This window comes from Octodon degus, unplaced genomic scaffold, assembly GCF_000260255.1.
Source record: "Octodon degus isolate 3935 unplaced genomic scaffold, OctDeg1.0 scaffold00233, whole genome shotgun sequence".
NCBI classification, from domain to species: Eukaryota; Metazoa; Chordata; class Mammalia; order Rodentia; family Octodontidae; genus Octodon; species Octodon degus.
The window spans coordinates 1622969-1693557 of record NW_004524809.1 but is presented as its reverse complement, the minus strand read 5'-3'; the positions used below and the strand labels follow the sequence as shown (position 1 = coordinate 1693557).

General features: G+C 52.5%; 1 protein-coding gene across 1 annotated transcript; it reads left to right on the top strand.

Moving 5' to 3' along the window:
* The first annotated feature begins 42843 nt into the window (after nucleotides 1–42843).
* Slc6a1 (solute carrier family 6 member 1) lies at nucleotides 42844–55535 on the top strand. Its single transcript, XM_004645610.1, has 14 exons — nucleotides 42844–43195; nucleotides 43906–44037; nucleotides 44477–44577; nucleotides 45517–45626; nucleotides 46677–46809; nucleotides 48260–48394; nucleotides 48550–48653; nucleotides 49021–49145; nucleotides 49863–49975; nucleotides 50288–50419; nucleotides 51386–51488; nucleotides 52497–52597; nucleotides 53098–53265; nucleotides 55209–55535. The coding sequence occupies exons 1-14, from the start codon at nucleotides 42958–42960 to the stop codon at nucleotides 55311–55313; spliced, it is 1800 nt and encodes a 599-aa protein (XP_004645667.1). The 5' UTR covers nucleotides 42844–42957; the 3' UTR covers nucleotides 55314–55535.
* Nucleotides 55536–70589: the final 15054 nt, after the last annotated feature.

Sequence of the window (70589 nt, the reverse complement as noted above, 5' to 3'; positions counted from 1 at the left end):
GCAGGTCAGTACACCACCTCTTTCCCAAGATGAAATCATGCATGGCTCCCATTGCTCCCAGGACTACATCCTGCAAGGCTCTGAGGTGATGTCCCCCGCCACCCCTTGCAGCACCCTGAGGTCACCTCAGATCCCAGCTTATCCTGTGCTGTCTGCTGAGAGCCCCTGTATTGCTTTCTTTCTGGTTAGAGCACCTCCTCTCCTCCCTCTGGTTACCTTGATGAGACAGAGCTCACATGCATGTCCAGGAACCACCCTGAGAAGGGCTGAGCTGCGCGGCGTAGGAGAGGGTAAGCTCCCTGTGCCAAGAGGGATGCAAGACACTTCTTGCTCATCTGTGTGGGAGGAGCTCATGGTGGCAATGCCTGACCTCTAGGTCTCTCTCCCTGCCTGGGACAGTCCTGGGTCCAGGAATGTGATCTTCATCCCCTGAATCCATGTGGCCTGTTTCGTGGCCCATCCTCCGTTCTCAGGGCTTCACACTCCAGCTCAGTCCTGGGGTTCTCACTGCACTTTCCCTCGGGCCCAGTGTCTAGGCAGTGGTGGGAAGGAGGATAGTGGCTCAGCAAGCACAGGTCAGCTCCACCACTCTGCTCCCATACCCTGCTCTCTCTAGCCTCCTCACCTCCCTTCTCTCCCTTTGCCCCCTCCTCTGTCTCCTCCACCTTTCTGGTCTGTGTGCACCCCTCTTCTATCTAACCACCCCTCTCTCCTGTGCTTGCTTGAGCTACAACACCTGGACTTAAACAGGCCTGGGTTCAAATACTGACTGTGACCATGGGCAAGTCTCCTTTGTGGACCATGCTGAGAACTTAGGGAGTCTTCAGGGGTGCTCAGGACCCATGACAGTCAGGACAGGCCTTGTTCTGGCCTCATACTTGGAGTACAGGGGACATCAGGGCCATAACCCTCAGTGGCAGGAGTGGGCTCAAGGCCCTCAGGACCCTCACACCAATATCTCCACAACCACCCCAGTGACAGACTGGGGTGACCCATGCTGACCATGCTGACCACTGCCCAGACCCTAGACCCAAGAACAGGCAGAGAAACCACTGCTTGGGGCAGGAGCCCAGGTCTCACCATGTTCAGCAAGGCCAGACCCAGGAAGCTTGATGACCTGGTTTTAGGTTCAACTCCAGGGACACACAGCATTGGCCCAGTGTCACCAAGGCCCATGCCCAGTGTAGAATACATAGACTCTGCCATTTGGAGTGTATAGGGTTTAGTCCCAAGGCCTCCACCAGATGCAGCCAGATGTGGTGAGACTTTCTGGTCTCTACCTGGGTCAGGAAGAGCACCATGACATTATGTACACCAGGAGAAAAGCCAGAGGCAAGCTCAGAGGAGGAAGGCATCCAGGAGTTCCTGTAAGGACTCTAGATAGGGAGGGCACTGCAATATGAAGTGTGTAAAAAAAGGTGCATGAAGGAGCACTTGCACATCCATGCACACACACGCTATATCCCTGTGAGTACGTGTGCATGTGTGCCCACACACACACATGCTGAGTCTGCTTTACCTATTTACCTGGCTGAGTATTCAATTTTTTCTCCCCTGAAGTGTTGCCAGGGTGTTCAGTTTTTATCTCAAATGGATCATTACCAACCCAGCCCAGGAGTGCAGGTGATAGCCTTGGAACTTCAGAGAGGACCGGGGACAGTGTCCAGGCCTGTGGACACCACAGCTTAGAAGAGCAGCAGGTGCCAGGAGCCACCCATAGCCAGCTCTTCAGGTTCTAAGACATGTCTAGCATGTCCAGTCAGCATGCAGGGTCCTGAGGAACCCAGGAAAATGGGTTCCTGCCTGGCCTTGGGAGCCCCTGTGCCCAGTCCCTCCCAGTGGCCTGCTTTGTCCTGCCTTTGCAGAGGGACCTTGTCACAGCCCTAGACCTCTGCTTGATGACCTTGGACATTCCCAGCAGAGCCAGGCTGGAATCCCCTTTCCACTGTGGCTGTGTCAGTCCTCTTTGATCCTCTGTTTTCAAAGGATCCAGAAGTGGCAGTGAGCCAGGAGCCGTTGTGCTGTCCCCTGAGAGAAGCAGGGCTTGCCATGGGTCCCGATCACAGCCTTGCTGTGGAGCAGTCCCCGGCACAGAATGTAACACTGGGATGGGCAGAGAAGAAAGAGCACCAGCAGTGACTGCATGACTGTGACAATGTGTGCTAGTGCTGTACATAAATCTGGAGTGTGGAAAGAAGGGCAGCAGGTTGGAGAGGTGTGCCCACCCCGGGGCAGTAGTGGCCCTGGCTAGGGCAGAATCTGGGAGGAAATAGTCATGGAGGAGAGAATTTCCTCCTGGAGTATCCAGAGTCACTCCTGCAGCTTGTTTCAGGCCTATCATGTATGGGGCCTCACTACCCCCAAGCTGTCCCTTCCCAGAAAGACACTATGACCCTGGTCCCAGGGCTGAGTCCTCTGGCCGCCTGGGGCCTCAGCTAAGTGTTCAAAGCACCAGCTGCAAAAACATTTCATCACGGTGGCTGCTCTGGCATCCCAGGCCCAGGCAGGGGTCCCCTGAGATCTTGGCAGCTTCCACGAGGCCTGGATGGGTACCCCAGGGTTCCAGGATGTCAGTGTTTAATTCTCTAACCTTTACACGGAGGCAGGGACAGATGGACCCCAGGTCCTGGCTAGCAGGAACCCCCACTCAGAACTGACCTTCCACATTCAGGCTGGGTTCCTCCTTAAAATGGGTCTCCTGATCCCACCAGAAACTTCTAAAAGAATGCCCAATTCCCAGGCTCCATCCCTGACCTGCCAGTGCAGAAACCACCAAGAAATTCTGGTGTTATAGCATGCTTCCTCTAGACTGGGACTAGAATGAGACACAAGACAGAGGGAGCCAGAGGAGGCCACTGGGAACCTAGCAGCAGAAAGCCATGGGTTTACCTCCCGGCAGATGTGCTGTGTGACCCTGAGCAAGTTTGTAGCCTTTCTGAGCCTCGTCAACTTTGTGGGGAAATTGACTGCAGCTCCAATCCCTCCATCCATCCATTACAGTGGATGGACACTGTAATGAAGTCATCAATGACAGGGTTTCCCACAGCTGTCCTCAAGGTGCACCCCTCTTCCAGAGGCTTAGACCAGTAATGGCTGTCAACAATCCCAGTGACACTGGCTCCCTGCTCCTGCCCAGATGGACACAGTGGGCTCTTAGGCAGATCTGCTGGACCGCAATGAAGGACCTGAGCCTATACTTCCTCCAGTAAGCAGGGGAAAGGGAAAAGGACCCCAGGGTGCCCAGCCCCCATGGGTGGAGGCTGAACTCACAGTCCTCCTGGAAGAGGTGGGGGCAGGCAGGTTGGGAGGCCTGTGAGAGAGGAAAGGAGCCCAAAGTGGGTCCATGTGGCCCTGCCTTCTGCCATTTCCAGCTGCTGCTGCCCACAGGGAGTCGCAGGCGCCGCACATCTGCCTCCACTTCCTGCCTGATGTGTGGGGAGGGGACCACAGACCTGCTGACCCAGCAGGGCTTGTCCCCACTTGAGCAGACTCTATTTGGAGGAGCTGGGTGACAGGGCAGCAGTGCAGTGGGGAAAGTGATGCAAGTTTCCAGCAGCACCATGTGGCTTCTATGGCCACCAGGCTCTCATACCCACCACCATTCTTAGGAGCTGATTGCAACACAATAAATTGGCTGTTGGGAAAGCAGGACAAGGTGGAAGCCATCCCTATGACCCTGCCAACCCCTAGGGGAAGCAGGGCTTGCAATGAGAGGCACCAGGAACTGGGAGTGAAAGAGCCCAGGGGACAGAGGCTGAGAGCCAGGCTTGGGTGTCAGTAGGGCCACACTGGAATCCTGGCTCTGCCTCTCCCAGCTATGACTTGACACAAGAGATTCACTTCTCCCAGACTTGGTTTCCTTACCTGGAAAAAGGTGTATCACCTCCCAGGCTTTCAGCTGCAGTGATGATCGTAGCTAGACCTCATGGGAGCAAACATGGCTGGTGCCAGGAATCAGTGATGGTGCCAGGAACAGTGATGGGGCAATGGACTCACTAGGTACTTACTGAGCATGTAACAGAGTACAGGGCACCAGGATCTAGCGAGGGAAGGACATGCAGTCTCTAGGCCCAGGGACTTCACCAAGGGATAGATGGTCAGGTACACACTCCAGGATCCCTCTGGGAGCACCTGGCTCCAGCCAGTCCCTCAGCTTAATAGGGGGCTTAAGAGGTGCTATACCCCAATTTCAGGAGGCACCTGCTGACTCAACCACTGCATCTCCCCCACTTGATTAGCCTCAGCACCACCCTCAGAATGACCTCGGCTTCCTAGAATGGGTATCAGAGGCATCCATGCACTGGAGGCTTGGCAGCTCCCCCAATCTCTGCGGCTTTGAGCTACACAGCTACTTGAAATCATGTCACCATGGCCACCTCTCCAGAGCTTCTGTGCCCATCTCCTGGGGTGAGCCTCTTTTTGTGCCAGTTCTGGGAAGGACATCAAGGTCCCACTGAGATTCAAGCCTGGGCAGGCAGTTAGAGGGGTATGCAGGGGGTGTATCCAGGAGAGGCCTGTGGGGACAGAGAAACCCCCTTCTCCCCGACACCTAGTGATGCTGTGGACATGTTCATCTCACAGACCTCCTTGGGAGTACCTGAGTTCAGACCCTTTGAACTCCTCCTAGGTTTGGAAAATGGCAGTGGTGAGCCACATGTGAGTTAACAGCCCCTTCTCTTGGAAATTGACTTTCCATGTGTGATGTCTCTAGGAACAACATAGCCTCCCACCAGGCCCCACCTCTTCCTGTCCTAGCAGCCCACAAGCCCATGGGAACACACACACACATCCAAACCAGCACAGTCCCAACCTTATAGGGCCCTGTGGAGTGCCACCAGGAGTTCATCTCTGTAAGGTGCCTAGAGTGAGTGTCACTTGCCATCAGAACCCACGCGAGCAGTCCTGCCAGGCAGGGACTCAGCCGAGCCAAACTCTCACAGTGACCTAAAAGCAGCTGTTGATGGCAGAAGTCCTGGGGCTGTACCTGACACCTCAGCCCCCTCTGTTGCCTGGCCACATTGCCAGGTCATGATCACAGGCAGGCTGGGGGTAGTTTCCACATCCCACCGGGCTCACTGAAACCTCACTATGCACATCTCAGAATCCAGCAACCTCTGGACCCCACACTTCTGCATTAGGTTTGCCCTCTCCCCAGCTCTCAACCTGGGCCTCACCTCTCACATGACACCCTCCCCTGTGAGCTCTACGTAGCTCTGAGTCTGACAGGGGCATCGACTCTGATTCTAGTCTGGGCTGTGCTATGGGTCTTTACCCTTCAATGTCTCCATAAGAAGGTGGAATTTGTTTGGCTATGGGTGGTAGAAGCTGAGTAGGGAATGGAAGGATGTAGCCTTGTGGCCATGTCCTCCTACTGTCAGTCTAGACCTCTCCCTCATCCACAAGCTTGCCCAACCCAGGGCCCAGGGCCCATGTCTCTCCACAAACCAGCTCACAGTGCTTATTCCCTGTGTGTGTTCATCCAAGACCTAAACCACGGGAGGCCACTAAGCCATGCACAGGCCAACTCTATGACCCATGGCATTCAGGTGTGGCCCAGGGGCTCTCAGCACAGCCAGGGACATGCAGGGGAATCTTAGGTACCCTTTAAGCCCTGAGGGCCTGGAACAGTGTCCCCTGGGGTAGGCAGACAGGGGCAGGGGCACTCTCAGAGGCAGAGAGCAGGGGGAGGTGCAGGAAAGGAGCTCAGTGCCTGGTCCCAGTGCCTTCTCTGCTCCTACTGTGGCCATGGGTGGAGAGTTGGAGCCCATAGTATAGAGAGGGTGAAGGGGCAAGGCAGGGAGGGCTCATGGAGACTCTGAAATTCCAATCCTGGATCCACACTCACTAACCTTGGCACAGGGGCTTGGATGTCCCTAAGTCTTAATAATCTCATCTGTTAAGCGGGGCCACTGAGTTCTCCAGGCTACAGGGGTCAAGGCAAGCGCAAGTGTTAGACTTTCAACCTGGTCCCTGGCATCTAGAACATGGATCTAGAAGGACAGGTTTATGCCAAGATAGCAAGAGGCAGTTGCCAGAGATAGCAAGCCCAGCTCCCACCTTCTCCTCCCTGGCACTGCTCAGCCCCACATCCCTGACCCCCCCCCCCAAGGTGGAAAGCCACACCCCAACACCTCACCCACACCTCCCAAGTGCACCCACTGTCCACAAGCAAAAACCGAGGAAGGTGGCTACAGCACCCCCACCCTCCCCAGCTCCCTGAGACAAAAATAGAGCATATACTAATGAGATGCATTACCGAGCTGTCAAAGGACTACGACTCACTCCCCAGGAGCCATTCACGTCATGGGCTAACTTCAGTAACAGAATGAAAACGACAAAGTGCTTATCTAGGGATAAAAGATGTAGTCCGAAGCACAAGAGAAAGAAACACTATGAGCTATGGGGATAGCCGGCTGTGAGTGTCTAAGCTAGAATCAGGAATGAAGGGAAAGAAAAGGTCCCAGGTGCCCAGTGGAGTTTCAGGACCACGGAGAGCGACATTAAGGGCCCTGGGCTCCAGCTGGGTCCTGCTCTCCCTGAGCCATGGAGGAGCAGGAGAGGATGGCTTTCCTGCCATCTCGTCCCCTCTGATGGCTACAGTGGCCACCCTCTCTGAATTGCCTATCATTGACCTCGTTTTTGTGTGTTTGATTGTTTTTTGTTTTATTACTGAGGATTGAAACTTTTGTACCCAGGGCCTTTGCGTTGAGCTAAAGTCCCAGTGCTTTTTAAAACTTTTCAATCCAAAGACAAGGTCTCACTATGTCAGTGTTGGCTAGGCTTGTCTCAAACCTGAGTTTGTCCTGCTTCAGCCTCCCAGAGTACTAGGATCACAAGCATCACCACCTCCAGTGGCCTCTCCCCTCCCCGACACTGCAACTGCCTTTGCCCATGCCGGGGTCAGGCTCTGTGACCCCACTGCCTATGGCCTCACCTCCCCAGGCTCTGTGACCCTGTCACCTCCTGTCTCTCTACTGCTGGTGGTAATTGTCTTTCTCACAGCAATCCGGGGTAACTAATCAGCCCCATGATGCTGGCAGCTGTGACTGCTAATGGAGTTCAAAACTGTCAAACTGAAGGTAATAATCATCTCCTTTTTTAACAAAAACTGGCTAATTAGCATAATCAGAGAATAAATGGGCCAAGATTCCTAACCTGACATGGAGAGAAATGAGTTATGGTGACTTTGGGGTCTCTGGTGCAGATATCAACACCCACCAAGATGTCGGGGTCACTAGGTCAGAGGGAGGAGGGAAGAGAGCAGCAAATGTGCACATCTGGGGCTGTTGCTGTGAACACCCCAGGAAACTTTTTTTAGGTAAACGAATCCCTGTTCTCAAGGCTCCGATGTTCCTCTTGGCAGTCTCCCAATCCATCCCTTTGATGTGTATTTACAGAGCACCTGCTGGGAAGACAGCCCAGATTCATTCTGGGCCAAAGACATTAAACTGAAGTTCAGAGAGCCAGCGAGCTCTGCAGCCCCCTCTGCACACCCAAAGAGGATTGCTCTCTGGCTGTCAGGTAGGAGGGGCACTTAATTGCTAAGCCACACTGTCTGGGAAGGGGACCTCAGGGCTCTTACGTCTCTCAATGTCATTGCCAAAATCACAGAAGCCAGTGACTTCCAGCTCTGTCCCCTGCAGATGAGTGCATCTAGGGCCTGGGGACAGCGTGAAGACCTGTTTTATGCTGGGGACACTGGGGTACACTTCCACCACTCCTTCCTTCTCCCCATGCCCATTGTAGAGAGGGAAATAGGGGCAGAAGAGAGTTAATTAATCTACCCAGTCACCCTGCTGGGATTTGAAGGCAGAAAGTCTAAACTCAGGATGCAATTTCTAAACCTCCATCTGCCACAGGAGGGTTGGTGGTGCTGAGCATTGTGACACCAGGCAGGGTTCAGGTGGAAGAAATGGACACTGGACACTGTTGGGCACTGTGGGGACCATGACCTGGTCCTTCCAGGCCAGCACTGGCTGGCCAGAGTCAGTGGGATGAACACATAGTGGCACTGGGTACCTGGGCAGCAACTCCATGTGAGCTGGGCCCAAACCCTGGCTTATACATTTCTAGGAGGGGTCTGTGCTCACAGAGCCAGGGTGGGGCTCCCTGGAAGCTGTCCCTGAAACAAGGGTTCAGGTTCCAGCCACTTGTATGGGGAGTGAGCCCAGGAGATGCTGAGAGTGAAGGGACAAATTTTGTCAGCCATCTGCTGTGACAAAGTACCCAAACCTGGAGCAGCTTAAAACTGAAAAAGGCTTACTACCAAGAGGTTTTTGAGAGCCAGGACCACAGGAAGGTGTGGCTGGTGCTTCTGGATTGCCAGCAATGTCTTCTGGGGCTTCTTGTGAGGTGTCACTATGGCAGCAGTCTCGGGAAGGCTGGGCTAAGGCTGGAAGACTCATCTGAAATCATGCCACTCAGCCTGGACCTCACCAGAATGCTTTTCACAGTGTGCCAGGCACTTCCCCATCACTAGAGCATAGCGCCCAGCACTGTAACTTAAAGGAGAGGTTTGGGTGGGCTCCCAGTTTTAGGAGGGTCAGTCCATGGTGAGCTGGCTCCAAGTATCATGGCAGAAGGGCCTGGCAGAGCCAAGATGCTCAGTCCACATTGGCCAGGAAGCATAGCAAGGAACAGCACCTGAGAGAAAGTGGCTAGGGACCAGGTATACAGAGCCAATGTTACTGCTCCATGACCCATGCAGACATACACAGAAGATACATAGACATACACAGATGCCCCCAGGAAGGTACCACAGCCAATCAAACTGATTCAAATAAGATGAACTGTCATACATGAAAGTAGGACCACTCTCCTTACTTCCCAGAAAGTCAGAAACAGAGACAGACATACAGAGAGACAGAGACAAAGGAGAGGCTGCTGGTGGGCTCACTTAAAGATGTAGTGGCTCAGCGGACAGAGGGACTGTGCCAACAGAATGTACCTTCCGTAGTGGTGGGATGAGGAATGTAGAATGCCCCAGCTGCTCCCTGTGGCTGGGGACAGCTCTGGGGCCTGTTCTATACTGTCTCTCCATTTCTGCCATGAAGTTAGCACATGAGCCTTAGCGGTGCCTGGCTTCTCCCAATCTCTCAGCCTAGGGGCACTGACATAGTTCCTGCCCCTCTCGCACTGCACCAGGGCTGGTCTGTGTAACAAATAGCACATGACAGAAGTGACAGGTGGTGCTCTGAGATTAATGAGCCCAACACCAGCCCTCACACAAGTAAGAGGCTATGCACTGGTGGCTCCTGGCAGAGGCTGTGTTTAGTGACACATGCAGTGACATGGCTAAGGGGGTCACAGGTTGGACAGAGTGATGGTGAGGTGGCCTCAACTCAGCCTCCTGACTCCTGGTCCTCCTCAAAGCCCAGGGGACAGGTGGGCAGGGATTTCAACCTTTGAAAGCTACTGCCAAGCCCAGATCTTACCCCTCTCCACCAACTCCCTCAAGAAGCTCGTTTCATGCAGCACAGATGCCAGAGGACCCTCGCCAGTGAGCTTGGAACAGAAGCACTCTCCAAAGGCCTCTTGTTCCCAGCCAGTGAGTTCTGAGCTGCTCCAGGTCCTCTTGGGAATTTCTCGCTCTTCCCTGCTGCTTACCCTGCACTTCTGTGTCCCTCTCACCCCCTGTTCTTCCCTCTACAGAGGCCCCTCCTGCCCCACCTTCCTGCTGTATCCCTTCAGTCTCAACCCCTCTAGGCAATGCAGCTTCTCTCTGCTCCGACAAGTCACCTCATGCCCTCTGGCCCCTTCCCCGGGCTGGCGGCAGGGAGACCTTGCCAGACCAGGGGTACTGATGGCCACTGTGCTGCAGCCTTGTTTTCTGCTGTTCTTGGACCCTGATACAGGTACAAGAAGAGCTTCCATAAAAACCTGTTGACTGAACAGGCGCATGCACAAAGGAGCACAAGAGCCTTCCGGCCCTGCCTGAATTTTAGCCTTGGTCTGTTTTTAGTTCGCTCTGCCTTCCTCACAGGGCATGGCCATGGGCACAGCAGGCTCTGTGGCAGTGCACCCTCAGTCTCACTTGGCCATTCAGCCTGGCAGGAAGAGAGTTCTGGTCCCTCACCCACCTATGCCCTGAGGAGGAAAGATGTGGGTATCCTGTTGGGAGCTGGATGAGTGCAGAAGGGGTCCCCCGGGATGGCTGCACCCCAAGGAGCTAGCTGCCTCAGGCTGGGGGCACAGACAGGAATGGCAGCCACTCACTTGGGTAGGGACTTCAAGTCTCTGGGAAGGATGTGCAGATGGAAGGAGTTTCTCTCCAATGTGGGAGAAAGTCCCAGGTGCTGGCATGGGGGCCTGAGATCCAGTGACAGTGTACAGGCCCCTGCCCAGGGTCCTGTCTCTGGCAGGCGTGAGGAGGACAGACAGGACAGTGGGGTCAGGGTGGGGTCGGCAGAGGGCAGAGAGGAGGGGATGGTATCACAGAGCACGTCCATAAGCCACCACGGTTCTTCCTACTCCCCAGTGGCTTCCGAGCAGGGCCCTGCCTCATGCTGCACGGTCACTCCCATGGCCCAGCTGGAAGGGAAGAGGGGAGGACAGGCAGAACCAGGGTCCTCACCTTGTCGCAGAGTGGTCCTCATGCTGCAATACCAGAATGGAGATCAGGCAAGGAGGCTGGAGGCTGGACTTCCACCAGGACAGGCAGCTGGGCCTGGTGGAGGGGCGCAGGCCTCAGCCCTCCAGTCCCTGTGTTCTTGCCACCTGCCAGCATAGCCCCAGGGATGAAGCGACCACAGAGATGAAAGCAGCCATGTGGCAGGAGCTCTGATCACAGCCTCAGGGGGCTGTTTTCACTCACAGGCCACCTGGACAGCAGTTGTATCTTCCTTCAAACCTCAGGCAGCTCGGGCCAACCACTCTTGCCTGAGAGACATCAAGTGCCTGAATAGTGACACCCTTAGAGGTCCCCAACTTGTAGTTACACACAGCTCCTCACATGGAGGAATGAGAGGGTGAAACAGAGCAGAGACAGGGACCTAATGACCGTCACATGTGCCTCAGCCACAGCATCAAAGCTCTCTACTTGTTCTGTCCTTCACCCCACATGACAGCACTCAGGCACCAGCCTTGACAACAGGCCAGGGTGGGGAGGAGCAGAGCCAGTCCAACTGGGGGGTGGGCTCTGTGCCTGGCCTCTTGGGAGGTAGGGTTGTAGCTGGGCCAAACTGGGAGCCAAGGAGATGCTGACAGCAGCTGGCTCTTGCAGGGCAGCCAGAGAGGGCACCATGGGCCCACCACAGCCAGAGCCTCCTTCACCTATACAGGGGCTCAGCCCACTGTGCATCCCTGAGGTTTCCCCAGCACCCTTGCAGACTTGCTCTGCATCAGACCCTGAGACTCCCTCCCTACAGTGGGGAAGGAGATGATGTCCAGCCTCCAAGGGGCTCTCACCCATGCTGGGGTAGAGCAGGCCAGTGTGAGCTCCTGAAGATCCAGGACAAGACTATCAGTGCCTCAGAGGATATCCACAGAGCTGGGTGGTACCTAGAGAGGGCTCACTAGAGAAGGTAGAGTGGGCACCAGGGGTGGGTTTTGAAGCATAGTTGAGTGTGCAAATCCGGAAGAGTGGGCTGTGCATTCCAGGTAGAGGCACAACTTTGAGGACAGTCCAGAGATCTGAAAGGCCACAGTGTGGCCAGGGATTTCTGGAAGGCCGGGGCAGAGGGAGGAGGTGGAGTGGACCCAGGATACTTCCCTTATCAACCTCTAAAAGTGCCCCCTGCTGCCACAGCAGTTTCATTCAGCCAGGATCAGCGTGGTGGTGGGCAGAGCAGCTCGACCACCAGCAGAGGCGGGGCCGGGGGCAGGACTCACACTTCCGGGCACACCCCCACGAGGCCCGCAGACCCCCCAGCAGCACAGGCAACCCTAGACCCATGCATGGCTTCATCCACAGGTATGCAGAGCACCTCGTGATCCAGGCACTTCCCCGCCTCCAAGAACATGAGACTCTGGGGGACTAGTGGGACCCAACTGTAACATGAGGGTGCTGGGACAGATGCTCAAGAAGAGATGGCTCTGTGCTTGCCAGAGGCCCCGGTCGCATTCATCCCATAGCCATTCCATGGGTGTACACATCTGCTTCCCATCTCCTCCTGCCCCTTCACCCCAGCCTGGAATGCACACGTGTGTGTGTGTGTGTGTGTGTGTGTGTGTGTGTGTGTGGTGTGCATTTGTGAACAATGTCCATGCAGGGTGTGAGGTGTGAGCCCAGCAGGAGTGGTGGCCATGACCCTTTGTCAGTGCAGGCTGAATTTTGTCACAGTAATAAGCAGCCCTGGTGTGGAACATAGATAAAACAATTCCCTGAGCCTGGGGCCGAGGGTAACCCAGAGGACACTGCTGATCACCACAGAGGAGCACAAAGGGACATGAGGCTCTTTGGTGGCCAAGACTGTGACACCTCCAAGCCTCAGCCTGGCAGGAGAGGGTACAGAATCTTCCAGGACAGGCAGATGCATCTGTGGACGGGAGGTAGCCACCGCAGCAGAGAAGCTGCCTGAGAGACATCTGTTCAGTGGCGTGACCTATCACCCATGAATGAGAGGAAATGAGGTGTGCAAATCCCCTGGGGGCCTGTGCTCTTAATGCAGTTCTGGGTGTGTGTGAGGGACAAGGAACAGGTGTGCATGTGTACACACGTGTGTGCACCCTTTCCCAGCCCCAGGGACAGCTCTGCAGATGGCAGCAAGTTCTCTGTCTCCATCTGACCATTTAGCAACTCCACATATCCCTCATTGTACCATCTGTCACCTTCCACATGGCGCTGTCCCCACCTGGCCTGTGCACAGTGACACTGAACAGATTTTCCCTGTGACCACCAGCCCTGAGATGGGGCCCTTCCTGGGCTCAGAAGCAACCTGTTGGGTCATGGCCCCAAGAGACAGGACCAGTCTCATCCACAGAGGAACTGGGGTGCTCTTGACTCCCCCAAACCTCTACAAACCTTCCCCTCCCCCATCCAGAGCAAGCCAGCCCTAGGGTCAGTGCTCCTGGGGGCCAGTTCTGTGCTCAGCAAATGACACATGTCCCACTGCATTGTCACAAAGCCCAAGAGACAGGTGAGGAAACCGAAGCATAGAGAGGAACGTGATCACTCTCAGAGCACCTGCACAGGGCACAGGGCACAGGGCACTACAGTCCCTCTGGATGGGCCAGCCACCTCCTCTGAGCCACCTGTCTTGTACTACCTGCCATCCCCGCAGACTCCTCAGTAAAGTCTGCTCTGTCCCTAAAGACACAGCAGGGCCTCTGTCCCTTGGCTCCCACAGTTCCAGTCTCACCCATCTGTGTAGTCATCCATCCCACCCCATAGGGTATCGTGTCTCCCACCAAGCTGTAGGTCTCCCTGGCTACTTCCTTAACAGAGATGGTTGCTGTTCCTCCTAACCAGGCCAGGACCTGCTCTCTAGACAAGCAACAAAGGAAAATATCGAAGGATGAGAGTAATAGGACTGGCTGGCAACCTCAGGAAAAGCAACAAGGGAAGGCAATCAGGATGCCAGGACCTGCAGGATGCTGGAGAACCAGACACGCAGAATAAAGGGAGGGGCTGCTGGCCAGGTGGCAGCAGGGCAAAGGCTCTGTGGTAGGAACAAACTGGCACATTCAGGGCTCACTGCCTGCTCATGTGGCTGGATGTGAAGACCTGGCGGAGGGCGAGGGGTTTGAGAGCGACTTTTAATCTCAACGGTGACTGCCCCAGCCTGTGGTCTCTAGGGAGCCCTTGCCGGCTGCTACTCTCATGCCTCTGCACCTCCCCAGACTCCTGCCCCTCGTACTGCAGTCCCCCCCAGTTGCTAGTAAACACAGAAGTCTCCGAAGCCCTACCTAACTTCTTTGTTGTTGTTATTGGGCTTTTTGTTTTATTCTGCTTTTGTTGTACAGTACTAGAGATTAAACCCAGGGCCTTTGAATTTAGCTACATCCTCAAGCTCTATTTTATTTTTTATTTTGGGACAGGGCCTCACTAAATCATTAAGTCACCCAGACTGGGCTTGAACTGGCAATCCTGCCTCAGTCCCCCAGAGTGCTGGGATTACAGGTACCCACTCCCAGGCTGTGATTTATTCAGAGGATGGAAAAGCATGTTGCACCTGAGCCCTCCTCTATTGCAAGGGCTCTGGATGGGACATGCACCGTCTGCTTGTCCCAGCTCCAGCTCTCATTGATGTATCTGGAGGGCACACGGATGGGGTTGCTGGGTGGGAGACTTGTTTATCAATGGATCTCCATGTCCCTGGCTCTGGTGAGCTCGGGAGCACCACAGAGACGCTGAAAAAAGATGTGTGCTGGGCCCCACAGACGGAGTCCACTGCCACGTGTGTCAAGCACCCCTAGATGAGCAGGGGCATCTACAGGGAAATGGGGTACCTACAAGGCTCCATGATACAGGTCAGAGACACTGGGTTCTGGCCTTGATGAACCTCACTTTCTTTAGGGCTCTAGTTTCTACCTTAGTAAGGCCAGGGGACAAGACCTTTCCAGTTAAAGGCCACATTGTAAATATTCAGGCTTTCAGATCTTGTGATCCTGTTACATTTACTCAGTAATGCCTTATACTGAAAACACAGCCATTGTAGGCCAGGGCAAGATGTGGCTCAGTGGGGCAGCCCCTGTCTAGCATGCACAAGGCCCTAGGCTCCATCCCCTGAACCCACAAAGAAAAAAGACAGGACAGAAGAATGGAGGAAGGGAGGAAGGGAGGGAGGGAGGGAGGAAGAGAAGGAGGAAGAGAAGGAGGTAGTGAAGGAGGGAGGAAGGGAGGGAGGAGAAAGGTGCAGAATTATTTCTGACTGGTTCATTGCATGAACCAATCACTGTTCACAGGTGATGAAGCTACCCCAAGTGGTCAAATTAGGGGTGAAGTTAACCTGATTGGCCAGACTGGGTCCTGTGCCCTCCTCTTGGGCTGGTGGAAGGTGGTTCCAGCCCCTGCTAAACCACAGAATCTGGGAGGACAGGATGATTCTCCTAGGGGTGGGGTACTATTTCTCAAGGAAGGGGTGCTGAGTAGGGCTGCACTTGCCTAGTGAGTCAGAAGGGCACCTTCCTCTGGTGGGCCCAGCCTGGGGCACACAGACCTGATCTCAGGTCCACCTGCCCGCTGCCCACCTGTCCATGTGGCCCTCCCCTCCCTTGGGGACACTCCAGGGTCTGCACATGGAGCATGGCCCCAGGGCTTTGCCATCTCGTGCATTGTACCTCTCATAGGCCTGTTAGAGACATACTCATAGCACAGAACACACTACAGAGTGAAAGTCAACAAGAAGCCATTGTGTGCAAAGAGTATGTGGCAGAAGAATGACCGAGTGTGAGGCCACTGTGTAACAGCAACGCACATAAACCGCAGTAAAACCCCATAGCTAAGAAGGCTGTGATAGTGCAAGCCATAATTGCAGCACACTAGAAGGCTGAGGCAAGAGGATCACAAATTCATTCCCAGCCTGGGCAACTTAGCAAGACTATCTCAAAATAAAAAATTATTCCTCCCAAATCTGCTTGCTCAGTCAAAAAGGACGAGCATCCCCAACAGAGGAGGGTATGCAAGTAGCCTCGCTGCTTCCCTGCTGGAGCCTCCAAACAAGCTCCCAAAATAAAACATTAAGGAAGGGCTGGGGATACAGCTCAGTGAAAAAGCCCTGGGTTCAATCTCCAACACTACCAGGAAAAAAAAAAAAAAAAAAGGAAGCAGAACAAACTAAGAAAAGAAGGGAGAGGGAATGGGAGTGGGAGGAGGCAAAGAGGTTAAGGCCAAGAGCTGTGGAGTGAAGAGAGAAAGGGGAAGAGACACAGCTGTGGAGGAAGGGGACAAGCAGATGCAGAAACCCTCAAGGTCCCTCCTCCTTGCCTGCCACCATTTCTGACCTCCCCCACCCTGTGGAAGAGTTGAAGGCTCTGGCCCCTCCCTTTCTTCCCGAACCCCAACCAGGCCTTGCTGGGCTTTAGTCCCTTATCAAGGCGAGCCAGAGAGGAGCGCAGGGCTGGCCACGCCGCCCAGCCTGATGATGGCAAATTGTTTCTAACAGAGCCAGAGCAATGGGCTTTCCCTCTTCCAGAACTATTCTCAGCATGTCAATAGCTTCTGCTTGGAATGAAAACACTGGATCCATTTTTTCTCATAACTAATGGCTTTGTGATTGGCTGCCATTCTGGTGACAAATAATGAGAGTGACATGTGTGCTGTTTGCTGCTGTCGGGCTTCCTAAGATAGAGACGGCACTGCTGTGAGCCACAAGGACTGGGCAGCACCCTGCCAGGTCTTGAATATCCTGCACTGCTTCCCAGTGCCAGGTCTGTGTGAGAAAGAACATCTGGGCCCAACAACAATGCCCAGCTAACAAGTCCTGGACTGAGTGGAGGACTTCCCACCCCAGGGTCAATTTCTTCTCCTTCCCCTCCAGGCTTCCTGCTCTTGGAAGGCAGAAACTTTGGAGAAAGAACAGTGTTGATTAGTCTCAGGACATTATGACCTAGTGTGGCTGCTATCTTGGTGGACCACTTGACACTGTGAATCTGGAGAGGCACCCAAGGGTTTGGTTACCAGGTTGGGGCACTCTGGGGAGGTGAGGCCTTTTAGAGGTGGGGTCTGGTGGGAGGAAATGAACTCCTGGGCATGGCCTAGAAGTCTACAGCCTATGCTGATCTCTCCCTACCCCTTTCTGGCCTCTCTCCCCACCTCTTTCTGGCCACCATGGGATGAGCAACTCTGCTCCCAGTCTAAGGTGCTGTTCACCACAGCTCCAAGCATTAGGACCAGCCTATCATGATGGGGAACCTCCAAAACTGTGAGCCCAAATCAACCTTTTCTCCTCAAAAATTGATGCTGGTGCTTTCTACAGTCACACAAACTGGCCAACATGCCCCCTCTACTCCAGTAGAGGGGACACAGTGTGTCATACATTACCGTGGGCATCATCCAACCTGGATACCCTGGCCATTGCCTGCTGCTGTTGCCTGGATCTGTGTGCTGCAGCTTGGCCACCCCAAGAGCTGCTGTGCCTACTGGCCAGGAAGTGATGCCCTGTGGAACTGTCCTGAGTCAGTGGCCTGCAGGGTTGGTGTCCAGCACCTGGCTCCCTCAGACCCTGGGGGGGATCCTGAGGTGTGGGTGCCATCAAGGAGTCTGGAGTCTCCCCCTGCAGGATGCTCCAATTGTCTGCTCTGGTGCCTGGCACCGTCATGGTCCCTGTGTGCTACTTTCCCTGCCCCACCGTCAGCCCACATCCTGGTACATGTGCCTGTACCCAGTTCTGTTCTCAGGGGCAGCTCTGGGGACCTGAAACAGCACTCTGCAGGTCTCTAACCAGGCACATTCGGCAGCACATATCAGGTCCCATCACATCCACTGCCAGGGGTTCCTGGGTTCTGTCAAAGACCCTTAGGTTGTAGTGTTTGGACATGTAGGCTGTACCTGGTCTTCAGCCCTTGTCCTCGATGGGCTGCAATGGGAAGGGGAACAGTTTGTGCACTGCACAACAAAGATGCCCTCACGTTTCTCTGCTGCTCCCCAGCTGGTTCCTAAATCTCTCCATACCTCTACCACAGGGGGCATAAATTGCACCCACCTTCCCATTTCCCAGAGGGAGACAGCCTCTGAGAGGCAGCTTTCGTGGCATGAGCTATCCCCACAATGCTTGGCACCAGGCTGCATGTGGTAGTCCAGCTGCCTGATGTAGACAACTGGGGTCTCCACCCACTCTCGTTTCACAGGCTGAGAAACAGAGGTCTCTGTAAACAGGGAACTTCTCCAGATGGAGCCCCAACCCCAGAAAGTGAGTAGCTCTTCAGGATTGAACCCTGGACTTCTAGCTTTGGGCCCCTGGGTAGGCGGTTTCACTCCGAGTCTTCATTGGTGATTAGGGACTCACACTACCCTCTGGGAACCACTGGAAAGGAGTTGCAATGATGTCTGTAAAGGGCTCTAGTGAGAAGCTTGTCACCACCTCTGCACAGTAGTTACTAAGTGCTGAAAGGCAGGATTCACCCAGTTGAACGCCCTATGGTGACCTGCTGGGGGTGGCATGAATCTCCCCACCCTGAAGTGCCTGATTGTCCCCAGTTCCTTCTGGTGCCCTTCCAAGCCTCTGTTCCTCCTCTAGCTCAGCCACCTCACCCCTCCTATGCTCCCAGGACTCCAGGGAAGTCTTGAGGATCTCAGTGGCCTGCACATCTGGATCAGTTGTTGGATGCCCAGAGGCAACAGGTGATACTCAGATGAACCCCAGAGAGCCACTGTGATGCCATCAGTTGGTGGGCTCTTGCAGAGCCTGGGAAGGGGAGAAAGAACTGAGGTGTCTATTATTGTGGTGGCACCTGAGCAGAGCAAAGAAGAGCCACCAGGAGGAGGAGGGGCAGGAACAGTGTCTCAGCAGAGAGAATACCACTTCTAAGGGCAGGGAGCTGAGAACACTCTGAGGGACACTCAGGCTGGGTGCAGGCAACCATGGAGAGGGATGAGGGCATGCCCACACTGGAAGGTTTTCAGGGCAACAGGTGCTGAGCCTTACAGCGTTTAGGGCTCTAAGTGACGGCAGTCCCTGGGCCACCATGGTGGGTGTGGTAAGCCCGAAAGGGAAGTGGGAACAGGATCCCTGTGGGAATTCACAGGGAGATGAATTAGATGCAGCTGGACAAAAATCAAGTGGGATTCCTGGAAGTTGGAGTGTCAAGGCTGACCTTGACCTTCAAGGAGAACTGAGTTAGACTTTCAAGAATCTTGTCTGCTGGAGATGAGGAGATGTCATGTAAGTGGCACCAAAGTGACAAATATGTGTGGAGCACATGCCATTGTGTACTAATGCACCCTTCCCATTTGATGGAAGAAGAAACAGGCCCAGAAAGGTGAGGCCACCTGCCCAAGCTTCACTGGGCTCCATGACCAGCCCAGGACCCACCACACTGGCTGGGAAGTTGTCTCTGGCCAACTCACTTGCTGAAAGGTTGGGTTATGGCTGACTGCACAAATATTTAACACTCAGCAACAAGGAGACCACAACCCACAGCCAATATTCCCCAGTGAGACTCCAGGACGGGATAGCAAAATGACCTCATGCCCTGTTCTCTCTCATGAGAGTTATCGTGGTTTTTCAAGTGGTTACACACACTAATGCAACAGCCGTTTTGGTAATAGGCAGTTCTGGGCTGAGGGTGTATGGTTCAGGAAATTATGTCCTTTCTGGAAACAAACCCTTGGGTCTGTCTCCCACAGGGGAGAATTTCTTTGGTTGCAGGGGGGTCTCACCACCTGGTTATAATTTTGGTGAAACTGGGAGATGGAATTACATGCTGTCATGGGAACAGATTTGGTTGTAGCAATGGAGAGGGGCCTGAGCAGGAGGCTGGGGGTTGGGGGTAGTAAGCAGACCAGTGCCTGGTGACAACCCTTGCAGAGGGAAAGTGCACCTTTTTAAATGTATGGAGTCAGAGAGAGCGAGGGACTTGGCAAAGTCATACAACTCCCTCAGCTGGAGCATTCCGAGTCCCTCATCAGGTCTTTGCCCACAGCAGTTCTTGCTTGGCCTGCTGAGAGGCTGGAAGCTACTGGCCCAGAGCCCTGGCTTTGGCAATGGCCAAGCCTTCCTTGGAATCTCAACCCTGCCCCTCTCCTGTGTGTCGCCAAGCTGGTAACTCAATCTCTCTCTGCCAGTTTCCCACATGCCAGTGGATGGCATGCAATAATCACTCAGAAATGTACCAGCAGTCCTGTCTTCCCGACTTTGCACCAGGTAACTAGGTGTCCTCAGGCAAGTCATTGTCCCTCCTTCTTCCTGGGAGAAAAGCAAAGAAGAGCAGTCAGGACAAGGGGAAGCAGGAACAATGTTCCAGCAGGGAGCACAGCACTTACAAGGACTGGGAGGTGAGAATGTTTGGAGGCCACTCAGGCTGGGTGCAGGTGATGATGGAGAGGGATGAGAGCATCCCAGACTCCTTCCCATAAAGGGACTCAGCTAGATAATGTGTAAGGGACACTTGTGGGCTGCTGGCCTTTGGGTCTATGATGCAATGCGCTCACCAATCAATATTAGTAAGTATGGTTTCCAACCATTTATCGAGTGCCTACTGTGCGTTGGAAGCTCATTTGGGTGCCAGACCCTCCTCACCTCACATCTACAGTAGCACAGCTTCCTCCAGATAGTCTTTTCCCTTTAAATCCATCCTACATGGCTGGCCAGGCTCAGATGTTTTAAACCATGCCTTACCCTTCAGCTCCAAAACAGTCAGTGGCTCCCCGGGGCTTCTCAAGGTCAACGCTCAATGCCTTAATGTGGCGGGTGAGCCATGCACACTCAGACCCTGACCTTCCCCATGGACTCTCCTATGGACTCTGGCATCTCTCCCTAGTCCTCCCCTGTGTCTTATACTTAGCAGGTATTCAAAAAACATGTGTTGAGTGAATGAATACAGGGAGGAAATAGTTCTCCAAATCAGGCTACTCAAACTTTAGTCATTTGCAAGCCACAAGGGTTTTGCTAAAATCTGTGTACCATGTCTATTTTTATTATTTAAATATTTTCCTATTTTAGATTAAATAAATGTATCTCAAAAGGAAACTTTACATCACACTGTAACTAGAAGACCAGTATCAGTTGCCAGAAGTAAGCCTCCATGAAAATAAATGCAAGGACAGACAGCAATATACTCGAGGTGCACTGGCTGCTGCCATGTGCCATGGCTGGAGGCCGCAGGCTGACCTGGCCTGCTCCCCTTACTGAGGGATTGATTAGTCAGTGCCCTGGGAGGTGTCAAGTCCCTGTGCACCTAGACACACTCTTTGATTGAGTCACAAGGTCAATTCAAGGAGAGGAGGAAGAGCTGTCCAGTCACAAGTGCAACTCTGCAGGAGGCACGCACCAGTGCTCAGGAAGATTTTCACCATAGTTTCACGGCAGGGCCTCGAGATCCTACGTGTAGCCATCTCAACTTTACAACACAGTGCCCTTTAGAGAAAGCCCCACTGTCCTGAAGAGTGTGCTCAGAATGCCTCCGTGCCCATCCACCTGTCTGGGGACAAGGAGGGACCACAGATGTGGGCAGCACCAGGTCAAGGGGAGGGACATGGTATGCAGATAATTCAAGCATCAGAGGGTCAGCCCAGAAAACCAACTTGACAGCTAGTGGTGGATTTCATGGGTTGGTAACACAGTTTATGGAGATGAAAGTAGGAAATTAACGTTTGATCAAGACAGGAGAAAGTGAGAGACAGACTTGTGAGTGGGGTTATCCAGCAAATATGAAAGAAGAAAAAGGGATGGAAAGGCTGTTATTATTCTTTTGTAAAGGTATTGCTTCATATTCTCAATTCAACATGGGATTTGTGAAGACTATTTCTGTTTTAAGATGAATTCAAACTTTAAAAATAAGAAAAAGGAACATGATGAATCCAATAATTAACCTGCCTTCAGGCGTGGCTCAATCCAAGGACTCCAGTGACATCCAACAGGACCTTGACTTCCTCTTCTTGGTTCTGCTTGCTCCTTCATTTTCAGGAGGGGCCTCGTGGAAGTGTGGCAAAGCCAGCAGTGTGACAGTTCCGGGCGTAGGGGCCCTGTCACAGGTGGGGTTCTCAAAACACAACATCTCTCTCCTGTCCCTGCATTGAGGTCAGGGCAATGTGCTGTGATTAGCTGAACTCAGGGATACATGTCCACTTCTGGAAGGGCGAGCCCCAACCAACCATATGAAGGAGGGTGAGGGTTTCCCCAGTGGAAGCTGGTGCGATGTCCCTGGGGAGCTTATTGGAAGTTCAGGAAGTGAACACAAACTCCTTGCTTGCTGCCCTCGTGTCCTTGTTCCCTGCAGGGTTCCATCTCGGTCCAGACAGCCCCAGTCATTCTCTGCCCTCCACCATGCTGCTTACTGGGGGGGGCCTTCCTGAACTGAAAGCTAGACTAGGACCCTGTGCTCTCTGTGTCCTGAAAGAGCTTGCAGCCCTGGCTCCAGTGGCTGCTGGTGGAATCCTGTTTCTCACACTGGACCTGACCACCTTGGGCTCTGGGCCTGGTCTTACCTACTATGGCCAGTGCCACGATTGTGTGTTGAGTGTCTCTTGAGGTCATGTACTGAAAGTTAGTACCCAAGCTGTTGGTGTTGTTGAGAGGTGGAGGAAGCCTTAGAGACAAGGCTTGGTGAGGGAAGGGAGGTCACTGAGCATGTAGTGGAAGGGAGCAGTGGTGCTCACCCTTCCCCCTCTCTCCTTGTTTTCTGGCTGCCATGAGGGAACTGTTTCCTTCACCATGCACTTCCACCATGATTGCTGTCCTGCCACAGATCCAAAGCAAAGGAGACAAACATCCATGGACTGGAACCTCTGTGACCAAGAGCCAAACAAGCATTTCCTCCTTGTAAGTTGATCACTTCAGATATTTTGTTGTAGTGATAGAAAGCTGACAGACAGTGTCCCTGAGCTTGTGAAAATGACTGGCACACAAAGGAGCCCATCAAGTATTTACTGGAAGTACTGATGGAGGTCACAGGACAGAGGACCTGGTGACCAGTTTAGAAGGGACAGGGTCAAGGAAGACCCCCAGAGTTCCATGCTCAAGGGCAAGAGGCACAAGCCAGGGCAACCTTGGGAGCACTGGGTGGTTGAAGAGGAAGGCACCAATTGGTGGGTAAATGCCAGCCTTGGGGACTGAGGTGTGGGGGAGAGTTGGTCAGGGTGGGAAGGAGGAAGCCTTTCTTCCCTGGTGACCTGGAAAGAAGGAGCCATGGTCTATGCCCAGCATGGAAGGTGCAAGATCACGACTTGGCCAGGAGCAGGAAAGGAGTCTCTGCCAGAAGGCAGTGTCTAGGGGACAGTCCATTAGACCTCGGAAATTGTCTGCACCCCTACCCATCCCTGGGAAGTTTCCTAGTTTAGTCATGCTTACCACCTTTCCCTCCATAGCTAGACACACTCCCTGGGGCTCCAGGACCAGTTGGGGAGGGGCAGCTCTCTGGCACCTCTCTGGCCTGACACCAGCTCCAGGGGGCATCAGTGTCCCCAAGGGCAGAAAGTGGGCAGAGAGTAGGACCACAGCACACCCCACCCACAGTCACCCTTGGCCACACAGAGTCATCCATGGAGAGAGAGAAGGGTGAGCCCAGAGAGGGAAAGACAGAGGGACAGAGGCGAATAAACAGAAAGGTTGATCATGACCTGGACAGAGAGAAGGAGGGAAAGGGAGGAGAAAAAGCAGCTAGGGCAGAGGAGGCGGGCGAAGACCACAGGCAAGAGCACGCCCTGTGGGCGTGTCATCCCCGCCCCGCCCCCTCGCCCCGCCCCGGCCGCCTGGAGGACTCCGCGGAGTGCTGAGCGCGAGCTGTGCGGAGCTGAGTGAGGACCGAGTGCCGCGCAGCCCCGTCGCAGGTAGGAGCGGGCGGGACCCTCTCGGCCACGGGGTAGGGCGCCGCGACCCCGACTCCCCGCCTGGAACGCGCGCTCGGCATGCTGCCTGCGCCCTCCCCTTCCTGCGCCGGGACCCCAGCTGTCCTAGCCGCGCGCGTCCCCAAGGGGTGGAGGATCTGGGCGCAGAAGCTGCCCTGCATTTGGAGTCTGCACGCCCCGGGTCCTGGGTCCTCTGCCAAGGCAGGGTGCCTGGAGACGGTCACCTCCTCCTATCTCGGACGTCTTAAGTCCCGGGGCGCGTGTAGAGGTGGTTCCCTGCCTTATGAGGTTCCCGGAGGGCAGAGGCTGTGTCTTCCCGCGGCTTTGGGGACCACTGTCCTCTACCGCCCCCAGATAATACTGCCAGGTATGAGAAAAAGGGGGACACTGCCTGCCTCAGTCTCCCTAGCAGTGACCCTCGAGTCTCCCTGCGCGGCAGTACCTGCATCCCTCTGAGTGGCACCCACGAATGTGCTATTCCACGTTTGGTTTGGTCTTCCCAGGAGGAATTCCGACTGGGCAGCTCCCCACTTAGGCTCCGAGCTGATATCCCCTCTAAAATAATCGTGAACCCCAAGGAGACATTTAGGTTTTTAAAAAATCTAAATCCTGCCCCCAAAGCTGGGGGTGGGGAGGAGGGGTGTGATTAAATGGCGCCTGAGCTTCGGTGGCACCCCAAATGTCAGACGTTGACAGGCTGAATAGAGTTCGAATCAATCTTGGTTTTTCTGTGACATGCAAGGTGGGTAGGCGTTCATCAAGAAAAGGGATGTAGGTACTGGGTATCACCTGGCCTCTGCCCTTGAGAACTTTAGGAAATTGCAGTCCCAAAGGAGCCTGAAAAGTCAACCCCAACTTCCACATTCCAAAACAAAGGAGGTCAGAAGGAACTAAAAGTGCCTTGAGCCCTCCAGTCTGCCCTTCACCAGGGTTGAGGCAGCCCCATCAGGTCTCAGCCAGAGCATCCTCAGACCTGGCTCAGGCTGAGAAGAAAGACAGATCCCTTTAAAGGTATACATCCCTGGGGGAGTGGGAGGGACCTTTTCCCAAAGCTGCCAGGGCAAAATGGCTGAGCGCTTGAGCCTCAGAAATAAATCATCAGGCCAGTGGCAGACAAAGAAAGCGCTCTGTCTCATGCCAAGGGCTAGCTTGGTGGCCAGTCCTCAGAGAACAAATTGTGAGTCCCGGGCAGGCAGTGACACACAGCCTGGCCTGTGTAGCGAGTGGGGCATTTGGAGAGCGGGGTTCCCCGTGAGCCAGCTGCTGCAGGGCAAGAGGAGACAGGACGGTCCCACTGTGGACACCTCACTACCAGGCCTCTGGGCATGGAGAAAAGTGGTGCCCAGAGACTTGGAAGCCAAGCAGAGGGCCACTTAGGGTACAGACCAAGGAAATCAATTTCCTCAAAGCCGAGAGATGTTAATAACTCCTCTGCTTGCTGGATCATACATGCCTGGGAACTCAGGAGTGAAGCAATAGAGACTACGAATTTGTTTACACATGGCCCAGCACACAGCAGAAACTGAGCAAATGTCTTAGTGTCCAGTCTGCCTGAGCGGAATGAGGTGGCAGAGAGACACACCTACAACATTTGCCTAACCAGGAAGGCTATAGAACGTGGCCTGTCAGACCACAGCCAAGAACAAGTGAGCCACGGGAGAGGGTTTGCTTTGAGATGGGCACTGCCATTTCCTTGCCTGGGTGACCTTGGCTAAATTCCAGTCCTTGTTGGAAAGGAGTGGAGAATTGAAATCTTCCAGAGTACCAGTTCCCTGCATCACCTTCATGTACAGGTACTCAACCAATTTCTACTTTAGAGATGTGAAAACCTGGGGACAGAGGGAAAAGTGACCTGTCCAAGGTCACACCGTGGGAAGGAGCAGAGAGGCTTGGGAAGAGGCAAGGTCTCACTAAACTTCCCAGACTGACCTTGAATTTATTCTCCTGCTGCCTCAGCCTTCTAGGATTATAGGTTGGCTCTATGGCACCCAGCTAAACCTCATTCTTTGAATTTCCAAGCTATCTTTGCCCTACAGTATGCCACTGGGCCTCAGTTTTCATACCTACAAAGCAAGATCGTAGAGATTGGTTCCTGAGGTTGGGGTTTAGTGGCTGTCATCGAGGCCCCTTGGGCCAACCATGTGAGTAGTGGCTGTTCTTCCTCCTCCCCAGCATGTTATATGTGAGGAGTACTGTTAAGTAAAGCACAAATATTAGGCAGCTTCCTTTCATCACAGACAGATGCTGATCCCAGGCTTGGCTGTGATCTCTACAACTGAGACAGATGTCCTGAACCACCAAGCTGAGAGACGTCTTCTTCCTCTCCAGCTTTTGAGTGGGCCACAGGTGCAAAGTCACCCCAGAAACTCATACCTGCAGCCCCTTTGTTCTAGGGGGCAAGATACTCTGACCAGTCTTTATTACTTGGCCCCACGGGTGTGCAGCTTCCTCCATCCCAAGCCATATTGGCCCTGTGCCCCTCCCTCAACCAAAGGCCCAGTACCAACCCCACACAGGGACACAAGCAGCAGCGTCTGCCCCCCTCCCCACCACTGCAAACCCTTTGGAGCCACAGGAAGGGATATGGAATGAGAGGAGAACTGGCTAGTAGCAGAAATAAAGAGTTTTCTGACATAGGCAGTAGGTATGAATGTAAGCCCTCATGCCTGTGCAGGAAGGCGGCAGGCCAGCTCTGCATGCTTCACAGCTGCCTCGTCAGTTCAGCTGTACCCTGTCACCTGAGCTTTCTGCCTGGAGAATGGTGGCAGGGGACAGCCCCCTTCTGGGTGGGATAGGAGACAACCTTGACTGGGCTCCAGTTGCAAAGAGCAGCTCCTCCCCGACCTGATGAGCTCATGTGTGTCCACTACTGGGTGGCATGGGCATGGCATAGGTGGTCCTTCGCACCAACTTTGCCTCATTTTCTGAAGGTCACTGAGAGGTGGAGGGAAAGAAGATGGCATTGAGAGAGAAGACACCAGGAGCCCAGATGTGAACCCTAAAATAAGACTTCCAGGTACATGCATCTCTGTCTGTGAGCTCGATGGACACAAGCAGCAGCGTCTATCCCCCTCCCCACCACTGCAAACCCTTTGGAGCCACGGGAAGGGATATGGAATGAGAGGAGAACTGGCTAGTAGCAGAAATAAAGAGTTTTCTGACATAGGCAATAGGTATGAATGTAAGCTGTGATATTTCAGCATACGACTAAAATTTAGACATAAACAGGAAAAAATACAGTTCCAATGATATTATCATTGCAAGTAATGACTGTCAGTTACAGCAAGGTGATACTCTGTAACCATGTGCTGGGTTCTAGGCTTATAACACTGCGTTTAATTTTCACAAGAGCCTGGGAGATGTGCAGGTGGATTGTCCCCGTGCAGATGCATCTGAGAGGATGAGCACTATGGCACTAGGTGCTGGATCCCACAAGGGGACAGCAAGCCCAAACTCAGCCACAGACCCCTGTGCTCATTCCCTGATGTGGCTCACTGGGGAGTGACTGTGACTCCCCAGTTTAAGGAGCTGCACAGCTCATGAGCACTTGGCCCCAGGTTCTACCCACGGAGCTCACTGAGCTCTGGAAGCCCAGGTATTGAAGGAACCGCTCTGAGGGAAATCCGAGGCTGCCAAGTCACAGAGCCAGGAGCCAAGTTGAGGTGTCCTACCTGTTGCCACCTATTTATGACTCAGGCTTAAAATTCACTTAAAGCTGGTGCTGACGTTGTGCACCCAGCCACCTTGCCCTAACTCTCCTGTGTCTTCTGCATCTCACTGCTTGGGAAGCTGTAGAAAGTAGCCTGACAAAGCCATCAGCTCCATTTACTGTGATCTGACATGACACAAGAAGTGGCATCTGATTCGATGTGAGCCTCCTGCGGCGAATGGGCTTCTATTTTTACATTTCTCACAAATTGGAAATTACAGGGAGGCCAGGTCGCGCAGCATGATTGGCTGTGGCACTGCAAGTGGGGGGTGCACAGTTAGGGGGAATGGACCGTATTAGGGTGTGGGGCTGCTTGGCGGTGAAAGGGGCCCCCAACTTCTGAAGCTCAGGGGGATCTAGGCTCTCCAGCTAGATGCAGGGAGGCAGGAGTTAGTGGCTGCCTCTCACAGCGAGCTGCAGCTCTGCCCACCTGTCGGCTGCCTGTGTCTGCAAGATCAGTGTCTCCTGCCAGCTCTCGAAAATAACTGAGCTCTGGCCAGAGGGACGTTCAAGGTCAAAGATGCCCTGAAAGACACTGACAGCAGGTTGCTTTATGGCCTTATTGTTTGGTAAGGAGGCTCTGTGCAGAGAGAGGGCAGCAGTCACAGGGAGGTGAGTGAAGACATTTGCTACCAGTGTTGTAATTGGCCGTGTAGTGCAGAGCACACCGCTCTCGGTTATCAGGACAGAACTTTATGGTGGTGGTTTCTCCTAAACCCAAATCCAAATGACCTTGATCCAAATAAGGTCCTTTGCGCAGGTGTGAGTCTACACACATAACAATGTTAGTAGAATTTCACAGTTTTGAAAGCATTTTCCCAGTGGAAGTTTGCAACAGCTCTGGGAGCTCTAGGTGAGAGTAGGGTTATTGTTACTACTACCATTCTTATCTGAAATGAAGCTCTGAGCACCCTGAGCCTTCCACTCTGCCTGCAGTATTCTCAGCTGGGGAGTCACGCTTACTAAGCCCAAATCACCAAGCTCACCAGGTCGCCAATAGGGCAGAGCCTAGGTGAAGGAGGCAGAGCACAGCATGTGAATTGAGGGCTCAGGCTTCATGGGTGCGGGAAGCACTGGCCACCAAGCCTCTGGGTTGAGCTTCATCTGAGATGGGTTACAGAGTATGATAAGAGCCCCCAACAGTGGTAGGTGTGGGTAGAGGAGGGCTTGTTGTTCTCAGAGATCTGCATGCACACAGTCATGTGTGTCTTTGTGTTTGGGTGAAAATGAATGCCAGGCCCTATGAGGTTGTGCAGAAGGACCCTCAGGAGGAAGGGGAAGTGATCCAATGGAGCCTGGGGTCACTAGGCCCCATCGAGGAGTAGGCTGGGTGCTTCTACGGTGTGCTCAGCAGAGAGGGTGCAGTGGCAGGATGTAGACTGGAAACCACAGGACCAGCCATTGACCCAGTCCCCTCTGCCACAGTAAAGACTGTGACATATGTCAAGTCTTAGGAGTTTCACTTGGCCTGCAGAATAGGCAGGGTGCCCAAGGGCTTGTGGTGTCCCCTGGCTTCAGAGTAGAGAGAAGCTGGCCATCTGGCCCCAGACCACTGGGCATGGCATATCTCTCAGGCACAGTCTCTGGTGGGCCTGCCTCACTGACCAAGAGGATGCTAGGGACTGTGAGATTCAGGGCTGTGGAATCGCTCACTGCAGATGGCATCTCAGTGCAACCCAAGTCTTTCTGGTGCTGGCCCATGTATTCTTCCATGTGATGCAGGTGACGATACAAGGTATGGGTGAATCCCCCTCACCTGGATGTTTCTGTTTCTGACTATGCCCTAGCCAAGGCATAGTGACAATAATATAAAATAAATGCAATCAAAGCCCAAAGCTGCCAGCTTCCCAGCCTGGGCCTGAGCTCTCAGGTCCTGTAGATGGGACCTGGATGCTTCAAGAATTCACTGGGGCTTTAGCATATGAAGCCTCTAATTCAGATGTTCTTTCCATGGCCTCCAATCAAGGACCCACCTAGAACTTTTAAAAAGACAAGGACAGAAAACATGGGCTCAGGGAAGGAGAAGAAACAATCTTTTCCTGAGAGTGTTCTGTAAAAACGAAATTTCAATGCCAGCATATGGCTCGCAGCCCTGGTGACAGGCACTTCCGGCAGACTGCTCAGATGTGGTCCTCCCCTACCCTGAGCTCTGCCACCAGTCACCAGCCGAGCACATCACACGCAAGGTCCCAGGATCTTCAATAAGGAAACTGAGACTTAGCTCCCAAGGTTGGATGACTGACTTGGCAGAGCTGAGTTCTGATCCAGATTGCAGGAAGGAAGTAGCAAGCCAAGCACTGCCTGGCTTGGAGCCTGCAGGAGACCCTGAGTGGTCCCTTCGCCTCTCTGTGCCTAGAGCCAATGGGCTTGGGCTTGGACGGGACCAGGGGCAGCAGCGGAAGCTGCACGCCCCACTTTTTCCTCTCCTCCATGTCCCCCAGCACAGCCTCCTGGGACTAATGACTAGGGACGATAAGAGCCTTTCTCCAAATGGCAGTGAATGGCACTAATGACAGAGCAGATGCGGCTGTTAATTATGCTGTGGTATTAAATGAAAACGCCAGCCTGGGAGGAGTTAAATAGCACTGCTCAGCTGCCAACAGCCCTGCTTCAGAGCAGCGCCATGGGCCTGGGCCAGAGCAGCACAGCCCCCTCCCCACCCATGGAGTCAGGCAGGAATCGTACAGCGGAGACATTTCCCCAGTGCAGGGTCCTCTGTGCCCCTTGCATATGAGCAGCAGTTTGAGGAAGTTTTTCAGGGCCTCTGGGGGTGTAGATACCATCCCTTGGGCCTGGGGTCTCAGTGTGGACCATCAGCAGGACCAGTAAGCGTAGTCTCTCTGCTGTATGTGGCTCCTGCAGTGGTCTTGGGGAGAAACCCACCTCCTCTGTGTGCCCTTAAGGGGCTGCTCACTGTTTGGGCTACATAGCCCCTAGAGCAGGGGCCCCATGTCTTTGGGAATGTCTGGTACCAAGCATAATTGGGGCATGACAAGATCTTACCCCTTTCTTTGAGATATCTACATGATTCCTTAAGTGAGAACCAAAGACCACAAAGGCTGAGTGGGCATGGGGACAGGACAGGGATGGGCCTCTTCTCCGGGTACCAGCCACTTGGTCTTCCCTGACACAGCTTCTAGAGAAGAACCAGGCCTCCTGTGTGCATGGAGCTGTTTGCCCTCTCTGAGCCTATTTACATATCTACAGAATGAAGAGAAGTAGATCCATTCTAGCTGCTGGCAAAAATTTATCCTCCAGGGGCTGGAGAGATGGCTCAGTGGTCTAAAGCACCTACTTGGAACAAGCTTGGCAAAGCACAGGGACTGCGGTTCAATCCCCCAGCACCACATGCCAGCCAGCCGCGCCCCCTGGTGGGCTGAGCTGGCCACACACACACACACACACACACACACACACACACACACACTAAATAAATAAATGTTAAAAAAAAATTGAAAAAAAAAATTATCCTCTGTCCAAGCCCAGCTCAGATCCTAGAGGGTCACAGGTATAATTTCAAAGTGACATGTGGAGACTATTGAGTAAGAGATAGCACTGTGAACTCCCGCTCATCCTGTGGGTATAGATTCTCACTCAGATCTTCCCTTGCTCCTATTCCCTGGGCATCAAATCTGTTTCAAGTTGTTTTTGTTGAAAGTCACAAAGCCCACCATTGCCAACACCTCTTTATCACAGACAGGTAACTGGAGGCTCAGAAAGGCATCCTGGACCCGCAGGTGCTAGGACCCAGGGCTTCTCCCCTGCCCCAGTGCTCTTTCCCCTGCCCCAAGCTGGCCCAGCTCCGCTGTTGGGAAATTATTAAATAGAGTTGGTGGAAGGACTCTGGTTGCCGTGACAACGGAGCCTGTGTCCTCGGGAGATAATGGCGCTGCACAGGGGAGTGATGTGTGCTGAATGCTGATTTGGGAGCTGCTAGAACAGGAGCAAGGATGTGGAGGGGACTGGGTCCAGGGTTTGAGGCTCCCCAGAAGGAGGTGTGGACTGTGGGGGTAGAAAGCCATGAGGACTTGCCTTTATTTCCCGCCAAGGGACCGTCCGAGGCAGAGTTGTCATCAAGTCCCCAAGTGCTCCAGGGACAACCATGCAGCAGATTGTGCAGGGGACGGCAGTTGGTGGTTGGCTCTAATCTCAGGATACTGGACACCTTCAAGGTTTAGGACAGGGCTACAGGTGATTCTGACAGCCTGGAGTGACAAGGCCATCCCAAGAAGGGAAGCTCTGTGCTTAGGTAGCGAAGTGCGTCAAAGCCCTCCTGGACACTTCCTCAGCTGGGTGACCCCAGGAAAATCCCTTTCCCTCGGAGCCTCAGTGTCCTCATCTGCAAAATGGGATGCCTCACGGGATACTCATGAAACCACACCCTACCCTGGTCTCTACCACAGCTCCTTTTGACAGCAGTTCTTGTTCATTATTAACCAAAGGCAGGGCGCTCAGAGTGGCATTGGCTGGGCTCCTGTGGTGCTGGAAGGTAGAAAGTGGCTGCAGCACATGTGGGCAGGTGACAGAGCTCTGTGCCCTGGGCCAGTGCACATTAGCAGGGAACAAATGCCCAGCCCCAAAACCCACATGGGCATCAGGCAGAGAACTGCATTTTCTTTTTGCCAGTTATCTGAATTCCTCATACCACAAAGTCTTGCAGAGTGTTTACCCTCACGTCCCCCCTATTTCTCTCTCCTGCACAGCTGGCAGAATACATTTCCCTCCCTAGTCAGGGATCAGAGACTATGGGGTTAACACCCCCAAAAAACTGAGGGCATCATTTGCATGCTGGCGAGGTGCTGGAGCTGGAGCTGGCAGACGACCCCATTCCCTTTTGGAAGAGGAGAGAGGGCCCTGGATGCAGAGTTTGGCAGATTCAAAGGCAGGGGGAGGTGGCTCTGAGGTGGCGGGGGGTGGGGGGTGGGGGGGTTGCTGGGAGCTGCTGATTTAGATGCAAGCGACCATTTTGTTTTGCTTCCGCAAACCTGCCTAGCAAATTGAGCCCACAAGCAGCAGCAACCTGTTTTTGGGTGTCCTGTCAGGAAAGGACATTTCCTGCTCTCTCTCTGGGGCCCAATGACTCCTCCATCCCATGCAGTCAGGAGGGGCTTGAGGAAGCTCATCTGGTGAACAGATCGAGACAGTTGACATTTACCAGGGATTTTAACCAATGAGCTAATTGCAGGATGCGGCCACGAGTCCACTCTGGGAACCCTGTTTAATGAACAGCATGCTCTGGGAATCTGACAATATCAGCACCTCCCAATGACCTCCACCACTCTCTGGTTGACTGTCTATAGCTTAAGGTCATTCTGGCTCTGCCGAAGACCTTTTCCCCACTGCTGTCTGAAAGAATAAACACGGCCGCCTGGTCAGGTGTTTTGTTATGGTCTCTGCCAGGCATCAGCATTCGCTGTGCCCCTGACACTGTGCCAACCTCTCGACTTACTCTCCCACTGAATGTTCATGCCAGTCCCAAAGTAGTTGTTATCACCCCTGTTCTAGACAGAAAGGTAGGTGGCTGACCCACAGTCACACAGCATGGGAGCTGTCACTCAAGCCAGGCGGCCTTACCCCAGGAGGCCAAGCCTTGCTCTGCCAGCTTCTGTGGGCACTTTGTGACCCTCCCGCCTCCAGCTGCCCTTTGACATCCCAAGTGGAAGCCATGCATAAGTTTGCTCACTGCCCACCAGCTGAAGACTTGCTCCATCCAAACCTCATCTTCCAAATGGATGGCTGCTTCTTGCAGCAGAGGGTTTCCCACTTTATGAAACAAGGAGCGCAGCGTACTATAAAACCCTTTCGGAAAGCTATGTGAAGGAATCCGTAACAGCTGCGCTGGTAGAAGTGAGCAGCATTTGAGTCTTCTAAACAGAAAATCAGCTTTATCTTGCAGAAAAATATCTTAGACTCTGGAATCTGACCCTCCCCAGACTCTGAAAATACACACCCCCCTCATTCTTGCAAAATACTCTCAAGCAGTATCTTGACTTTTTTTTTTTTTAATCCAGCTGAGCTTTTATGAACAGTAGGGTTTGTTGTTTGCTAGATATGGAAGTATAGCACTGAACAAGCTTTTCCAAGACCAAGAAAGGGGCTGCACTTCCTGTACCCTCCTCCTTTGGCCTAGAAAGTGCTGTACTGCAAACTAGGTGGCACTGTTGGTATGAGGACTGTAAGCTCAAAGCCACTGAGGGCCAGGTGAGTGACACAAATGAGTAGAGAGGTCAAGGGCATGGTGATATCATTACCAGATTTGTAATAAACTAGAAAACTCAAAAAAAAGAAAAGAAAAGAAAAGAAAACTCACACTCAGCCCTTTCCAAAGCATGCAAATGACACTTTTAAAATTCTAAGCAGTTACCACGCAACTCAAACACATTTGATTCTAAGGCCATCAACCGGAGGTCCCGGGGATTCTCGCTGTGACCTTGTGGATCCTGTTGAATATTTGAGGACTGGCTGTGTCATCTCTAGAATGGGTCCACATAACCTGGGAGCTGTCCCCCAGCAAGGGCAGTGATAGAGGACTTGGAACTATCCAGGGCCAGGTCCTGCTGTGCCTCGGTACTGCCGCGACAGCCCTCGGCACTCAGGCTGTGCTCCTGCACATGGCTTATTAAAAATGAGCGCTATGTCCAGCCATCCCAGTTATTTTCTATTTTCCCTAAACCTGAGTTTTCAAAGGGCCTTTCCCCAACTGTCCTCTGGAGTCCTTCAAGCATGTCTTAAGCAGGAAAGAACAGTTCCTCAGCCCCACCCCTGCTGCTGAGCGAGTCTGACAAAGCAGAGAGCTGTGTAAGAGCGTGCTGGTGACATCAGGTCATTCTTACTCTGATCAGGATTAATCCTTTCTGGCTGGTTGAGCTCAGAGCCTTTACAAATGCATCCCCTGGAAGTGAGGCACCATACTGGTCAAAAGCAGCAGGAAGAAGGACAGGACAGGATGTGTGAATGTAGAGGGTGAAGTCTTCAACCTATTTTCCGGGTCCCCCATACCCTGTGTGGAGCCCATAGATGCTGGGGGCAGGCGGGGGTAGCTGCTGTGCAGAAGGAGCTGGTACCCTCAGTTCCCACAGAAGGAGCCAGTGGAGATGCCCCTCCCCTGGGTGTGATGCTCACCCCCAAAGCCCCAGGCTGCTGCTGGCTAAGTGCAGGCTTTTCCACCCCCTCCTACCTTGGGAAAATCATACAGCACACAGGAAACAGGTGTATGCAGGCTCCTCTGCCCTCGTCTCCCCTTTATCTGCCCCTCTCCTCCCACTCCTCCCCATCCTCCTCCGCCTCCCCACTCCTTCTTGTGCTCATGCCTCTCACCATCTCTCCTTTCTCCTACCCTACTCTGCTGCTTCTTCCTCCTCATCCATCCCTGTGCAGGCTGCAGGCTCCACCTAGTGCCTGCAAGGCCCTGAGTCTGATCCCAGGATACCAACACTCTGTCTCCAGAGGCACCTATGGCTCCAGTGAGGCTGCAGCCATACTTGGGCCAGCCAGGTGATGTCCTGCTGGACTGTCCTTCCAGGAATCTATGCCCTGAGAATGAGTGGAGCAAAGCCTTCATCTTCCTAAGCATCCAAGCCCCAAGAGAAAGCTGTGGCAGAGGCTGCTGGGTATGCATAGGAGCAGAGGCTGTGTGCCTGCCTCCTGGAGGTGCTGCACCTGGCTTGGCACCTTGGCCAGAGCATTCATCATGACCTGCTGAGTAGATGACCCCTGGGCCTTTGGTTTTGTCTCCTGAGGGCCCTTTGTATGATGGGGATGCAGTGTCCCTAGGGAGCACTAGGCATGGGGGAGAGGCCAGTCCCATCTGTGTGGGGGTGACAGTATGATCACTGGGAACTAGTTATCAGTCAGTCAAATCCTGCAGAAGGACCGGGCCTCATGCTTCATCCACCATGCATGGTCCCACTTCCCCACACCTCCGTGGCCAGGAGGTCCATCCAGCAGCCAGCAGATCAAATTCTCCCACTTTTCTGGCAGCCTTGGTAGCCCCTGCCCCAAATGTAGAGGCAGGACTGATTACAAGTGTGGTTTGGGAATCCTGTGTCTGGGGTCTGGGGTCTGGGCCTCACCTCCTCCCTGCGCAGTGCCTGGGAGACCCAAAGGCTGTCAGCTGTGCACTGCACTGATTGCACTAAGCCCCTGGGGAGGTCTGGCAGGGACGGGCATCCTTCTCACCACAGGATGCAATGCATCCTCCCTACAGCAGTGCTCCACAGCCTGACCCCTGCTCCAGTCTCCCTGCTGATCCAGCTGAGGACAATGCTGAATGCCAGGTTGGGCTGCTTCCCCTGCCCACTGGACCCTGCTCCACATGCACTGGAAGAACCGAGAGGCTGCTTGGGTTCTGGGTTCTTAGACTGCCAGGTGGCCGATCTCCCAGCCATACTGAGAGCTCAGTGGCAGTGGGACCCCTGCTCTCAGGGCTGCATAGCCAGGCCAGATGGGTTTGGTTGAAAACTGCCCTGACCAAAATGAGGGACTCAGTCAGGTGCTGCAGAAAGCTGCAGGCCAGAAGACTAGCAGACTGCTGGTATGGGCAAGATGAGCAGGAGGCCAGAGCGAGGATGGAAAACAAAGGGGGCCAGAATTAGAGTTCAGCTCCTTGCTTGCACAAGGAAGTCCAGGCACAGAGAGGGCAAGGCACTGGCTTGGGGTCAGACAGCTAGGAAAAAATGAGTGAGGATCCAGCTCCCCTCTGTGGGTCTCAAGATAACTGCCTATCCAAGGGCCCCAAAGGGCCCCAGAAAGGCCTCTCCCAGATGTGCCTCAGAAGCCAGTGGACTGTGTCTCCAGTGTAGGAAGGGTCTCAGGATGTTTCCTGCTGGGGAGGGGTCACTGGCACACACCAAGGGTGGGCTGGAGCCACTGCAGGCACCTGTTAGACAACAGAGGAGACCAGGTGAGAGCAGAGAAATAGCTGCCTGGCTTCAGTTCTGGGTGTCCCCAGCTCCTCGCTGGGCGACCTCTCTGTGCCTAAGTGGGGGATTCACTAAGAGGGAGGTAATGGACACAGTGCTCTGGCCTACCTGTTAACTGTCCCATTTGTCTCCTCCAGCCCACTGAGCTCTTGCTTTTTCTTCCCCTTTGGGAGTGAAACGTTGGGGCTCTCCAGAGTTGGCTGCTCTGTGGGATGGAGCTGCTCAGCCCCAATAGGCTGCAGCATTGATTTTTCTCTCTGTGGGTGTTGGGGTGACCACCAGCCTTCTCCTCCATGTGGTTTTGGAGGAGACCCAGAAAGCCACACTCTGGGTGCCCAGGTGCCGGGAGCAGGCAAAACACCATCTGTTAGGGGCAGCGAGGCCGGACACAGTCTTCTGGCTGCAGTCCCTTCCAGGCCAGCTGTCTGCAGCTGCAGAGGTTCATACAGTCCAGGTGGGGGAGTGCTGGTGCCACTCCTGCATCTAGCCCTGGGTGTCCAGCCACTTGTGTGGCTTGGTGGGTCTCAGTGGAGCAGCACTAGTGACGATTCTCACACCTGGGTGCACAGCACTTGCTGTGGGTACTGGAAAACTCACACACAGCCGTGGAAAATAGTGCCTGCTCATCCTATGGGTGAGTGGGGAGACGGGGCAAAGGAACCACTTACCTGCAGGTCCCAGGGATGTTGGGCAGGGTGTGTCCAAGATACACATGCAAGAGATGTAGTTGCGGGCACTGCACAGGACTTCAGGTGGATTGAGGCCACTGAAGAGTTTGCAGCTGTGGGTTTCAAGGGCCTAAAGCAGGGAGCCACTCACTGGCCCTCTTGGGCCTTTCCTTCAGCTGCAACCCGCGGTGTTGACAGGGCATCGGTAAGGCATGGAAGGCAGCTGCAGGTGAGGGGCCAGCACAGGGCTCCAGCAGCACTCTAGGCCTGTCTTGCCTACATCAAAACACAGCACCCTCCTTACTGGCCTGAAGCAGCTCTGCCCGTCCTCATGGGTGATACTGCCCCCACGGGTGACACTGACATACTTTGAGCCTCCAGGCCCTGACTGAAGCTCCATTATAGCAGCCCAGGCTGGCCAGCCTCAGTTTCCTTGTCTGTCTGGTGAAGGAGGCAGAGAGGCATGGCTGTGTACACAGTAGGTGCACAATAAGAGCTCACCCTTCTGCTGGGTAAGCAGGCGCTGGTATGGCCCAGGCACACACAGATGCTGAGAGCACCCAGTGAATGGAGCCTCGCATTTTCCCTGCACCAGAGAATAGATGGCTTCTGCCTTTCTGGGCATGAAGCCAAACTCAGTATGAATTATTTTTTCTTGAACCTCCATGTTTCAAAAAGAAATAAAAGCAAGTCAAGCAATCTCACTCTAAAGTGAGGCGCTGTAATTTTTGGAATTACAGCACAGGAGCGAAACAAAGTAGGAGTGCAGCCTTGGGGGAGGGGACATCCCACTGCCCCCACACCCAGCCCAGCCAGGGACAATGGCAGCCCTGAGACTCGGGCTCCCCCCACCCCACACAGCCACCCATCCCTCTGATGCATGAGACAGAGAGAGCTTGTCCACACCAGCTTCCACACACCCTCTGCTTGCCACCCAGCCCAGCCTGCGGCCACTGCCCAGCCTGCCTTAGGTTATGTCTCCAGAGTCTCTTGCCCAGTTGTTCAGACTCTGAGGAGGGCCCTCTGCAGCCTTTCAGAGCTGAGATGGGACAAGGCAGCCCACCCATCTCACTTAGAATAAAATTTAAGCTCACACCCTGGCCTAGGCAGCCCCATGGGAATGACCCTGCCCACCACCTCCACGAGATCTGTCCCCACGTGATTGCACTCAACCCCCACCTCGTGGCCTCCTTGCTGACTTTCAAACATACCAAGCTTTTCCTGCCCCAGGCCCTTTGCACTTGTCCCACTGCTTGAAATACTGTATCCCAGCCTGTCACATTTTTGGCTCCTAATTCAGGCTGATTTTTTTTTTTTTTTTAATACTCTGGCTGGTAAAATAAGCCCTGGGGCCAGTTTTGACCCATTTTGCCACTTCTGATCTGGGGCTTCCAAGCTGCCCATGTTTTCTTTTTCTTGCCAGGCGTCTCCTCACTCAGAATTGGCAGAGGCATTTTCCCTATGTGGTTTGTCCCCATCTTTCTCAGGGGCTTTATGCTGTGGCCACAGAGTGCACCCTGAGGACGGGCAGACTGCCATGGATATCCTATGCCTGTGTTCATGAATTTCCCTCTGCTTAGCATGCCTGCTTCCTCTTTTTGAGTCTGATAAACTTGTATTCAGCTTTCAAAACCCAGCCTAGACAGCCCTTCCTCTGGGAAACCTTCTCGCTGAGCTAACTTGTTCCATCTGGGCCTACAGCGTCTTGCTCTCCTATACCCTGTAGCACTGGCCAGAGGATGTTCTGGTCAGTTTGCGCAGAAAGCTTCTCCTACTTGTCACAACTTGGCTGGAGTCAGCATCAGCAGCCCTGTGCACACAGTCAGTATTTACAGGATTGAATCTTTCTGCTGGCACCTGTGGCCCGTGGAAAATCCTGTACACTTTATAAGAAGTGGACGCACTGTCACCTAATGCGTGGCATACACACAACCCTGGCTGCATGCAGCACAGGCAACCACAGTTGTCCTGTCCCCTCCGGAGCACTGCTTTGTTGGGACTCAGCCAGGCTCTGTGCCTTCCTGCTGAGGAGGGATGGAAGGTCTGGATGGAAGCATAGGACAGTGTGACACACATGACAAACTCTGAGGGAGAGGTGGCCCTGTCTTCCCCATGGACATGCAATGTTCATGGGGGACAAGGAGGACTGCGAGAGCCCTGCCATTTTCTTTTTCTCTCTTTTTCAAAAAAATTTTATCACGTGCAATTATCCAGAGAATGTGTTTATAGTTGTACTTGCATCTTCTTAAAATAATTTTATTGAGAAACAAATAGCAATAAGACAGTTTCAAAATCGATTAGTAGGACAGTTTCAATAATTAATACATTATACATTGTTGTCATCTGCCATTTTCCTTTCTTGGCCAAGATGCTTTGGATTTTTTCCCTACCAGAATCATTTTTATAATTTTTTTTTTTTTTTCAGAACTGGGGATTGAACTCAGACACTTGCGCTTGCCAGGGAAGCGCTTATTCCACTGAGCCATCTCCCCGGCCTCATTTTTATAATTTTTAAAATTATTTATTTGGTACAGGGTCTCACTACACAGCTCAGACTCATAGTGATCCTTCTGTCTTAGCCTCCCCAGCGGTGGGATTACAGGCGTGTGCCACCATGTGTGGTTTCAGGGCCAGCACAGCATGCAGAACTGGGAATCAAACTCTGGACCAGTGCTTAGACCACCAAGCTATCTCCCCAGCCTCAGAATCATTTTTAAAATGAAACAAATACACATGTGCACCATGGCCTCTTCTGCCTGGTCTGACTCAGCTGAGCAAGGTGGGAGTGAAGGGGCTATAGGGAAAGACTCTCTTGTCTTCCCTGTAGGGACTGAAGGGCAGTTGCCACTGGCCCTGGAAACCCTGAAAGACACCAGGGGTCCTGAATAAGGAAAGAGCCCTAGAAAATACTGCTTGTTGCTGTTCTGGGCTGCTGAAGTAATTCACCAGTCTGTACATGTCACAGGAAAGCCTGGTCCCCCTATTCAGTATGGAAGGGCAAATCCAAGATTGTCCTTGCTCCCAAGTCCTCCGGCCCTATGGGGGACCCACGTTCACGGTCTCCCTCCCAGGTTGGTCTTCCCAATGCACATCTTCTGTAAGGAAAGTGCCAGCCCTGGTCCACCACCATTGTTGGGTAGGTGTAGGCCTCCGGCTAAATCTGGACATGTGCACCTTGTCCCTACAGTGAGTCCCCTGCAGTAGCCACCAGCTCTGCTCCCCCAGGTTCACCATGAGGGGGAACTGAGGACTCTGGAGATGGCCTTTCTAGGAAACTGAAATGTGTGCAAAGATTCAAGTTTGTGACAGGAATCTGAAAGCCAAGGCTCACAAAGCAGAGGGATTGATTTTATGACTGTGGATTATCTTGTTTCATGCAGCTGTCACAGAACACTGCAACCTGAACCGTTTATCATGGTCTGGGTTTATGGGGTCATAGAGGCTAGAAGTCTGGGCTGGGGGTTGGCGGGGTACTACCACATCCTGTGGCAGAGAACAAGGTAAAGAGAGGTACACCCAGCTCTATAGCAGGCCAACCCACCTGGCTTGGTTGCCATTGGCAGTGTCAGCCTCAGCAGTGCTGCCTGCACAGCAGCCTTCCCATCTGAAAACTCTGGAGACAGTCCAGCCACAGTGGGATATCTGGTCAAATCCCAGACCAAGAGGGATGCAGCCAATCTCAAGAGAGCCTGGAGCTGCAGTAAAAGAAAGTGCTTTCCAAACTTTCCATTGACTGCCTCTGTGGTTCTCTGAGCGCCAGGTGGACAGAGGAGGCTGCTTCTGGGTTCCCAAGTCACTCCTGAGACTGCCCTCCCTGAATCCCAAGCCTAACTTTCAGGGAAGGTGTGTGATTGGCTGTCCTGGGTCAGGTGATCAGCCTTGGTGAAAGGCGATTGGGTCATATTGGGCAAAGATGATAGCTGGAAACCACTAGACTAGATTCCGGAGCCAGCAGAAAGCATTACTAGTATGGTAGCTATGGAGACACTGTGCCAGGGTCCCCTTTGGCTCTCCTACTTTCTTGGGGTTACTGTCTCCTACAGACCTCAAGACACCCAGATGGAGACCTTAGATCAGCTGTCCCTGCTTCCTGCTGTTCCTAAGTGTGGCAGTGGCTCTGCCAGGTCCAGGGCTCTCCCTGGTGGTCATGCCCAGCCAGGACTTCTAGACAGGTGCTCAACGTATGGGGGTGCCCTCGAGGAGAAGCCAGGTGGCAGTTAATGTAGATGCTGTGCGAGCCTGAGAGAAGACGATGGTGCTGAGCGATGTATGAGAGGACCAGATCCAAGAGGCCCCACAGTGGTGCTTCTTCCCAGCTTTGGGTTGGTTCTGAGAGGGTCCCATAAATTTACTTTGTGCCATTTTATTAAATGGTCTTTTAAAGACCATTCTGGAAATCAGAAAAGGAGAAAGCTTACAGAAGAAAGCAAAAATCACTCAGGAAAATTCCATGGTGGCATTTTTGGGTATATCCCTCCAGTGTAGCTTTTTGTGAGTCTTTAATAAACAGATGTGGGGGAGGTGGGCACTTTCAAAATTTGTTTTTTTGACTAAATAAAACACCAGGTTCTTCCCAGTAGTCTTACACTGTCTTTCATCACATTACTGCACATCTGGATTGAGAATCTAAAAAATAGCTACATCAAGAGCCAGCCAAAATAGCTCAGCAGATTAAAGCACCTGCAAGCAGGTGCAGGGGCTGGGGGTTCGATCCCCAGGCCTGCCATGCTGGCCCCACCCTTGGGGCATGTTGAGATGGCAATTAATACTGGGTATGGTGGTGCGCGCCTGTAATCCCAGCTCTTGGGAGGTTGTAAACAGGTGGTGGATCACTATGAGTCCGATCTAGTAGTAAGACCCTGAACACCTTGTAGACCCTTCCCTAAAATACAACAAACAAACAAACAAACAAACAAAAACAACAAAATAGCTACATTAAACTTTGAGTTCATATATTTTTAAAAAAAGGAAGTCATCAACCACATCCTGCAGGTGGTTCCTAGTGGGGCTCAGGACCAGCTCTTATGGGCTTTTCTTTTCCTTTGAATAAAGTTATGGAATGTCAACCTCACATCCCCAGGAAGTGGGGCCAGCTGGCACAGTGGCCTCCTGGAAGTCTTAAAGCCCAGGCCAGCACCACGCTGGATGGACTGGCTGTGGCCTCCATGGACACTGCACAGCCCACTGCCACCAGCCCTCTCACCCGCTCCCTTTCTTCCCTTCTGTACTTGGCAGCTCAGCCCAGGGATTGCGGGGACCTCGCCGGAACTGACCTGCGGCAGACCATCAGGTAATGATGGCCAGTTCATGGACTTCCTGCTCCCAGCAGAATAACCAGCACAGCTAAAGTTTGCTACAATGTGACAAGCTGGAGAGGATTGCGTCATCTTATATGTGGGGAAACTGAGGCTCAGAGTCATCAAGAGTAGTACTTCAGAAGAATATTAGTACTAGTACTCCACTAACAAAGGTCAGACAGATTTGAACTCAGGATTGCTCTGAGGCCAATTTCACACCCTGTCCACTGCTCATGCTGCCTCTGTAGCTAAAGAGGTAAGAAGGATGCAGAAGCCAGGTTCATCTTGGGGTGACTAAGAGGTCATTTGTGCCAATGGTCCTTTCCAGAGAAGAACCAGGACTGGGCGTCAAGTGTAAAAACCTTCTTTTTCAGTTTTTAACTCAAGACTTTCCAATAATCCAGTAATAAATGTGCTATTACCCTCATCTTAAAAGACAGGGCTAGTGAGGCAGAGAGGTCAAGGCGTCTACTCAAAGTCACACATAGGGAAAGTGACAAAGTGAACTGTGATTAGAGCTACAGTCCCCATTGGGCTTGCCTTGACCACAGCTGTTATGGCCTTTGGAAGGACAAATTAGCTGTTTCCTAGGAGGCAGCGATAGGGATCTTACCATCAAACACACTGTATTTCTCTCAGGAAGTGAGGTGGCCTGAGGTCCCTAGAGAGGGTGCACAAATGACCAGAGTCAGAGCTGGCTGGGGAGCATGCAGCAGGCCCTCCCGTTCCCTATGTCTTTGTATCTTCCCCTCTTTTCCCCAGGAATAGGGCTGAGGGAATAAAAGGCTGAGGGCGCCTACTGGTGGGAGGTGACTTTGTCGCTGTCATTTTGGAGCAAGGCAACTGTAGAATCCTGGTACTCATGGTGCCTGTATCCCCTCTTCCTCTCACGTGACCTTCAGCCGCAAAGCTGCTATCCACGTGGACTGGGGCTGAGATCATACGTCCATCCGCCAGGGCGCCCACGTCCAGACGAGACATGGCAACCAACAGCAGCAAGGTGGCTGACGGACAGATCTCCACTGAAGTCAGTGAGGCCCCCCTGGCCAACGACAAGCCCAAAACCCTAGTGGTCAAGGTGCAGAAGAAGGCAGGGGACCTTCCTGATCGAGACACATGGAAGGGTCGCTTCGACTTCCTCATGTCCTGCGTGGGCTATGCCATTGGCCTGGGCAATGTCTGGCGGTTCCCCTATCTCTGTGGGAAGAATGGTGGTGGTAGGTGGTGGCCTGCTAACCTCTCAGCTGGGTCCCTGAGGCATTTTCTAGGGTAACCTTAGAGGGAAAAGCCCCATCAAGATTCAAAAGGTAGTTGGCACTGGGCCTCATTTCTTGCTTCTTGCCCCTTTATTAGAAGAGTCCTGTGTTAGTCAGCTTTCTCTCTCTGTTGACAATATACTTGGGAATAATGACCAAAGAAAGGGCTGCAATTTGTGGCCCACCATTCAGTCCTTGGTCAGCTGGCATTATGTATAGGCTGGTGGTAAACATCATGGGGGGGGGAGCTGCTCACCTCGTGGCAGGCAGGAAGTGGAGGGAAAACAAGATCCAGTCCCCAATCCTGTACCCTCTGGCCCACTTCCTTCCACCAGCATAGGAGGCCACAATCTGATCACTTCCTAAAGCCTATCAACTGGCCGCCTAGCCTTCAACACAGTGAGCTTTAAAGACATGGAAGATCTCAGCTGTGACAAATCCCAAAGAACAATTGTCCTCTCCAACTGATGCCAAGCATTCATCTCTTTACTTTGCAAAGTGCAGAGCATGTATTTAGAGTAGAGTGACACCCTGGGGCTGCAGTTTGGCTTTGAGCATGCTTTGGAAACAGAGCAGGAGATCTCAGGGGGGAACCTAGAATCATGGTGCCCCACCAATGAGAGGGATTATCCCAAACCGTGGGGCCACAGCCTGTGTCCTACCCCCTGCAGGGGCCTTCTTGATCCCCTACTTCCTGACACTCATCTTTGCGGGGGTCCCGCTCTTCCTGCTGGAGTGCTCCCTGGGCCAGTACACGTCCATCGGGGGCTTGGGTGTGTGGAAACTGGCCCCCATGTTCAAAGGTAAGTGTACAGGGCCAGGCCCTGGTCATGGGAAGCTGGGCTGTGGTCATGGGGCGCTCCCCTGTGCCTGTATGAAGTCAGTGCCCCTCCAGAAAGCCCACATCTGAGCAGAAGGGCAGCTGTTGTGGGTAGAGGGGAACCGGATCTGGATCCTGCCCATCCATGAGCTCACTTCCCTGAGGGAGTTCCTCTACCCCTGTGGTTGGTGCCAGTGGGCCCTCGGGAGGCCTCCTGGGGGTCATGGTCACTGCCACCAGTTGGACCTGGCTCACTGACACTCTGAGCCCATTGGCCAGGCTCATGTGGCCTCTGGCTGGTGCCTACCTCTCACAGGCTCAGTGTCCCCAGTAATGCCTGTGTCCAGGGTTGAAGAGGTGCTGGACAGACAGTGGCTGCCCCCACAGACTGCGCAGGCTAGTGACACTGTACTCTGTCCCAGGTGTGGGCCTGGCTGCAGCGGTGCTGTCCTTCTGGCTGAACATCTACTACATTGTCATCATCTCCTGGGCCATCTACTACCTATACAACTCCTTCACCACGGTGAGCCAGCCTGTGGGCCCCTGCCAGCCCTCCTGTCCCCAGGACCTTCTGCTAGTGGGTCTGGGCCAGAATGCATGCTGTAGGACTCCACTCATGTGACCCAGAAAGCAGGAAGTTGTTCACAGGGGCCAGGAGAGGGGTTGTCGGGAGTTAGTGTCAGGTGGGGAGTGTTTTGGTTTTGTGAACTGCACAGAGCTACAGGTAGATGATGTTGATGGCTACCTGTGATAAGAGTTCTTAAAAGTCATCAAGAAGATAAATTTTATGTCTTTACCACCCCCAAAAAAATTGGGAAACAAGATATGAATTTGGATGTGGTGGCTCATGCCTATGATCCCAGGTATGTGGGACACTGAGCGAGGGAGTTTGCGGTTTTCAGGCCACCCTGTATGACTTAATGTAACCCTGTCTCAAAAATAAAAATTTTAAGGGTGAAGGATATAGCTCAGTAGTAGACCATTTGCCTAGCATGTGTGAGGCCCTGCATTGAATTCCCAGTATGAGAGAGACAGAGACAGACAGACAGACAGACTAATGAAACAGAACTGAACCCCACCCCCATGGGGCTCAGAAGCTCAGCAGTGAATTCATGTGAAGTTTCCAGATCTCACCTGGCTCAGGAGAAGCACCATGTCACTGTCATCATTCCTGTGTAGAGTCACAGAGATGGGAGACAGCCCAGGACGCAGAGTCCTAACAGTGCAGTTTTGAAGCTGTTCTCCTTGGGCTGTTCAAGGCTCGTGTTTCAGCCTTGACACTTAGTAACTGTGTGACCCCAAACAGGTTGCTCCCCCTCTCTGATCCTAAGAGCTGCTGGGGAGGAGAAGGGAGGATTCAAGATTGCCCAAGGGACCGTGAGTTGGGGACAGAACTAGCTCAGACCCCGTTTTCTGGCCTGAGGGCTTCCTGGGCAGTGTCCATGTGACCGTGTCCTTGCAGACATTGCCATGGAAACAGTGTGACAACCCCTGGAACACAGAACGCTGCTTCTCCAACTACAGCATCGTCAACACCACCAACATGACCAGTGCCGTGGTGGAGTTTTGGGAGTGAGTGCAGGTGGCATGGTGCCTGGGAGGACAATGGGGACCAGGGATAGGGGTAGGGGTGTGCAGCAGGGCAGAGCCTCTTCCTGCTTGGAGCGAGCTGGGCACCTAGGGGCCATGAAGGAGCTATAGTGGCCAGATGCCACTGAAAATATTTGGGGAGAATTGTGCGTGTCATTACTATAATTGCCTTTATTCACTGGACAATGCACTGATGCTGTGCTCAGTATTCAAAAGCCACCTGGAGATGATGTAGGAGATGCAGGCGGCATGCCAGGTTATATACCAAGGCCCTGCTGCATTGTGTTGGGGACCCCAGGACCCCCAGTGAAGGCCACATCTGTGGGCTCCATCGTCATCAGAGGAAGGTTGGGATGTCCAACCTGTGACAGAATGAGGTCCCAGGACCCAAAGCTCTGGGTCACAAAGGCAGTAACTCAGAAAGTCCCAGAGCTCAAGAACAGGAGGAGCCAGAAGAAGCAGTTTCCAGGCTCTCTGTGGGCCATGTCCTTCTGTGCAGATTAAAACCTGCTCCAGCTGTGGCTGGCTCTGCCCACGGACACCTCCCATGCATAGCTCTTCTAGATATACTCAAGTTCTAACTCATTCAGCCATTTGTTCCATACCCATTCCCTGAGCACCTACTATGTGGCCATGTGAACAGGAGACTTCACCAGGGAGAAGCATACACAGGCTCCTCAGCATCTTGGCAGGTAGGATAGCTGCTTAGAACAGGGACGGGGGCGGGGAACAGAGGGAGAAGGTAGGGACTGGCTCACAAAGCAGGGGGTCTATGCTCCATTCTGTCACTGCAGAGCACAGTTGACAGTGGGGTCCCTAGAAGCCCTGTGTAGCACCCAGGTGAACAATGACAAGGCTGAGCAGCAGGTCCTGCTCTCTCTGACCTCCGGACATTTCCTGGTGACACTATGCGGGACCTCACCATCCCCACACATACCAGGGAGGACGTGGCTCATGGACACACCTGGGCGCTTGGCGTGCTTCATCTTTCCCTGGCCCCTGTGACTCTCTCATGGCTGCTTGTCCCTCCAGGCGCAACATGCACCAAATGACAGATGGGCTGGACAAGCCGGGTCAGATCCGCTGGCCACTGGCCATCACCCTGGCCATTGCATGGATCCTGGTGTACTTCTGCATCTGGAAGGGCGTGGGCTGGACTGGGAAGGTAGGGTCGTGTGCAGAGTGGGTTAAGGCAGCAGGGGTCCACTGAGGGACTTAGCCAACCCTGATTAAGAAGGTCCTTGCAGCTCTCTGTTCCTCTGTTTCTCTTTCTGTGAAATAAGAAACAGAAAGGTTCCCTGCAGGGTGCCCAGCCCAGAGACACAGAGGATGGCTGGTCACCCTGGAAGTCACACAGGTGGGCCCCTCCCAGGGTCCACCCCAGGAGCTGAGGAACAAAGGCTGGCTGCATCTGTCCCTAGCCACAGCCTGAAGGAAGCCTTCCTGAGTAGCAAGGGTGATGGCTACCTGGGTGAGAAAATGGGACCACGAAGGACACAAAACAGGCCACAACTCACACAGCTTTTGGGTCATACAAATGATGTTGAAGGCCCTTCCCTAATGCCAACGCCATGGTGTCCCCATTGGATGGCAGCTGCCTTTCCTAATCCCACACTAGCCTACAGCCAAGACCAAGGCAGGCATCAACCCACAACGCAACTCGGGATGGAGGGTCACAGCCGCACCAGAGACACAAAGTCCACTACACTTGGAAATTGCCCCTCACACAGTGAGCAGGGAAGGGAAATTTCACACAATATCTGTCTTTTAACTATCAATTTGACAAAAATAGTTCTCTTAGTACTGTACTCCCTCCAGCACCGCAGGAAAGCCACTTTGCTGCTGGATACAGCCCAGTTCTAAAACTCAATTAGGCAACATAGGCCAGAGCCCCAGAGAAGCTGATTCTCTGACTTAGTAATTCACTACTGGAAAGAGGTCCCAGGAGGGGGATAGTAATTTTTTAGGTAAAGATTTATATAGAGATGTTCACTGCAGTATTTACGTTCACATAAAATTAGAAGTAGCCTAAATGGATAATAGTAAGATGGACTTGAAAGAGGACACTGGGACCCTGAGGGAGCATTTCGTATGACTAAAAATGAATTGTGTGTGACACAGTGCTCAGGAGACAAAACTGCATGTGCTGTGTGTTTTAAAACTTTAAGCACTTTCAATGGGAAGGCAGTTTTGTTAAGATAATGTGACCAGACATGCCCAGAAAAGCCTCCCAGGAGCAGCACTAAAATGCCAGCACCTGGACACTTAGACGAGGGCCAGCCATTTAGGAGATGGCCCTGGCAACTAGGAAGACCCAGATGTAAATCACACAGCCTCTGTCCCTCACATAACTTCTACTCCAGGGCCTGCCAAAGGGGACATGTGTGTTCACATGTAATTTCCAAATTTCCCAGTCATTCCAGATGTGACTTGGGTAATTCAAAAATCAAAAACTGTGAGGAAGAGAGATGAACGGAAAAAAGCAGGTGTTGCGCTTATTGGTCAGACGTGAAGGAGGGACATCAGACTGGGCATCCGGGAAGGATTCGTGGAGGAAGAAGGCCTGGCAGGCTGAGGGGGGGCAGGCCGGCCGGTGACTGGCCCACTCCCTCCAGGTGGTGTACTTCTCGGCCACCTATCCCTACATCATGCTTATCATCCTATTCTTCCGTGGAGTGACGCTGCCGGGGGCCAAGGAAGGCATCCTCTTCTACATTACGCCCAACTTCCGCAAGCTGTCAGACTCTGAGGTGAGCACCCTGTTCCACCCAACCGGAGGGCAGCCTGGACCCCAGTCCTACTCACCAGCCTCAGATGGGGCTGTCGTTTCTCCGGCAAGGTTGCTGGGCGCCTGGAAGAGGGCTGCGGTTGTTAGCGGGACCATTTTCCATCCTCCTGCCCACAGGTGTGGCTGGATGCGGCTACCCAGATCTTCTTCTCCTATGGGCTGGGCCTGGGGTCCCTGATCGCTCTCGGGAGCTACAACTCTTTCCACAACAACGTCTACAGGTGCCAGGGTGCAAGATCCTGGTCCTTCCTGCCTTGCCTCTTCCCAACTTCCCCACTGCCTACCCCCCTTCCCTGCCCTAGCCCCACCCCATTCTCCAGACCCCGCCCCATCTCCAAGGTCCTGCCTCTGGGTTTCCAGATGCGCCCCATGGCCACGCCCACAGTTCACCCAACTTTCTCATTTGTGCTTCCTCTTTTGTCTTCTTGGTCACCCCACTCTGAGCCAGTCCCTCAAGGTCACCCCGCTGGCCCATTTCTTCCTTTTGGCCCTGCCCTCCCTGGTGCTTCCAGACCTATGCTCAGGGCCACCTGTCCTCAGGGTCACTCCTCAGGCCCACCCCTCCCTGACCCAGCCCCGTCCCTCCAGGGATTCCATCATTGTCTGCTGCATCAACTCTTGCACCAGCATGTTCGCAGGCTTCGTTATCTTCTCCATCGTGGGCTTCATGGCACATGTCACCAAGAGGTCCATTGCTGATGTGGCAGCCTCAGGTCAGTGCCACAAGGAGGGCATTGCTCCGCGTGGCCAGGGGTAGGGTGGGGGGTGTACTGCAGCTCAGGAGCCATTCATCTCCATGACACAAGGCCCCCACATGTTGGTGCATTTGTCACAGCATCAAATGCGCTCTCACCAACACCTGGGCCCACTCTACCCCTCCCCACTCCTTGCCCAGGCATAGGAGGACTCCTGTGCTCACTGAGGCCCTGGAGATTCCTTGTCTCTTGGAGGACCTCTGCTGAGGTTCTGACCTCCCCTTCCATAGTAACCCCCACAGCATCACATCCTGGGGACTGTCCAGGTACCTCCCCTGCCTGCTTTCAGATCCACTCCAAGGAGGTGGCAGTCTCTTTGTTCCTCATTCCAGGGTGTCCCCACACCTGGCCATGCCTTCCAGCACAGCCACTAGCCTGCCCCCACCTGGTGCTCCATCACAGGACTGCACACTGTCCCATGGCCAGGCAGGAGCCTCAGCCTCCCCCCTTCCCTTCACCAACTCCCCCAGCCCAGGACCTGACCTCCACACCAGCCTGTCCTGCCCTCCCACTGGTCAGAGCACTGCAAGCCTCTTACTCGCAGACCAGCCCCACAGCCTCCCACTGGCTCCTTTCTAAGATTCCTCAGGAGATGCCAGGAAACAGCCTGGGAAGTGGGTGGGCAGTAGGGGTGCTCTGGGCTTCCAGCGCCTTTTCCTTCCCACCTGCCCGCAGGCCCCGGGCTGGCATTCCTGGCCTACCCAGAGGCCGTGACACAGCTGCCCATCTCCCCACTCTGGGCCATCCTCTTCTTCTCCATGCTGCTGATGCTAGGCATTGACAGCCAGGTGAGAGCCCCAACACCTTGGGCCCCCCACCTGGGGTTCCTCAGTCCAGAGAGCCAGCAGAGAGAGGAGGTTCTTGCTAGGTCCTGAAGGAAATGACCACAAATCCAAGATTCCCAAGATGTTCTACCCCATGAGACCCTGGGAAGCAACTCAACCACTGGGCCTACTTCCTGAGGGGAAAACTGAGGATTGGGGGAAAGAATTCTCCTGAGGCCCCAAAGTGAGAAACGGGTCAAACAAGGCTGCACCCCACCGTGGTTGGGTTGTAGTGGGGCTGGGGCTGCTGCAGGTGGCTGTCTCTGTTCCCCACAGTTCTGCACTGTGGAAGGCTTCATCACTGCTCTCGTGGATGAGTACCCCCGGCTCCTGCGCAACCGCAGGGAGCTCTTCATCGCCGCGGTCTGCATTGTGTCCTACCTGATCGGCCTCTCCAACATCACCCAGGTGGGCTCCATAGACACCTGCATACCAAGGACTCCTGAGCCCACTTAGAAATTAGATGATGGCAGGGAGTACGTGCTAGGAGAAAAACAGGACAGTGAGACAGCATAGCACGTGGGTTGGGAGGAACTCTGCCTTGGCCAGGGTGGCCAGAGAGTTCTCTCTAAGGATGTGATGGCTGAGCTGAGACTTTTGATGAGGGACAGTCAAGTAGGGAGGCTCCAGGGAAGAGAGGATGGCACATGCCAAGGCCCTGTGGTGGGAATGGGTTTGGGAAGCTAGAAGGATGGAAAGGAGGCAGGACCCCGGCACCTGGGTCAGAGCCGACTTGATTCAGTGTCTCTCTGTCTCTCTCTGTCTCTGTCTCTTTCTGTCTCTCTCCAACTGTCTCTGTCTTTGTCTCTTTGTCTCTGTCTCTCTGTCTCTCTGTCTCTCTCTCTCCCCTCACTCCTCTCCTCCCTCTCCTCCCTCTCCTCCCTCTCCTCTGTCTCTCTCTCTGTCTCTCTCTCTGTGTCTCTCTCTGTCTCTGTCTCTCTCTGTCTCTCTGTCTCTCTCTCTGTCTCTTTCTGTCTCTCTCTGTCTCTCTCTGTCTCTCTCTCTCTCTCTCTCTCTCTCTCTCTCTCTCTCTCTCTCCTTTATGTGCTTCTTTATGTGCTGTTATTGTCCTATATAAGCCAGGGAAGGTTTTAGGAGGAAAAAGGTATCTTTGAGCAAAGATGGCTTAGTGATCCCTTCCTTGCTATGTTCCAGCCCTGCTAGAAATGGGGTGTCTCCCTCTGCTACAGGCATATTTTCTTCCCAATCCTTAGAAAGTGAAAGTCCACATCTGGTTAGGCTTACAAAGCCCTCGGTTTCCCCCTCTAGTCTGGCCTCAGCTTTTGTGCTGCAGTGTAGCCTAATAAAATCAGCCCTCTTCAGGCCCAAGCTGAATGATCTGGGTGCAAGGGTCACCCACCTTTCCTCTTGCAGGGAGGTATTTACGTCTTCAAACTCTTTGACTACTACTCTGCCAGTGGCATGAGCCTTCTGTTCCTCGTGTTCTTCGAGTGTGTCTCCATTTCCTGGTTTTACGGTGAGCAGCACCTCCTCCCTTATTCATTCATTCATTCATTCAATCACTCACTCAATCATCATTCAACAGTCATAGCTTGAGCACCAGGCCTGCCCCCCACAGTAACTAATTTGGTCTTCACAACCATTTAGTGATGTAGTGTTTAGAAGACAGAAAAGGAACAGTTCAATCCATTCTTTTAAAATGAGAACAGTGTTTCATAAATTGGGGAATAAAATGGTTAGTTTGAGGCTTTATGTAGAAATAAAAAACCCAAACTACTGTTTTTTTTTTAAGTTTTAAAATTCCAATTTAATAACTAAGCTATAAGTAAAGCTCTGTGCTCTCTGAGACGGAAAACAGGGGATGCCGGCTTTGCATTTCTCTTGTGCCTTCCTCATCCCACACCTCCTGCACACCTCCTGCACACTACTGGTCTCAGGGACGTCCTTCCCTACACACAAGGAAACCAGAGCAAATCAAGTGTTTTGGAGGTGATGTGATACCTGTGTCACCTGACAGATCCAAACCTCATCCTTTGTCACCGTCCCCTGTGCCTCATCAGGCTGGTCTAACCAGTAATTTTTGCCTGATTTTTGAGCTTAGTAGTGGCAGCTGGGCTATGGTGACTTCAAGGCATCCTGCAGTTGTTTTTTTTTTTAATGAGATTTGCAGTTCTTTATAATCAAGCACCAGCAACAGACCAACAGGGGAAATGCCTTGTCCATTTAAGCCACTGAAAGAACTCTGGGACAGATGTGGTGCAGGAGGGACACTGAGAGTGGGATCACATTCTGTAAGCTCCCTTCCCTGGTGGCTGACTTGTGTTAGGATGACTTACTTGCCTATTTGCTGCATGAGTGTGGCTCTTGGAAATACTCCCAGCATTCATCAGTGCCAGGTTCCAAGGAGGAAGTGGGTCCAGAGGAGTGGTATGGCCTGCTCATGGTCACTCCACAAGCAAGGGGTTGAACCCGCTGTCCCTGCTGTTCATGCACCACCCCGATTCTGTTGCTCCAAATATCACAGGTGTCAACCGATTCTATGACAACATCCAAGAGATGGTTGGCTCCAGGCCCTGCATCTGGTGGAAGCTCTGCTGGTCCTGCTTCACCCCAATCATTGTGGCGGTAAGGATAAGGGTGGGCCACCTGTTTGGAGAAGGCTAGCACAGGCCAGGCAGCTCAGTTCCAGGGAGACTCTTCAGAGGCAAAGGTGGGAGGAGAGGCCCCCAGAACCCTGGCTCCCTGATACCTTTCTCCCTTGTCTACTGAGTGGCACAGTCAACCCATGATATCAGGCTCAAGGCCTCAGGGAGACAGGTGCTCTTGGTCCATGTAATCACTGAGGGGTGGGGCCTCAGCCAGCCCGTGTCATTTGACCACTCAGAACTAGAGTACATGCAACTGGTCCAATGTGCAGCCTTGCTCTGTTCATCTGGGAGAGGCAGGCTTTCCCTGCATCCTGCCCAGAAAGGGTGACTGTCCTATTATGCAGAAAGGTGTCTGTGTCCCAGCAGGGCTTTGGGTGTCAGGGGTGGCTTCAGCTGTGGGACAGGTTGGAGGGTGAGGGTACCGGCTGATCCTGTCTGGGAGACCTGTCCCTCACTCCCACCCTCAACCCTCGCCAGGGTGTGTTCATTTTCAGTGCCGTGCAGATGACACCCCTCACCATGGGCAGCTATGTCTTCCCCAAGTGGGGCCAGGGTGTTGGCTGGCTCATGGCTTTGTCCTCCATGGTCCTCATCCCTGGGTACATGGCCTACATGTTCCTGACACTGAAGGGCTCCCTGAAGCAGGTAAGCCCCTTCCTGTCCACTGCTAGTCCCCTCCCCCACGTGCTGTTGCAGCCACGTCCCTGGGAAGTTCAAGGTCTAGTTGGAGAGACGGCAAACTGAGAGCCGTGTCACTGGAGGGTTAGAGGGACCCTACTAAGTATGCAGAGGAGAAAGGAGCTCTGCCTTAGCCCTGCCTGGATGGAAAGGAGTCCACAAGGCTTCCCAGAAGATGGGATCTCTAAAGAAAGCCTTAGGGTCAATCAGGTGTAGTGGTGGGCACAAAAGGAACATTCCTAGAAAGGGGAGGTGAGGACACACTGCATGTGAAAGGTCCAGGGGATATGGGGAAACTTCAAGGGTTTGGAGCAGATGGAGGGCAGGGTGAGACTTGTTACGGTTTCATCTCTTACTCTGAGGCTTACTGAAGAGAAAGTGCACTCTTACCCTCCAGGAAAGGCACCACCCCACCCCCCACGCAGGTCTGCTTCTCTTTTTGGGTTTTGCTTTTTCTTTGGTGGGGGTTGAGATCAGATCTTGTTCTGTAGTTCAGACTGGCCTTGAACTCACTATGTAGCCTAGGCTGGCCTTGAACTTGCAGCAGTCCTGCTGCCTCAACCTCCAGAGTTCTGGGGTTACAGGCATATGCCACCATACTGTAGGGATCCATTGGTCTCTCGGTGTGATCCATTGTGCCCCAGGGAGAAACGGCTGCAGGAGTGGGGAAAAGATAGACAAGAAGACAAGAGCTGGGTCAGGTGGTGGCCCATCTGCCTGACTGGTAAGACTACCTACACGCACACAGTAGAGGCCTTTATTTATACTTTTGCAAAGTTAGTTACATGTGACACAAGGTTGCCTAGTGACTAATAGCTGACACTAACCAGTCAGGAAGCGTGTCTCAGAACTGAGGGAGTTTGTCCACTTTAGGCACTGAGGCCTGGTCCTGCTTACACACATTTGACCAATTTCCAGCTCCCATCGCTTCCAGCACCACACCTGGCAGCCTTGATTGTCTTAACCAAATTCTTAGTACCAAAAGTGTTCAGGATTTCAGAATTTTTCGGACTTGAAAATATTTATATTCATACAATGACATACTGGGTGATTTTAGCCTGATAGTAATTTTAACCAGCATTTTAGCACATTTATGTTTTGCCTCACCATCTGTCAACCACGTCAGGAGTGTCAAGTCACACTAGATCTTACAGATTTGGGGATGTTGGGTTTCAGAATCTTAGATGGAGCTATTGAACCTGTGCCTCATGCATACTAGCTCTTTGTTAATTTTCACAGGATTCGGATGCAAGATAAGACAGTCCTGGGTGCTAGGTAGGGACTCGTGGAGCCAGTGCAGGTAGAGGTATCCTCCAGGAGGGTGGACAAGCTCACCGTGGAGGGTACCTGGAAGCCACCCACTCAACGTTGCACTGAAGCTGTCTCTGCCACAAGGGGGAGCTCTCAGATCTAAGGCACTAGGTTCTGGGTATCCCCTAGAGTTGTTTGGCCAATTTGATTCTCTCTCAGATGGAGACATGGAGGTCCCCAGTGGGAAGCTGTTCCCCAGCCCTTGCAGCAAGTTGTCCACAGAACCAGAACATGGTCCCTTTTTCCCTTTTCAGGTCCAAAGCTTTAGCTTTTCATAGCAAAAGCTTTGGGTGTTAGACAAGCAGACAGGCAGACAGGCAAGAGAGTACATTCCAGTAGAGGAAGGCAAACAATGAGCCAATCAAGAACCCAAGAAAATGGGGTTGTGGCTCATGGAGAAAAGTGAAGTCGGGGCTGAGAGAAGAAGGGAGGCAGAGAACAAGCTGCACAGCCATCTGAAAGGGTGCACATGCCAGGGCCCAGGGACAGGAGCTCACCCAGTGTGTTTGAGGTTAATGAGGGTCAGTAAGGGGCAGACTGGAAGTCTGCAAGGCCTACTGCCCTGAGTGCCTCATGCCTGCCTTCCCTGGTGCTCACAGCGCATCCAGGTCATGACTCAGCCCAGTGAAGACATCGTTCGCCCGGAGAACGGCCCAGAGCAGCCCCAGGCCAGTGGCTCAGCCAGCAAGGAGGCCTACATCTAGGGCTGGGCTCTCACGACCCGATGCTGTCACCCCTGCCTGGCTGAGCCCCAGTGACTGCCACTTGATGACTGGACACCTTCCATCTGAACCTACCTCAAGTGGCGCATCTCAACACCATCAGCTCACAGAGGGATGTGGGGGGACAGTTGGACCGGGTGGGCCCTGCCATGGACAGCAGCACCCAGTGGCTGCCAGAGCCTGGGGCCTGGTTACCTTTTTCATGGGGCCCCAAAGCACCACGTGGCCAGTTAGCATTCTTCATGGTCGCGGTAGCCCATTTTTAGCCTCCAGCGAGTGTGGCTGGGAAAGGCCACACACACTCCTGGCTTTTAGTCGTTTTCCTGACTGTTTTCTTACTGCCAGACCCTGACTGTTACGTGGGACTTCGCAGGATGCCGGTTCTGCCAGATGCAGCCTGGGACCCACAATATGGGCATTTTGTACAACGGGACCACAGGGGCTTCGCACTAAGGGGCAGGAGCCAGCAGAGCTCTGACTCCACAGTTGTGGGCTTCTCCTTCCCGAGGCAGCTGACAAAACACCCCCAGAGACCTCAGGCAGTGTCCCTTCCCCACATATCCTAGTGGATGGGCCTCTGGGCAGCTCCTCCACTGCCAGGTTCAGATTGGACCTGGCCCACCTGCCAGAAGGGCTCTGAGTACTGGAAAAGTGTTCCACGCACAGCTGGTTTCTCTTGGTCGCCACCAAGGGGGACATCCCCGGCAAGAACACTCCTTCACTGCCCACCTTTACAGAGCACAAAAGCCCCACAGAGGGAAGAAGGGGAAGGGACTGTCTTGGTCAAGGCAGACCCAGCTGTCCCTCAGGGTCCCTCTTATACTGTCACTCACACTGCCACCCCGTTTTCAGCTGCTGACTCCTTCCCCAGATTCCTCAGCAGGAAGCACCATGACCCACTAACTGAGGCACTCGTGTCCTCCCAGCCTTCATCCCATCCCACCTTGGGCTTCTGAAGCCAACCATGCTTCCTTGGGAAGTGGGAGGTGTCCCTTTCAGGAATTGGCTTTGTGGTATTTGTGGTGAAGCCAGGTTGTGGGGTCCTCAGAGCTCCTGTGAGGTGGTCTTTGCATCAGCCAAGAGAAAGGGTCCCCGTAGCAAAGCAGAAGTCTCACCCATAGCTCCTTAGCTTGTTAGCTCGCAAACCGTGTTTCCTGACTAATCCTTATTAACTATGGTAAGTACTGTGACTGTGGGTTTCTTAGTCTCTTCTCCTGCTCATCAGGAGTGACCAGCACACCAGTTCTTGCAATAAGATATTACCCTCAGAGCACCCAGCACATTATTGTAGAGAATTTTAAATGTCTGTATGCACATAGGTACACACACCATGCACATCTGTCCCCCTGCGTGGCCTGAAGGGTCTGCAGCTTTCCTGAGGCCATCTGTAAAATAGTCACATTCCAAGGCACCCCGGGCCATGTGGGAAAGCCACAATCCAGCTGCGTTCAGTTTTGAGGTTCTAGGGTTTAGGATGGAAGGACCCGCCACTGTGTCTTCTGTCCCACCCCACTGTCCAAGTATGTGTGCCCTTAGGGGACAGGTGGGGACTCCCTTCTCCTTGTCTTCAATGTGAAACTGAGACAGTCTTCCTATGATAAACACAATATATTTAATGTTTGTAAGCTCCTCTAACCGAGACGTTTGGCAAGAAATCCCCTGATTTCCACCCAAACTCACCTTATAGAGCACAATATTAAGTCTTGTACAGCTACTGTGAGATCCGTGAATATGTGTAACTTTTTTTTTTCTAGTATTTGCCCGGGATGGGGGGAGAGCTATTGTATTATCATATATGCTTTTTTTTTTTGCAATAAGGATTTATTCTCAGAACATCAAGTAAATTTATCTCTATATTAAAAAATATATGTAATATATACATATTCAAACTATATACAGAGCCTGTTTTAAAAAAATACAGTATTATTTAGTAAAATTATCTGTTCTATGGACCAAATGTAAAATATTTATAAATGAAGATGCATTTTAAATGTCTATGGTGTCATAACTAGAGCCCGGGCGTTATGTAAGTTTCTAAGAATTTAGAGGAAAATAATAAAGGTTCTATGATATGCAGTATCCGCCCTTCGGTTCTTATGAGTAGGAGCGCATTAGCCTCTTTTGTCATAGATGTCAACTATTTTCCCCAATAAAGAGGAACTTGCACGTAAAATCTAGCAAAGTAGAAGTGGTCTTCCCCAAAGTTATAGGATAAGTGCAGAGAAAATGACTCTCAGCTACATAAGAAGGTGCTTTGCCTGTGTAAAGGGTCTGCAAAGTAAAAGCCTAAAGCCAAAGGACAAAAGTTAAAGTGGCTTTCATAAATGACAATCACTCCTTTGCTTACTGACTCATTCCTCAACACTAATTTTTATTAAGAATTTTTCATTTAGGAAAATGTGGCTCCACAGAGAAGACGTAAGGACAGTTTGATGGATGGCCACACACACTGCATAGGGTCACTAGTTGTTGGCTCATCTTTTTCCTTCCATCCCTTCTGTTCCTGTCAAGGTCTTGTCTTGGAAGGGAAAACTGAAAATAGGACGGGATGAGGGATCCATCACAGGGACAAGACCACAGACGCTGTGTGACAGGTGGACAAGGGTCTGGAAGGGGTGGGGGGAATGAACAAGCCCCCACATTCCTTGCCCCTTTTGTACATGGCCATGGAGGTGCCCTGTGAGCCAGGACTCTGGAAGGCACATGCAAAGGAGCTGCCTGAGAGTCCCAGCTAGCACAAGGTGAGCACGTTATCCGCATGCTGAGCAATGGGGCCTCGGAGAGCCTGGGAGGTGACGCTCCATCAGAACCAAGAAGGAGCTGGAGCCCTAGTAACCAGGGAACCCACATATTCATCCCTGTGAGTGGACTATGGCTTGCATATGGAATAAGTGCATCCCCCAACGGGCAAAGACTGGAGGATCAGTCCATAGCATGGTGTTGTCAAGCTGCGGGCACCATGAGCCATCCAGCCATCACTGGAACCGACACCAAGCTTTCACACTTCTAGCCTCCAAAACTGGCGCTATGCAGAGCTCTTTTCCTCCTAAATTATGCAATCCAAGGTATCTTGAGACAGCCACGGAAAACACACTAGCACAGCACACCACAAGCTTGTGCCAACCAGTGATGTGTTGGTTAAAGATAAGGTGGCCAGGCAACCCCTGCTTTCCTTTTCATAATTAGCCAAAGGTAATGAGTGTTGGCAGAATGTGTGCATCTCAAGAAGCAAAATAAACTTAATTTTGGGCAGTTTTGCACTATTCTGGTAAAAATGAAATGTGTATGCTAGTACCAGTCTTGGAAAACATATGTACTGTGTAATTTCACATACGAGTTAAATGTGCATATAGTTGAGTTTGCACATTATAAAGAGGAACAAAAACCTTTATACTAATAATTTAAATTTTCTTTTATTTAGAACACAAATATCAAATAAATAAACGCCATGATAAGTTGAAAGACCACAGAAGGAAAGGGGGGCTTTCTATTTCACACTGTAGCTTCATTTTTCTCCTGCTTTTGGAACCAATAGGCTTGTACTGTCCTTTGCCCTGTCAAGCATTTGGGAAAGGGTTATAGTTTGGATAGTGAATATCTTTCCTCCAGAATCTGTTAATGTCTGATGTGTTCGGCCTTTAAAAGGTGGAGCCTAGTGGGAGGAAGTCAGGCTGCTAGGGGCGTGTCCTCAAAGGTATGCCCACAGCCCGCCCCTTCTGGTCTCTGCCTCTTCCAGCCAAGGTAAAGTACCAGTCTTTGTGCAGTGCTTCTGCTGCCTTTGCACGCTGCTCACCATGGGCCCCGAAACACAGAAGTAGAAGACCTGGCCTGAAGCTTCTGAGAGCGGAGGAAAAGAGGAAAGAGCTTGCCCTTCACCTTTACAGGTATTTTGTCCCACAGTGGGCATGGGAAGGGCAGGGCTGGGCACAGAAACTGGTGGGAGGAGGCAGGCAATGCCACTCAGCCAAGCTCCTCTCCTCTTGCTGCCTCCACTTTCGCATGTGAGCTGCAAGGTTATTGCCCCTGTTTTGCTAAGTCATTTTAAAATAACTTTCTGGTTTGGAGCCATACTCTTTTTAAGTAAGCAGAAGTCTTCCAGGAGCCAGGGCCTCCTTGTCATAACCACACAACGTTTATCAAACCCAGGGGACATCATCCAGCAGCCATGAGCTGTTTCTCTGGTTGTCCTGAGGATGTCCCTGAACACTGCTTCATTGTCATGTCCCTTGGTGGGTATTTCTGAGTTCCTGTCACCTGCCAAGCAGTGGTGAGCCTTCCTCTCCCAGACTCACAGGGGACTGATCTGGTGACTCCAGCCCCAGGACTCCACACTTGGCTCCCCGCTGAAGGAGAAACAGCAGCTTGTCCTTCAATCCCAGGACAATTCCATGAGGAATCCCAGGTACCTCATGCCATGCTGGCCCCAGAAACCTGGGCGCATTGTGCAGGCCCTGAAACTGGGTGTGGTGGCACATGCCTGTAATCCCAGCACTAGGGAAGCTGAAACAGGAGGATCACTACAAGTCCAAGTTGTGCAAGGAGACCCTGTATCAAATTTTTAAAAATATAAAAAACGTAAAGTGCTCAGGTAAAGGCCCTGGATTCAATCTCCAGTACTTCCAGTTAGTGAAAGAAAAGAGAGAACATCTGTTTTTCCCTCCAAACAGCAAAGTGTCAAATTAAAGAAGCCACCACCCATGGCTGAGAGCTCCAGTTCCCTCTACCATTTCCATGGCTAATATTCTCTAATATTCTAGCTAAATGTAAAGGGCAGTTCAGGCAGGAGGCTCACTCTCCAAACAGAAGCACAGGGACTTCCCTCAGCTCCTTCTTCCCCACACTTTCCACCAGCTTCCTCCCTCTCTGAGATACGTTAGAAACAGAGCAGAGGTCTCAGCACTGGGAAGAATCTTAAGACATCTTATTCTGTTCAAAGCTTAGGAAGGTGTCCTTCAAGGGCCACAGGCACTGGCTTCTGCTGCAGAGTTGGCCCAAAGGCAGCTATGGATCCGGGAAGCCTAGAGTGGTGTCCGAAGTTCCGCGTTTCTACTTTCTTTTTTTTCTTTTCTCTTTCTTTCTTTCTTTCTTTTTTCAGAAGTGGGGAAAATTTATTTATTTATTTATTTATTTTTATTTTTTGTGGAACCAGGGCTTGAACTCAGGCCCTTGCGCTTGTCAGGGAAGCGCTTATTCTACTGAGCCATCTCCGCAGTCCCATTTCTAACACTTACTCAGTTGTTGCTCATGATCCTTTACTTGTACTTTGCATAACAAGGATCCGAAGAGAAGCAGCCACCTCCTTCGAGTCTCAGGAGGAGTTTACCACCTTAAGAAACTTACAGATGAGGCTGGCTGGGGAAGTAGCTCAGTGGAATAAATGCTTGCCTGGCAAGGGCAAGGTCCTGAGTTTGTGTCCCTGGAACTATAAAAGAAAAGAAACCTAAAAAATGTTTAACTCAACTTTTTTAAAGCATAAGAGAGAATGTGTCAATTCATAACAATTTCCAGAAGGCCTGGCTTCAAGTATAGCTAGATCCAGGTGCGCAGAGGATGGCAGCAGGAATTAGTCTTTGTCCACCTCCCAGTTCTGCCTTTCTCCAGCCTTGGTTTACCCTCCAGTTGTCCATACTTTTAATGATGGACAGAAATAAGCTTTGGGAAGCTTTGAGTTTACATCCTACCAGATTGACAGCCATACTCTCAAGTAAGCATTTTGTCCCATGTCTGTCACAGTCTTGGGTCTCACTGGATATGCCTACGACATGTGTCTATCTCATAGCCAGTAAGTGTGACCAAGATTGTGGGACATGCCTGAATGGCGAGGCCTGGTCATCCGATCACCTCTTGAGTGAGAGGCTGAATCCATCACACCAAGCATTTGAACTGTGAGTCAGAGAACTGGGGCCCAAAGGCGATGGGAGGGAGTAGAAGCCCACATAGCATGACTCCAGCTTATCAAAGAACCTGAGACAGACCTTCCTTCCTAAGGTCTCCCTGAGGCTGTGCCATTTGCTGGAGCTTCTGCGTGGCGGGCCCATGTGGGCCGGATGGGTAGGAACTAGATGTTTTCTGAGGCGGGTTCTGATGATCCAGGTGATTATTCGGCAGACCTGGAGGTGGACATCAGGAATACCTGATCCAAACCACCATCCTTTCGCACTTGAGGGGTCTCCTGTGGGACTTCCAAGTGTCCCGTCCCTCCAGTCCCACCTACCACCAGCAGGCAGAGTGAGTGCCTAAAGCATCCAGCAGCACAGGCTGTGTCCCTGCTTTGGCTCTCCCATGGGTCTTTCCACCATATCTAGAGAATTGTTCCACCTCCCTCCTCCACCCTGTGCTGCTCACCAGGGTGTGACCAGTGCCCTTCTCCTCTCCATATGTGCCACTCATACCCTCATTTACGGCATGTGGCCATCAAAACCACTTCACTGTCTGTTGAGACCTTCAGATCTCTCTGCTCCAGGACCTGCCCTCTGTCTGGAGTCTGGGATCACCAAGGAGGCATCAAATTAGCCTGCATGCTGGAAAAGGAGCCACCTAAGTAGAGAACCTGAAGATGATTCAGCCAGGGGGGGCTTTGCTGCAACAGTGGTCCTGAGCCTGGCCAGAGCTAGAGGAGAAGGAAGAGAAAGGGCAGGCAGGGGATTAGAATAAGCAAAGGTGCAGCCACTGAACACCAGGGCCTGGGCAGAAAGACACCTGGTCTTCCACATCAGGGAGGCCTCAGGCCTTTGTACCCACAAATCCTTCTGGCCTGCTCGCTCCCTGATCTCCTCTTGGCCGGCTCCTTCCCTTCATTGAGGTCTGTACTTAAATGTCACCTGCTCACTGACCTAATGACCACATTAGCTAAAATAATACCCTTCCCCACCTCTTTCTATGCCCCCAATCTCTACTTTATTTATCATATGCTCAACATTCATGTTTTAAATTATTATCTGTCTCTCCCACCCCCTGCTACCCACCTACTATCAAGGAAGGTCTGGAGGGACCAGGACTTTTTCTAATTTACCTCTATGTCATAAATACCCAGTATACTGCCTGATACAAGAAGGAGTTCAACAAATGGGTAGATGAACAGATGGAGGGATGAGGGAATGGCAGATAGATGGATAATGGATGGTAGATTGAGAGATAGTAGAACTGTGGAAGAATGAAAGGATGGAAGAATGAAAGGATGGATGGGGGACAACTAGATGACAGACAGATGGGTGGTGATGGAGGGGTGGATGTTAGGTAAGTGTGGGTCAAGGTAAATAGCTAGATGAATGGCCTGTGCTTTGTGGACAAAGATGGATGTGTAGGTGCGTGGATGATGAAAAGGTAGGTTGATGGGTGAGTGAGTGGGTGGGTAGATGGATGGTGAATGAGGGGTGGGTGTTAGCTGGATAGATGGAGGCTGAGTGGACTGGTGGGTAGATGCATGATGAGTGGATGTGTGGGCGCGTGGTGGGCGGATAGGATGCTGGTGAGGGAGTGGACAGGGAGCGGCATTGTAAGAACTCATCGGCCCTGGCTCAGTGGGCAGGCAGACCTGCACATACGCGTTCCAACTGCTCCTCACTCTCCACGCAGCTCTGAACATGTCATGATCCCTTTGTGCCCCAGTTTCCTCACAAAATTGTTGAAGCGCACTGAGATGAAAGAGGGAAAACACACAGCCCATGCCCAGCACCAACTGAGCGCTCAACAAGCAGCCGGTGTTACAGTAGCAGCAGTCCAGAGCCCTTACCACCCCCACCCAGAGCCCTGAGTTTGAAGGATTTGTCTGTCAAACTGCCACTAATGAAGCCACTTCCCTTCCCCCTCTTTATTAATCTGATGTGCTGCTAATTAGAGCGCTGATTAGCATGGGAACCAGGGCTCTCACACTACACTGACAGCGTTCAAGAAGCAGAAGGAAATGTGGCGTTTGGGTCCCCAGCCTACCCTAGCGCTGGGCTATCACATGATTTCCAGACTCTCTCGTACGGAAAGGAGCTTCCAGATGCCCTTCTATGTCCCCAGGACCTTGCCAGGAGGGGCCATAGGTGGGGTCTGTGAATGTTGGGTTGCAGAGTTAATGTTTCTCTAAAGCTCACGCCATATCAAGACCATTTCCAGGCCAAGTGACTAAAACTATTGATCCTGTTCACAGAAACATCACAAAGACACCTCACGGTCTTAAAGTCCACATTGTATGCCCCTTGCTGTGCTTTCTCGATAAACTCAGCAGCAGAACAGCTAAGTCTGAAGATTTGTGCATTTGGGGGCAGGGCACGCCTCACAGTGTAGTGCCGGCTTCTCTCAAAATTATGGCAATCCTCCTGCCTCAGCTTCCCCAGTGCTGAGAAGATGAGAGTGTCGGTATGTGTAGCAGATCTGTGTGTGTGGAAGGCCACCCATAGCTGGGAAAGAGGGCCACAAGGACAGCGTATGTTTTTGTACTCCACAGGAGTGTGTGGTAACCATCGTTTCGCCTATGCCCTTTCCAAAACCAGATCTTGCTATTTCAAAATAGTATATTTTTCAATCTCATAGCTAAAGAGTTCTTAAATATGAGTGAATATTTATTTTTTCATGTGCTTTCTGATCTTTTGTATTTATTTGGTGAATTTACATTCGTAGGTGTCTTGGTTTTTCTGTACACCTTAAAAATACCTTATGTCAGCCACCTTTCCGTTGCTGGGACACAACAGCTGAGAAAATTTGCCATAGTGAGTTCAAGGCCAGCCTGGACTGTGTAACAAGACCCTGTCTCGAAGCAACAGGAAAACATATTAAACCTTAGGAAACAAAACCACAGGCTTATATACATGTATCATGTGTACATATGTATTATCCATGTAGCTATGTGCCTTCTCCCAAAGGATCCTTCTTCCTGTTTTCTAGTTCCTGGCTTCTCCAGCTCCATCCTCCACCATCTGACATTGACGTTGAGCTAAAGGTTCCAGATCTCCAGGTGTCTCCTTTCCCAACCACGGGTCAGTCCAGCTGCCTTGCAGGTGGGAAATGTGGGGCTCCTGTCCACTGTTCCAGGCATATTCCCACTCCTAGCAAGTATCAGTGGTTTAGAACACAGTGAACACACAGACATGCCATTCTGATGACCTGTCGTGGTGACAGCTGTTCCCTCCCCTTGTCCCCACAAGTCATCCCTTGCAGGACCCTCAGAACCACCTAGGATGCATCTGAGCACCCAGTGCCAAGGTTGGGGCTACTGAGAGGTAGTTCTGGGGCACAAGCGGGAGTGACACCTGTGGTCAGCACCCCTCCTACCACTTCTTCGCTCTCAGGCCAGCACAGGGGCATAAACATCAGGCCTTGTCCCCTCAGATCCCTCCCCCATTCCATGGTGTCTACTGGCACCCTTGGGTCCTTTACTCTGACCTCTATTCTCACCTCTGTCCACATCCCATACATGAATATTACTATAGAAAGTATACAATAAGCTGCATTTTTTTCAAGAAATAAAACTCACCAACACACGTGGCCCTGCCATGTGGCAGTGGATAGCTGACTGACAAGCTCCTCTCGTTCTGAGGCACAAGCAATTAAGGGATGTGCATATTTTGCTTTTGGAGGAAAGTTTTTTTTGTGTGTGTGTGCTAAATAAGGCTACTGGGACCTGAGCGGGGACCAGTGGTGACAGACGGACAGCTCTAATAACACCAGTGCATTCTCAGGAGAAATCCAGGGCTCGGGTGACTTTTCTACTGCAGGTTTTCTGCCTGTTTACAGCATCTGGATGTTCTTATGGAGGGTGGCATTGGCTTCGGGTCCATGGGTACCTGAACAGACAGAGCAGCAGTGCCCGAGTTTTGGTGCAGAGGTTCCCATAAGTGACACAGAGAAAGAGCAGGAGTGGGCAGGGACATCCTGGGACACATGGGCCACTGAGGCATTTGAAGGCTACCTCAGCCAGATGGGAACCCCCAGTGCAGAGACCATCGCTTGAATGCCACCCTGTGGGCCCCAGGATCTTGTTCTCTGCTGCTCCTTGGCTGGGAGCCCCCAGAGCACAGGAATGAGGGGTTAGGACATGTCCACATTTCCTGAGAGCCCTCTGTGTAACCAGCACCTAGTCCTGGCACGGATCAACCCCCATCATGCCCCTGAAAAAATGTGCAGGCCATCACTTCTGATGATGGAGTATCCTTGGGCTCAGAGAGGAAAAGCAACTCCCGCAAGGATACATGGGACAGGAGGCTGGACCCAGACCCCCACATTACACCAAGTGGCCTGTATGGGTAGAAACACAGCAGGGACAAGGTAAGAAGCTCAGACCAGGCAGGTTAAGGCAACAGGGTCATCTGGAAAAGCCCATGGCGTGGACCTCAGGTCCTCCATTCCTCTTGAACTGGGGCATCTGGGGTGAGCTGGCCTGCACTGACCGTGTGAGCCTGCAGAGGGCACCAGAGAGCTTCACAGACACCAGGACCCAGCAGCAGCTACCTGGCCTACAAGCTGAGCATAAATCTAGAATTGCATTTTGGAACATGGGAGCTTTGAGCTCTCAGTACTTGAAAGAAGCAGAGGGGACCCTGGTTACAGAGCTGATCACTGGCCCACCCCAGACACTCATACAGGAAGTCTATGCTGAAGCCAGGCATTGCGTCCCTACAGCCCCGGCCTCTGCAGCGCAGAAAGTCACCAACATAGCCAGCAACCCTGTGTTTCACTCCCTGATTTTGATAGCCATACTGTGATTGTGTAGAACACCCTCGTGCTTGGGAAGTGTACACTCAGGTGTGCCTGGGAAGTGTGCTGTGTGTGCAGCTTCTCTCAGATCACTCGGGTGAGCACAGCCAAGATCTCCACATGCAGTGTGCATGTAAAGCGCAAGGACAGGAAAGTGGGAAAATGCAGCAAAATAGCATTTGGGGAGTCTGTGTGAGGGGCATGGAGCCCATCTCATGTTCTAAATCTGGCTTGACCCGCACCAAGAGGAGGAGCCTGGGTGACAGTTTGGTTGAATGGGAGGCCACAGGATGGGCTGGGTTTCATAGGGTAAAAGAGGGGTGAGCTCTTGGGACCCCTCTCTGGGCACACTCCCACCCCAAAGTGCCTGCCCATCTTCTGGCTTTGTTCTCAGGTGAGAAGCCACTTGGCAGCCTAAGAGATCATCCTGCAGAGCCTGACCCTGTGGGGTCCCCTTCGGACACCATGTGGCCTCTGATGTTTGCTTGTTTGTCTTGCTGACCTGTGAGCTTCTGTGGACCTGGGGCATATGCGGGTGTTGGGAGTGACCCAGACTGCTTCAAAGCTGAGGATGTGACCCCACTTGTCTAATCCAGGTGCCCAGAAGGATACAGTTCTATAACCATGACTTAGCACAGGTAAACTTGCAGGCACTGGTTACAGCACTATACAGGAAATAAATGTGTGATAACCTGTATAAGAATGGTACACTAAAGACCAGCTGCTCCTGTGCGCTTGCCCCCTGCTCCGCTCCATGCTGCCTGCTGCCATTGCTGATGCCCTGTGCACGTGCATTTTTAACCTGGGACCTCACCTTCAAAAATGTCCCCTGTTGGCCCATTGGTATTGCATCTCATTTGTGTCCCCAGCCCCGGCCTAGTACGTGCCACACAATGGTGCTCAAAAGACATGCATTTTGGTTTCCTGCTCCCAATAGCCAGCACCTCGCTCTGCTACGCCCTGCCTAACTTCCAGCATGAGTGCCTGTGACAGTTCAGAGAGTGGGTCTGATCCTTCTTCCAGTTTAGGGGTGGAGACATCATTCTCAAATAACTGCTTTTATAAAAGCATCACATGAAGCAGAGTGTGGAATGCACTCCTATAATCCCAGCATTTGGGAGGCTGAGGCAGAAGGATTACTGTGAGTTCAAGCCCAGCTTGGGTTACATATAGCAAAGCCCTGTCTCAAAAAAGTTGCATGAATTAGTGAGTGAATGAGCAGAGTGTTCTGGTACCCCAGCAAGGCAAGGGTGTGCTCCTAGAGGTGGGAGGCGGCACTCTCATGGCAGAGCCACCTCAAAGCAGAACAAGCTGCCTCAGGAGGGAGCACCCCACCCCTGGAGGTGTGCAAGCACAGGTCCTCAGCTGCACACCTGGGAGGGAGGATCCTGTGACAGAAAGCGGCTTCCCACTTGACCTGGGGGAGAGGGAACCTTGAAGTAGGCATCCCCCTCCCCATAGGAGCAATGTTTTCTTTCTTTCCTTTCTTTCTTTCTTTCTTTCTTTCTTTCTTTCTTTCTTTCTTTCTTTCTTTCTTTCTTTCTTTTTCTTTTGGTGGAACCAGGGATTGAACTCAGGCCCTTGTGCTTGCCAGGGAAGTGCTTATTCCACTGAGCCATCTCCCCGGCACAAGGAGCAATGTTTTCCAGGGGGACTGTTGTCAAGTCCTGGCCATTAAGTATCCATTTTTAAAACCTGCCCATTACAAACATTTTTAGGATCAAGATTTATAACCAAACACTGGTCCCATCAGACTGGCTTGAAAGTCAAGGAACCAAGCCTGGCTGTGGATACAGATTCACCCAGCTGGACAGAGCCAGCATCACCACTTCCCGGTTCATCCCCACCTGCACTGCCAGCCCTGGGAGGATGGAACACTTCCACTTACCACAGTGTCCCCAGCACCAAGCAGGTGCCTATCAGAGTGCAAAGACTCAACACAGCTATCCCTACTGATCTGTTTCACTCAGTTTTCATGAGAACATTAGGTAGAAATTCTCTGACAATATTGGGTGGAAAATCCCAGAAATAATCCATATGATTTAAGTTGAGTGCCACCCCAGGCACCAGGATGACTCCTGCTTCCCAGCTCCACCCCATACCCGCTCCACACTTTGTATACTACCCACCTGTGAGCCGCTCCAGAGCCAGCTTGGGTCACCCTGCTCGTGTTCAAGGAACCCACAGCAGCCTGACACCTTGCCACAATGCCCCTGCCACCACCTACTTCATCTGGTCACACAGACATTGAAGGATTCACACGCCACAGGTAGGGGAGTACAGCATGGCCAGGTACCTTGAGAGATTCATCTAACTTTTTGTTTTTATTTTTTGAGGCAAGTTCTCACTACGTAGTTCAAGCTGGTCTTGAACTTACTATGGAGCCCAGGCTGGCCTGGGACTTACAGCAATTCTCCTGCCTCCGCCTCTCAAGTGGCAAGTGCCACTGTGCCTGACTTCATCTAACTTTTATGGCAGCCTAATTTTTTTATTTTATTATTTTGTATGTGGGAGGGAGTACCTGGTATCAAACTCTGGACCTTGTACTTGCCAGGCAGGCACTTAAGCCACTGAGCTATCTCCCTAGCCCATGGCAGCCTAATTCTTATTAGCAAATTTAATCTCTTAAATTTAACTTAAAAGTTAAACTTTCCCAGAGGTATGCATGTGCAGAAAAAGCATATAAATGTAGGGTTCTGTGCTGTTCCTAGTTTCAGATACCCACTAGAGACTTGGAATGTGTGGGAAAGGAGGAACTGGTAACTGTCACAACAGAAGCTGAAATGGGGTGCCGGCAGATGGACAGGTGAGGACCCCCAAGGGCAGACTGAACAGTTGTGGTGAGGAGGGGGGAATGCTAACTTGACTGGAGTTGGGTTGGCCTGGGGATTGGTGAAGCCCACTTCTGGGTGTGTCTGGGTGGGTTGTGAGGCAGGAGCCTGCAGTTGATGGCTGGCCTCTGGCCCCTCCCCCTCTGGCACTGTTCCCCTTTCTGCTTCCCTGCGCCAAGCAGCTTTGCTCTCCCACACCCTTCTGCTATGAGTTTCTGCCTTGAATCAGCTAAACACGAGCTGACTTCCCCCAAGCAGTGAGCCCAATTAAACCTGTCTTCCTTTAAATTGTGGGTATCACATGCTGTGTCTCCACAATGTGAAAAGTATTAATACAACAATCTTCCTTGATGAAACAAACAGGTATTAAAAACAGGTGAGCAGGGGCTGGTGAGATGGCTCAGTGGTCTAAAGCACCTACTTAGAACAAGCTTAGCAAAGCACAGGAACCGCAGTTCAATCCCCCAGCACCACATGCCAGCCAGTCCCGCCCCCTGGTGGGCTGAGCTGGCCACACACACACACACACACACACACACACACACACACACACACACACACACACACACACACACAAATAAATAAAAATTTTGAAAAAAAACAGGTGAGCAAAGAGCTAATTTATAAGTAGGTAAGTAAGAGACAGAACTGCATTTGAGAGCTGATTTCCCAGCTCTGGCTGTAGGCAGGTGCAGGGGTCCTGGGCTTCCACCTCACCCCCTGACACAGAGCCTTAGACCTGGGCCTGAGATGAAGATTTTGCTTGCCTTGGTGGCTGGGGCTGAACACTTCTTTGCTTGCAGCCCAGACTGGCAGCACTGGTTTCACCTGTGGACACGGGTGGGTCTCAGGCTGCACCATAACCACCTGGAGCAGGAGGCTGACAGGTCCCAGGTGCTACTGCTACCACGGTCAGGATCATCCTCAGAGCCCGAGTCCTCCCCTCCTGATCCTCCATGGAGAGAGATCCGAGCTTGCTGTCTTGGGGCAGAAAGCCCTGGGTGGTGGTACCACTGCTGCTGTCCACTATCCTATCCATTGCCTCTGTGTCTACAGATGAAGCTGCTGGGGCCTGAGAGGAGCACACTTTGCCCAGAGCCTGGGAGCCACCTTGGAAAAGCCTTACGCACCAGGTGTTTCTTGAGTGTCATGGAGTGCTGGGCCACACGGGTCCTGTGCAGCCCAAGGTAGGGATCTTTGGAGACAGGCATGGCTCAGTGACAACCCACCTGGCCTTCCCTTAATGGTGGAAGTGGGTCTTCCCCGCCACCCATGCCCTGGGCCAGGACAGAAGAGGCAAAGAGTGGGCGAGGCAGAGGAAGCCAGCCCTGGAGTCTCCTCACCTCCAGCTCCACATGCTGGCTGCCTGGTGTGCAGGACTCCACGCAGCCTCTCCTGCCACTCTAGAGACAGCAGTAACACAGTGGCTGGGGACCAGCAACCACTCCCCCTCCTCCACAGTTCAGGAAGCCAGGCTCTTCCCCAGCCTGGGCAGGGGACTTAGAGTGGCCTGAACCAGCTGTGTGGCTCTGTTCCCCTGGGTAGTTGGGAAGACCTGGCATGGAGTGATTCTGGACAGCCAGGGTAGGGCAGAGTGCACTGTGGAACTGGGAAGACGCAGGTCTCAGATGCTGGGCAGAAAAAAGATGAGTGGCTTAGTGAAAACAGGATATAGAAGAGCAGCAAGGTTAACAGTAGGACCCGGGAGGGAGGCACACAGATGGGCACTCTACTAGTTCAGCTTTTC

Bases quoted from the DNA above. Each gene is read 5' to 3' on its own strand.
- Slc6a1 (XM_004645610.1), top strand. From the start codon at position 42,958: ATGGCAACCAACAGCAGCAAGGTGGCTGACGGACAGATCTCCACTGAA. The intron at 44,038-44,476 runs GTAAGTGTACAG...ACTCTGTCCCAG, and splicing joins ACTGGCCCCCATGTTCAAAG to GTGTGGGCCTGGCTGCAGCG. The intron at 49,146-49,862 runs GTCAGTGCCACA...ACCTGCCCGCAG, and splicing joins TGCTGATGTGGCAGCCTCAG to GCCCCGGGCTGGCATTCCTG.